Source organism: Phragmites australis, chromosome 1 (assembly GCF_958298935.1).
Source record: "Phragmites australis chromosome 1, lpPhrAust1.1, whole genome shotgun sequence".
Classification (NCBI taxonomy): domain Eukaryota; kingdom Viridiplantae; phylum Streptophyta; class Magnoliopsida; order Poales; family Poaceae; genus Phragmites; species Phragmites australis.
Window position 1 is genome coordinate 47,756,805 of NC_084921.1, and position 70,138 is coordinate 47,826,942.

At 44.7% G+C, this 70,138-nt stretch overlaps 7 protein-coding genes and 1 pseudogene across 8 annotated transcripts; 2 read left to right on the forward strand and 6 right to left on the reverse strand.

The window, feature by feature from the left end:
• Window positions 1–3,331: 3,331 nt before the first annotated feature.
• LOC133890270 (uncharacterized) lies at window positions 3,332–4,598 on the reverse strand. Its single transcript, XM_062330696.1, has one exon. It carries the CDS (start codon window positions 4,549–4,551, stop codon window positions 3,391–3,393), a length of 1,161 nt encoding a protein of 386 aa, XP_062186680.1. The 5' UTR covers window positions 4,552–4,598; the 3' UTR covers window positions 3,332–3,390.
• A 922-nt stretch (window positions 4,599–5,520) lies between these two features.
• On the forward strand, window positions 5,521–10,013 carry LOC133923734 (uncharacterized). Its single transcript, XM_062369012.1, has 4 exons — window positions 5,521–6,052; window positions 7,376–7,858; window positions 8,948–9,463; window positions 9,543–10,013. Exons 1-4 carry the CDS (start codon window positions 5,537–5,539, stop codon window positions 9,624–9,626), a joined length of 1,599 nt encoding a protein of 532 aa, XP_062224996.1. The 5' UTR covers window positions 5,521–5,536; the 3' UTR covers window positions 9,627–10,013.
• A 534-nt stretch (window positions 10,014–10,547) lies between these two features.
• On the reverse strand, window positions 10,548–18,800 carry LOC133885556 (probable metal-nicotianamine transporter YSL18; annotated as a pseudogene).
• A 721-nt stretch (window positions 18,801–19,521) lies between these two features.
• LOC133923743 (uncharacterized) lies at window positions 19,522–23,424 on the reverse strand. The gene is made up of 2 exons (XM_062369018.1): window positions 21,849–23,424; window positions 19,522–20,019 (listed from the first exon to the last, which is right to left on the reverse strand). Exons 1-2 carry the CDS (start codon window positions 23,403–23,405, stop codon window positions 19,801–19,803), a joined length of 1,776 nt encoding a protein of 591 aa, XP_062225002.1. The 5' UTR covers window positions 23,406–23,424; the 3' UTR covers window positions 19,522–19,800.
• Window positions 23,425–23,602: 178 nt separating this feature from the next.
• Window positions 23,603–30,571, forward strand: LOC133923761 (internal alternative NAD(P)H-ubiquinone oxidoreductase A1, mitochondrial-like). The gene is made up of 8 exons (XM_062369025.1): window positions 23,603–24,246; window positions 25,056–25,272; window positions 28,544–28,704; window positions 28,789–28,854; window positions 29,064–29,227; window positions 29,498–29,612; window positions 29,880–30,059; window positions 30,143–30,571. Exons 1-8 carry the CDS (start codon window positions 23,791–23,793, stop codon window positions 30,293–30,295), a joined length of 1,512 nt encoding a protein of 503 aa, XP_062225009.1. The 5' UTR covers window positions 23,603–23,790; the 3' UTR covers window positions 30,296–30,571.
• Window positions 30,572–31,129: 558 nt separating this feature from the next.
• Window positions 31,130–33,347, reverse strand: LOC133923753 (uncharacterized). Its single transcript, XM_062369021.1, has one exon. It carries the CDS (start codon window positions 33,090–33,092, stop codon window positions 31,431–31,433), a length of 1,662 nt encoding a protein of 553 aa, XP_062225005.1. The 5' UTR covers window positions 33,093–33,347; the 3' UTR covers window positions 31,130–31,430.
• A 9,301-nt stretch (window positions 33,348–42,648) lies between these two features.
• On the reverse strand, window positions 42,649–47,361 carry LOC133923771 (uncharacterized). Of its 2 annotated transcripts, none has more exons than XM_062369038.1 (8): window positions 47,133–47,361; window positions 46,033–46,064; window positions 45,271–45,336; window positions 44,656–44,700; window positions 44,240–44,350; window positions 43,629–43,717; window positions 43,213–43,263; window positions 42,649–43,091 (listed from the first exon to the last, which is right to left on the reverse strand). In XM_062369038.1, the coding sequence occupies exons 1-8, from the start codon at window positions 47,204–47,206 to the stop codon at window positions 43,062–43,064; spliced, it is 498 nt and encodes a 165-aa protein (XP_062225022.1). In that variant the 5' UTR covers window positions 47,207–47,361; the 3' UTR covers window positions 42,649–43,061. The 2 variants fall into 2 exon arrangements, with proteins under 2 accessions (XP_062225022.1, XP_062225017.1); XM_062369033.1 differs by having other exon boundaries at window positions 44,632–44,700; window positions 47,133–47,358.
• A 7,871-nt stretch (window positions 47,362–55,232) lies between these two features.
• Window positions 55,233–57,284, reverse strand: LOC133923787 (gibberellin 2-beta-dioxygenase 3-like). Its single transcript, XM_062369046.1, has 2 exons — window positions 56,225–57,284; window positions 55,233–55,717 (listed from the first exon to the last, which is right to left on the reverse strand). Exons 1-2 carry the CDS (start codon window positions 57,074–57,076, stop codon window positions 55,403–55,405), a joined length of 1,167 nt encoding a protein of 388 aa, XP_062225030.1. The 5' UTR covers window positions 57,077–57,284; the 3' UTR covers window positions 55,233–55,402.
• Window positions 57,285–70,138: the final 12,854 nt, after the last annotated feature.

A 70,138-nucleotide genomic window follows, 5' to 3' on the forward strand; every position in this document is an offset into this window, starting at 1 on the left:
ATGTTAGGAGCAGTGAGAAGACTAGTAGGTAAGTGGCAATAATTTAAGGTAGCAGTTTGTATGCCGCTAATCTTATTCGAGTTTAATAATTATTTGGATGTGAACTATTAAATATTAAGACGTGAACTAATTACTCTGATTAGTTATATAACTCTAATAACTCTGATTACATTACGTAAATACTTTAATTATACTGATTAATAATATGTATAAAATTACACTAAGGGAATAATCTAATTATATCGATTAAACTAAGTTAATAATATAATTACAGTGACTAATTAAATTCATATAATCAAACTATTCAAATAATCTAAATACTCCATTTTATCAACTTAATATAATTTAACACATTAATCAACCTACTTACTCTAATTACTATTACTAATATAAATATTAATTACATGCATAATCTAAATACTCTAATTTATCAATTTAATATAATTTATCAAATCTAATTGATCGATTTAAACCATCTACTTGCTCTAATTATTATTACTAATTTATATTGATTACCTACATAATTCAAGTACTTATTATAACTGATCTCGCGCTGCTGCTCCTCTCCGAGTTGCTCCTCGCCTCGCGCTGCACTGCTACTCCTTCTCACCTTGCGCTGCGCTGCTGCTCCTCACATCGTGCTCCACTACTCGCCTTTATTACTCCTCCCATCTGCTCCTCCTTCTCATTCCTCATTTTTGCAGCGGGTTGCAGGCGATACACCGATAGCAACAAAATAACGCTTCGACGCGCAAAAGAAATCAACATGCATGCATGCCGACCATTCGCGTCGAAAGCAAAGCACTGAAGCAATGATAACACGATAAAAGCAGGATGTGACCGCATGCACCAAAGTGACATGCCATGTTTGGCACATGAGGTGCCGAATATGGCACCTTGTGCGCCGAATATGACCGGGTCCGTATTTTTTCGACGTACGGTATACTGAAAGTCAGTTTTCGGTAAATAAGGTGTCGAATACGGATGCTAAAATTATAAATATAATATTAAGTTATCTCTTTCGGTAAATATGGTCACGTATGTTGTCTAATTTTAGATTTTTACCCTGAAAGTTAATGTGCGCATAAGAGTCTTTAGAGGAGAACGCCAGAAATCGAAAAACACAAGACATAACAGCAATCCTCCGGCTTTTGTCCTTTTCCTGAGCTCTGTCCTCCGATCCCCTAGTGCTTCCTCTCCATTCCCAGTCCCCTCTTATCCTTCCCAATCTAGCTTGTTGCTCCCCTCTATACTTCTATTCCTTTTCCAATTGTATCTCTATTACTGTGATTGATTTATGTTGGTAGTAAGCTCACCGAATTGGATGTGAATTGGTGTTCTTGTGTGGATTTAGGTGCTTGATCGACTGGGATCGTGACACAGTGGTAACTTTGGATCTTGAATAAATTCTTAATAGCAGCAATAACTGAACAAGGAAGAAGCATCCAAGGGCTATCGGAACGTACGTACGTGCCTATGCCATGCGAATTGTGATGCCCACACGTGGCATGACAGTACCGCACATGGGTACATTACATTGGAGAGTAACACAAGTGCTCGACACGTCGACGCACAGATCGATCTATCCGGTAGCTCGTCGCAGGCCGCAATCGTTTATCGGCCTACGATGCATCCGTGCATCTCCTGCTTATTAGGATTGGCAGTTCGCAAGCAGGCACTCGCAGACGGGCCAGCGTGGCAACAGGTCCCCCCAGTTGCAGCGGCCGTCCGCGTTGCCGTGATCCTGGCAGGTCCGCCGGCAGTCTTCGGTGGTGCAGAACGTGTGGTGATTGTCCTCCTTCCAGCAGCTCGCAGCTGGAGCAGACGACACCACCTCGCCTGCAAGAGAACGGAACGAGATCAGCTATGACATCTCGAGCTCACCGTCGTGGCACGGTGCACGGAGCATGGCAGCGAGGCTGTTAGGCAGGCAGGGATGCTCACTGGAGGCGACGATTAGCAGCACAAGAACGGGGCACAGGGCAATCTTCCTCCAAGCCTCCATGCCGGAAACAAGGCAGCGTGGACGGATTGAAGGGGACGGGCTCGACGAGTGCAGCGGCTACTTTTGGCCTGGTCGCGCTCTGTTCTATTTTGTTCGCGTGAACTGTAGATAAATGCAGAGGTCGTAAGGCTCGGAGAGAATATAGGGGTTCAAAGGAATCGAAGGTCAAGCGGGTAAACCGCCGTTCACAGTCTAAACTCTAAAGAACACTAGGCACAACCGCACAGTGCCTAACCTCAGAGGAAAATTCTCCTCTCTCAAAAAAAGGAGGAGAGAAATTTCGTGCGGCTAATATCTCTCTGTACTCTAGATTTCGTATTGTTGGGCTCCTTCGTGTAGAGTTCTACTTGGGAGACCAAACAGCCCCCAGGCCCAAATGCTTGCGAGCTGTTTGTTTTCTTTGCAAGCAATGGTTATCATGCGTCCATCAGAGAGATGTGAGCACAGGTGAAAAATCCTGGCCTTGTGCTGTCGTATCAGCAGCTGGAGTTTGCAACATAGCAAAAACACACAATGAATCTCGGAAATAGTAGAAGAAAACATAAAGGAGAGGTGAAGATCTTTATTCGGATTGGTGCATCTTACGCCACCTTCTTCGAGCTCACAGTTAGATGTTGTTAGATCAGCTCCGGATAGGGCTAGATGTTGCTAGATCATCTCTAAATTTGGTTAGTTCGCAAGACACTCGTAGATATCTGATTTGGTTCGTGGGTCGATTGGGAGGGGTTTTGTCAGTTTCATGATAGTAGATTCAGAATAACGCAATCTTAGTACAAGACTAGTTTGGACAGTATACAACGTCTAATTCGGTAGGGACAATCCTTACAGTTTTGCGAAAGTTAGTTGCGGGTCGTCCAAAACCATGCTTCTCAAGCGCTGGATTGGTTTCCAATCGCAAAATCCCCAAATTCATTTTTATTTGCAGAATTGCAGCTGCTCACAAGTGGGTTCTTACTTGGAGTATATAACAGGATAAGCAAGAAACTGCTGGATAAGTTCCTCATCAGTGAAGTTTGGTTTTTTACTTTCTCTCCTACCACCTTAATATTAGTATATGGCAGATCACGTATGAGAGAAGAAGAAATGAGGCACTGCACTACAAGGTTATTTTTCCAGAGGAAGTGTGGAACATTGCACTGTAAGTTTTTTTTAGGGAACACCGAACTACAAGTTACAATTACAGTTTCTGCACATGATTATAACAGCATAAATACGTACTAAATTTCACAAAATATACCACAAGACCGAATGGAGAGAATAAACAACATGGCATTAGTGATTTATTGTAGCTGCCAGGAGATGAGAGCATCGTATTCGCATACACATATGTGCAGAAAACTTCTAATCTCATGTCCACCAGCAAATCACCCCGGCCTTTTCTCACCTCAGTTTCTGTTCGCCTTCAGCTGCGTCAGCTTCGAGGCCGTCGCCGGCATTGTTGAGATACCAACCTGTTTGCTCCTCCTCCTTTCGCTGCTAACTCTAGGGCTGCCGCCGTCCGCTCCTAATCCGATGGATAACTTGCTCAGAGCCTTCCGGGCATCAGTGCAGTACTTCTTGCTCGTGTCAAGCAACGACGACACGCCCCATCGACGGCTCTGCCATTCCTCACAGTCACGGCTCCTCTTCTCTCCACGCTGCTGCGGCAAGTCGCCGCCGCCGCTGGCTTCGTTCTCCTCCTTGATGGCATCACGTAGGGTGGTGCCCCTGCGGCTGTGGGAGCAGGGCGAAGGCGCATCCGGTCCGGCGCGAGGCATCGCGTGCTGCGTCGGGCTCCCGAACCCGCAGACCGCCGGTTTTGCGCTCCAGGGGAAGAACAACATGAGCCCACAGGCTCTTGGGGACATCTGCTGCGCCCGTGAGTCCATTTTGATACGCTGCATCAGCTGCATGGGGACGTTGTTGTTGCGCTGCCTAGGCGTGCAGCGGTCCTCGTCGTGGCTGCGGCGCGCTGCATCAGCTGCATGGGGACGTTGTCGTTGTCTCGGGTGCCTGCCTGAGGACGAGTTGGTGACGGCATCCGCGGCAGCGTGCCGGTCCTTGGCGAAGCTCGTGGCGCGGCCGACGAAGATGTCCTCGAAACGCTTGGACGTGACCCGGTCGAACGAGCCGGTCCGCTCGGGCGAGGAGATCCTTTCTAGGGCGTCGGAGAACGATCTGTCGTCGTCGTCGTCGCTGCTTGCCTCGCTCGTGTTGCCGTAGTACCAGTTCCTGGCGGGGCACGGCGGCAGGCGCCCGGGAGGCGGCCTCGGCGGTGGCATCTCCTGCGGCTTCTTGTGCATGTCCCTGCACGCGCTGTTCTTGGGCACGCCCGGGGAGCTCTCCCAGGAGAACGGCACATGCGTCCGTAGCGGCGACGCGTCGCGACGGCAGCGCGGGCGTGAGGCGTCGACCGAGGCGCACGACCGGCGCGGAGTGGGGAGCGGCGAGTCGAGCAGCTGCGGTAGCTGCTCGTCGGCATTGCACTCCCTCTCATTGGTGCGCTTGATGATGAGACGATCCATCGGGTACGGACTACGAGAACAGTACTGTTTGGAACAATGCATCGCCGGCGTGCTACGTGGTGGCCGGGGACGTATAAGAGTGCACGCGAAGACTGCTGCGAAGTCGTTGGGCCGATGCTGCCAACGCATGCTTTTCTGAGAAAAAGTTGCAGTAACGGCGGTTGGGCTGTAGCTTCGTGTATGGTGGTGTGTCAGAGCGTTCTTTGCTAGTTCACGTGAGGGTGCTTGAGAGCTCCTTAATGGCGGAGGTTGCCGAAAGGAAGGAGACGATCGTGTTCAGAAGAAAAACAAGAGGATTGCAAAGGCAGGTTTTCCCGCTTGGGTGCTACTTGCGCGTACAAAAGTGTGGGTGCCATGTGCTCGATCGGTGCCAAGACATGTTCAATGGCATGTCAAGTCGCGGACGCCTGTTCAGCAACGCCCTTGTGCTGCTGTCTAGATCCCAACTAAAATTAGAACCTTCAGTTGGGCTCCTCTGTTTCCATTTCAAATTGGGTGCCGAAAACTTTTGGATGACTATCCATCACGCATGTGAAATTAATAATATTATGATAGAAAAAAATAAAAAAATAATAATTGAAAAACAAAAAACTGAAGATATGCCGCTATAGACGGAAGGAAATAATAGTGTATTAATATTTTTTTTAATGCTGATAGCGTATATTAATTCTAGGTTTTAAAATTAATTGAAAGTTTTCAAACAATTGAGAGGGGGGCAAAACGGGAACCAACTTTAATTATAGATTGTTTAATCGCATAAAATATATGGTGAAAATCGATTGAATCTATATAATTTATAGCAGTATAAATAGATAGAAGATGATTCACCCTAGATTTCGTGCTCTGACTGGGAACAGGGAGTATCACAGGGAGAGGCCTGATCGAAGCTTCGGGCCAGGCTTGGGCTGCGGGTTGTCCAAGAGCTGAGGCCCATAAACAAATGCATGTGGCCCAATAGAGCAACAAGGTCCTAAGCCCTCGTTCCAACTGGCGAGGAATGATTCGCTTCGCCCCTCAAACCCCAACCATGGCGATCGCCGCGGATTCTAGTGCCGAGCAAGTCCCAAACCCTGCACCGGACGAGCCAGCGGGCGAAGCCAGCGAGGAACCCTCGCACCCTAGCCACGGAGAGGCCAATGCGGACGCCGCTGACGAGGATTACGAGGAGGAGGAGGAGCTGGAGGGGCCGGCGGCGGAGGCGGCGGAAAGGGAGAAGATGCAGGCCGTGTTCCGGCGGCTATCCACCGCTCCGGTCGGAATCCGCGTGCACGAAGTCATCATCAAGGGCAACTCCAAGACGCGCGACGCGCTCATCGAGGCGGAGGTCATGGACCTCATCCGCTCCGCCGCCACCGTGCAGGACCTGGTGGGCGCCGCCAGCCTCGCCAGCGCGCGCCTGCGCCGCCTCGACGTGTTCGACTCCGTCTACATCACCCTGGACGCCGGCCCGCCCGAGCTGCCGGGCACCACTAACGTCGTCGTCGAAGTCGTCGAGGCAGCTAACCCCATCGATGGAAGCGTCGGCTGCATTTCCAAGCCAGAGGTGAGTAAGCTCTTGGCTGGGTTCAAATGGTTGTTTACTGGGTAGCAATTGAGAATTAAGTAAAGAGCATTGCACTGATTTCTAGAGAAACTATTGGTGTTTTGTTGTTTTACAGATGTGATTGTGGATTTTCGCAAGTATACTTGTCTTGAAATATGCAAAAGTCTGCTTAGCAAGTAATGTATTGGAGAAACAAAATTGTGGAATATATATATTTTTTAAAACCCATGTATGCAGTGATTTTGATTTGGTACCACATCTGTATGCTTCAGTTATTGCTCTGCGTACATCTTTCCATGATTCCATATGGTATTTTAGTCGACATCGGTTAGCCCACCGCTGTACTGTGCTGCTCGGCGGCTTATCTGTTGGTTAGCAGTAGGCCCATGTCCCACCACTTCACTAAGTTACTAGATCGCTTATGTACTGGTTCACGGTAGGTCCAACACTCTATTACAGTGCTCGGCCATTTATGTGATCTCTTATATTGAAGATATACGAGTTTTAATTCAGCACAAAATTGTTGTGTATACATTACAGATTACACATCTTTCCATATTATATATTTGGCAAGATGTAGAGCAGAGTTGGTAGTATGGAGCATGCCGTAGTGATTGCTTCATTGTTGAACTTTTTGGAAGGCTTTCATTGCATATTTGCATTTTATTAGAGCATCAAGGCTATCCTAGTTTATTATATTTGGAAAACATGGTGATATTGAAAAGTTGATTCTTTTTTCCTTATTCATGATGTCTACTTATTTTCCCAAAGTAGTATATGCAGCATGATGTTTGTGTTGCGCTTGATTTGTCAATTAATAACCCCAGTGTAAAGGTCAGAAAGAAAAACCATGCAAACATCTTAGTTTCTGTGGAACTCAAGTTTCCGATATATGCCCAAAGTATGGAACTTACAGAACTGACGACTCAATCATGACTCCAAAGAGGAGTCTTAAAAATTAATCTGAGTTGATGACTTGATGGAATTGAACTGCATCTTAAGGTTTTATTTGCAAAGATTTATCTGTTTTCATTTTCTGGGGATTTTATATTTATCCTTTCTATAGCAAAATAATGCTGTGGTTGTAAACTATGTTCCTCTTTGATGAGCATATTATTCCCTCCTGAACCACTTCCTTTATTGCATGTAACGTAAAAATATACTAGTAACTGGCATTTTGTTTTTTTGAAGTTAACCTCTCTTCTTTAAATTCGGCTAAGCCTTTTTTTTTGCATGTCATGCTAAAGTCTAGCATATTGGACTCTTACCATTAACAACCTAACAGCAGAAGAATTGATTGGAATACTTGATTTTTATCTCTAGGCAAGATCATGGTCACTTGAAGGATCAATCAAATTGAAGAACATATTTGGTTATGGTGACATCTGGGATGCTTCAGGAGCATATGGGTGGGACCAGTCATCCAAGATAGGCATTGGAGTGTCCCTGCCAAGATTTAAATCAATACCAACACCCTTGACGGCTCGGGCATCATTGTTGTCTCATGATTGGCTGAAATTCTCATCATACAAGGAGCGTCTGTGTGGTCTATCCTTTGGTTTCCTTTCGACCATGCACCATGACTTATCTTACAATCTGACTTGGCGTACCTTAACTGATCCCTCACAAATGGCATCAAAATCCATGAGAAGGCAGTTAGGACATAACCTTCTTTCTGCATTAAGATATACATACACAATAGATCAAAGGGACTCTCATCTTAGGCCAACCAAAGGGTATGCATTTGTCTCAACTTCACAAGTTGTTGGTCTATGGGACAGCAAGGGATTGAAATTCTTCCGTCAGGTTCTTATTCAACCAGCTTCTTCTGTTTAATTCTATTTAAAGTTTGTCTTTTTCCTTATTGCATCCTTGTTTTCTAATTTGATGAATATTTTCCACCTATCACTCAGTCCAGTTTATTTCCTAAACTGCTGTGAGTGAGCTACCTGAGAAGTATAAAGCATGGACTCAAGGCGTGGGCTTTGCAATTTCTTACTAGTATTACTGTTTTGTTAGACTGCATTCTTAGATCAAAGTATCCAAGTATTTCAGTGCATTGATGGAGACTTTTAGCACAGTGAATAAGTACTTTGTCTCTAAAAGCATACAACAACAACAACAACAACAATAAAGCCTTTGTCCCAAGCAAGTTGCGGTAGTCTAGAGATGAAACCCACAAGATCCAAATAAAAAGATGATGAGAAAATAATAATGATAATAAAGGTACTAGTAATAGTAAAAAATAAAGAAATAACTTTGCCTCTAAACCCACAAGCCTTTGTCTCTAAAAGCATATGGAAAGTAATTTGCAAAAGAGTGAGAGGTCCGGGATTTAATTAGTAATAATTTCTTTTGTAAGTTTCAGTTGGTATTGGCAATGTAGAATACTCCCATTATGCTGAAGTAAACTTTTTTTGTGTGATAGTCAGGGTCCATCACCAAACTTATGACACCACATCCCAACAGGGCCATTTCTTTATCACTTAGCCACTGCACTGAACCTAATATGTTCCTAGTTTTGGTTTCTTGATAACAGGTCCCATTTTCATTAGTGCTCATAAATTGGTTTAAATACTCTTGTAACAGGCTTGATCTTGTTTTGATTATTTATATTTAACCTAACCTATTTTTTCATTGTATTACTGAATCATGTATGTAACTATGCTGTGGTTAAAGTTTTTATATGGAAAAGGTTCATTCTCATGTCAATTAAATATATGCGATGGAATGAAGTTGAAGTTTCCCAACAGGATTTAAGAGTCTAAGACATGAATGTCTGTAACAACTGTTTGCATGTCAGATGATGTACATGCTACTTCTAATTATTGATCACATCAGGCTGTGCATTGTTAACATTGTCACCTAAAATGTTTTTTTTGGGTCTTTGCCCAGGAGTTTGATGTTTGCAGGGCTGTTCCATTTGGCTATTACAACGCTGCCCTAAATGTCGGCATATCAGCAGGGGTGATTTTACCATTGGGAAGAGAGTTTATGAAATCACCTTCACCTGTACCCGATAGATTTTTCCTCGGAGGGCATTCTTCTCCAGTGTGCAACCTTGGTGGGTTAACTTCTCTGTTGGGTTTCAAAACAAGAGGAGTTAGCCCAACAGAACTACGGAGATTTGTCCCAAGTGATTCTGTTATGGATGATTCTGCGGCCCCTCCTGGACAGGATTATTTGGGAGGTGATCTTGTTGCCTCTGCATTTGCCGATTTGTCCTTTGATTTGCCCTTAAAGTTATTCCGGGATGCTGGAATACATGCCCACGCATTTCTTACTGCTGGAAATGTTGCCAAGTTATCTGAGAGTGAGTTCAGGAATTTCTCATTTTCTGAGTTCAGAGGCACATTTAGGAGCTCTGCTGGTGTTGGCATTATCTTGCCTACTAAACTTCTCCGGTTGGAGGTATATTTTGAGATCTTATCAAATTTTCTTATAAAAATGCTCATGGACTGATCCATTCTCTTGGTCTTGCCTTTTCCAGATAAATTACTGTTATATTTTGAAGAAACTTGAGCACGATCGTGGAAAGACTGGGATTCAGTTCAGCTTCTCCTCACCAATGTAGATTTTTAGTGGAAAAAATGTGTTGCTTTCTGCAGCAGCTTCTCCCTGCCTTTGAAGAATGTCTTGCCTGGTTGCACTGAGCCATTTCCACGTTCTGTTTTTCTCGTTGAATCAGCTTTTTAACAAGGAGGAGGCCAGCAAATCCATAATCAGATCGTTTGATTTTTCATACCGTCACCATTCTTGAGCGTGAGAACTGGTACAGCTGGTGCTGTGTGTTCTGGTGGTCGACAGAATACCTATGTTGGCGGCAGGAGTTTTGCACCATGGAAACTTTGCGCTCTGCACTATGTAATATATGACTCATTTCGTGTTGTGCCCCAACCTGTGCGTGCAGTGAGAACAAAACTCCGAGAAGCTTATTCGGTGCAGGGAGCCGCACAACTCATCATGTCTTCTCAATCCTTCGTTGTCATCCTAGGTTCCCTATACCATCCTTGATCACCTGAATCAGTACCGACTAAGTTTGGACCACTAATTTAACAGGTGGCCTCATCTGCAACTCTCTGCTTTCTTTCTAGCTAATGTAGGGTACCAGATTAGCTGTTCAAAAACCACAAGAAACTCGTGTCACTCTACATAAAACGATCAGTACTTGCAATCGCTTCAACTCACAGGCAGGTTCACAAATTCGAACATATTTGCGAATATCGATTGATTCGAGCTCGGTCGCATTACAAAAACTGACGCTTATCGGTTGAATTTGAATTTAAATTAAAAAATATGAATTTTGGCCGAATTATTTTAACTTTGATTGATATTCATAATATTCGAAGACCGCGATGGGGAACGCATTTCGATGCTCAAGCACTTTGTGAACCCTGCTCACATGCCATCACTAAATCCTGACAGCATGAAAGAATCTGCAGGCCAGGCATGTTGAACATGGAGAAGAACATCTCATCGGGACGATTCGATTCAATTATGTCCTATTCGCCAGGAACTTGTCCAGCGACTCGTTCTGCTGTCGGCCCAGGAACCTGACGCAGTGGGCGGCGTCACGCCGTACCTGGCGAGCAGCGCGTAGGGTACGGAGAAGAGCCCGTCCCCGCATATGAGCCCGGACGTGAGCACCGGCGCGAACACCTGCGCGGCCTCCCTGTCCATCCGGTTCCACGCGTACAGGACCCCACGCCCATGTCGATGGACACGGCCGGCACAGGAAGGAGATTTTTTTAGATAATAGACTAAATTATCTCAGCCTTCAGCATGCAAGCATCTGGTCTCAGTACTTATTACAAAAATTTAGCACTCTGCTATATCACATATCGTGATGTAGAGAAACTTAGACTAATAAAGATTAACAAAGTTTGGATATAGAGAATTTATTAAGCACTAATTCTATTGCTAAATCTTTATCTATGGTTGGCGAAAAGCTGCCTCATGGATTCACCGTAGTATCAAGAGTACGGTATGCAAGACGTCTTCTCTCCTTGTCTTCATCACACTTTAACAATTACGTCTAGAATTGAAGTCAATATGCCCCCGTGTATAGTACCTGCATATAAATTTATAAGGTGATTTATAAAAATCATATCATTTATGATAAACCATAAAACCTAATAAGGTGATTTATAAAAATCATATCATTTCTGATAAACCATAAAACCTAACATAGAACAGATGCCCCAGTTAACAATAGTCTCTTATCCTTTATACCCCTCCCAACCAGCCAATCTCTAAATAAGTTATCCATACTTAAAGGTAAATTCAAGTTAAAAGCAATCTGAAAACCGCTCACCATAGAAACTTAGCAAAATGACATTAAAAAAGGTGTTGAGTTGTTTCATTGCTACTATAAAAGCAACATGTTTTATTCTCATTCTAACTTCGTCTAGCTAAGTTGTCTTTGATAAGAATAATACCTTTCTTTAGGTACCATAAGAAAAATCTTTATTTTTAAAGGGATATTCATTTTCCAAACCACCATATTCGCTTCTATATTACCATTGTTTACAAGGGCTCTGTACATAGAATGAACCGAAAACTATCCATTCTGATGGAAATTCCACCTTAAAAACATCCTGATTATCATTCAATTGAATGTGCATTACATGAGCTACCAACTGATGCCAATGTAGTAAATTATTACCTACCAATGATCTACGAAAAGAAATATTCAGTGGAATTCTACTGGATACCGTTGCTATAGATGCATTCTTCCTATGAACATTGTTATAAAACGAAGAGTATAGCTCTCTAAGAGTAAAGTTTCCCAGTCACTTATCTTCCCATAAACGAATTTAGTTCCCATCATTAAAATGAAATGTACCAAATTTAGGAATTTACCTTTAACATTCATCAATCCCGACCAAAATTGTGAATCTTTTGGCTTTTTCTCCACATGAGCTATTATTTGGTATTTTAAATACTTATTCATAAGAAGATCCTACCATAAATCATCCTCATTTATTAACCGAACAACCATTTGCTTAATAAACATTGATTTTATAAGTCAATATTTTGTATTTCTAGTCCTCCTTATCCTTTGGTTGACACAAAATATCTCATCTAGTTGGTCTATATTTTTTTCTTATGGTCGTCACTCTGCCAAAAAAAACCTCGATCTAAAGTACTCTAATTTTTGTAGGACACCTCTAGGGACCTCAAAAAATAGGACCACAAACATTGCTAAAGTAGTTAGCATAGAATTAATTAGGACAAGTGTACCTCCAACTGACGTATGCTTACTTTTTCAACTACTCAACTTCTTCTCAAATTTCTCTTCTATGATCCTCCAATCCTTATTACATAGCTATCTATGATGCATTGAAATACCAAAATACCTAAAAGGATAGGTACACATACGATATCCAAATAGCTGAGAGTATTGTTCTTGACAGTCCTGTGCCAAACCATAGCAGAATAGCTCGCTCTTGTGAACATTTCTCTTGAGGCCTGATAATTGTTCGAAAGCACAAAATAATAACTTCATGTTTTTGCTTGTTCTAAGTTATCGTCCATGAAGATGACCGTATCATCCGCATATCGTAAGATAGACAGACCGCCATCAACTAAATGCGGTATGACCCCATCAAATTGACCATTGCTCTCATGAGATGGCCATGCCGGTGACACTCGAGATGTATTGTTGTGCAGGCCATCTACTCTCTGTTGTGCATGATGGGATTGAATCACTCAATCTCACTTTGTTGGAACTGATTCACTCGATTCCTCTATTTGTTCTCCCTCTACCTTGAATCACACAAGCATATGAGAGAACACATGGAACTCAACACAATAATATATTGATCTCACAACATCACTTGTTATATTACAAGGAGGGATACATGTCCTTACATGGGACTTGCAAGCCGACTCTATCAAAAACAGATTTTTCTACCCATCTTCTCTACTAGACAAGAGTGTTTTAGTACTACAACTCATATTGAGCTAGCTACTAGTAGTCAATTGCCATTTCACTATGGTAGCTGATTTCACACTTCTTTTACTTCTCATGGTCAAATCCATATCGCCATGTCTAGCGCATGTAATAGCTAGTATATGTTCATGATTTTGCTAGAACTATCCAAATTACTAGCACACAAACATGCACACATGCAGCTAGCCTTACCGACTTCACTTCCACCGCCATGCAGACCATGCATGAGACATCTAGTATCTTCATGCATGCACACACTTACCTGTCTCTACTCCATACTAACCAATTTCAATTTGGCTTCAACCTTAACACAACATGCACGTATACATGCATGTTTAACACTAATATATCTCTATGACAAGATTATTTTCAACAATCACCTCCTAATCTTGTCATGTTGACTTGCCCATGTGAATCACTCACACCTTCTTGCCATCTCCTTGATCTAGCGGCTTCGCACCGCTATCACTTTGTCACAGCTTCACGCCATCATTTTCTTTTAGCAGCCTCGCACTACCATCACCTTCTAGTGGCATCGCACCACCCTCGAGGTTAGCTTCTCACCAACCCAGCAGAATCACATTGCAGTAGTTGCCGACTTCACACCAATCCATACTCATAGCGGCTTCACACCACTATTCATGGGTTCTATCCCAGGAGCTAGAGCGTTGCTGCCCCAATCATCAATAAGGCAGGCTCATCATCATCTTGTGCCTTGACAATAAGTGGTTTTCCTTTGTTTCGTTCGGGACACTTGTAAGTGAAGTGGTTGAACTCCTAAAAACTGTAGCACTTAATCTTTGACTTGTCACAGTGCTTTTTTTCACCATCTTTGCCACGGCCACGATCATCACCATGTCCACAATTCTTCTTGCCCCTACTACTGGAGTATTCACTGCTCCTCTTCTCTTGCAGCTTTGGCCTCCCGTTCAGCATGCGTGAGCAATAGGTGTTCTCCTACCTTGTCATGCATGCGACCCTTCAAGGACTCCTCATACACCCTCAAGTGTCCGACGACCTTCATTACTGACATCTTCATCACATCGCTCCATTGATGCAATGGTGCTAACGATGTGTGGGAACTTATCGAGGATAGAGTGCAAGAGCTTCTCCACCTTGGTGTCGAGAGAATGTATCTCGTTTATCGTAGTGGTAAGCTTCAAGGCGTACTCGTTGATCGTCTCTGTTTCACCCATGTACATACCCTCAAGCTCTCTGTTGAGAGTTTGTACATGCACCTTCCTAATGCGATCTTCACCGACGTGTAGCTCCTTGAGAGCGTTCCAAGCCTCCTTTTGTCATCTCCTTCTCAGAGATGGCCATCACAACGGCCTCTGGCATGGCTTGGACTATGGCAACGAGAGCCATTTTGTCGAAGGATGAACTCCACAAGCGGGGATCCGGAGGGACCCCCTTTGAGATTCGACCGGGGGGATGATTCTGAATCTACCTCGTATGTGAAATAAATGAGAGTAAATGGGATGCAGGTAGGATGGATGATCGGATGCTAGTGAAAATAAATGCTCAGGGGATTTTAGATAGGTTCGGGCCGCACGGAGCGTAATACCCTACTCCTGTGTGTATGCTATAAATGCTCTGGAAATACCTCTCTGAGGATCTCTTGTGTTACAAGGATTTTTGTTTAAGTCTAGAGCTTCGTGTGTCTTGTTCTTCGTCTGTTGGGCTTCTTGAACTTCTGCCTTCCAGAGCCTGTTCGACCTCTGTTGACCTGAAGCTCCTTCTTTTTCTTCCCCGGGGAGCCCGCCCCTTCTTATACCTCGTCGGGGCGTCCTAGCGTGCCCAAAAAGGAGGACGCGAGTTCCAAGGCGCCATAAATGGAAAGCAACCATCATGGACTGCAGTTTGATGTTACGGGGGGGGGGGGTTGAAAACGCGCATCCGTCCGGTCTTGTCATCATCATCCCGCTTTTCTGTGGGTGTGGCGGGGAGGGCCCATCGGGCAGCCACCGAGCAATCCTGCGTGCCCGCCCGGTCAGAGCGAGCCTGACACAGCAGAGCGGCAGGCGATATGCCTCAAGCCCTGCGACGATATCCCGAGGCGCGCCGGATGGCGCGCGATAGGACCTGTCGTATTAAATATCCCCACGCCTCCCTGCCAGGCTGTGGCAGGGACTGACAGTAGGCGCGGGGGGAGTGGATAGAAGTGACAGGCCACGCTCCCTCTTAAATGCAGCATCGGGCCTCTCACCAATTGACCCCTCACTGCTGAGCCCTTATGGGGTCCACCAGCAAGGGGCTTCTCAGGTACTCGGGGAACTGTGAATGCTCGGGGACTACTGTCCATAGTCCCGAGCACACTCTCCCGGATATGCCTTTTCTTGGTCCTCGGGGAACTCAGGCACTCGGGGACCAGTGTTCATGGCCCCGAGCGCCATCTTCCGGAACTGTGTCTGCTCGGGTCATCGGGGAACTCGGGTGCTCGGGGACCACTATTTATGGCCCCGACCGCCCTCTCCCGGAACTCGTACTTGCTCGAGTCATCGGGGAACTTGGGTGCTCGGGGACCACTGTTCATGACCCCGAGTACCTTCTCCCGGAACTTGATCTTCTCGGACCTCGGGGAGAAGTCCTCGAGGAAAGGCGCAACGTGGCACTTTGTTGTCCTGACCTTGGGACTCGGGGACCCTCGGTTCCCATATCACTGACACATTTGGTCTTTCTTCTCATTCACCAGTTCTTTGCCCTCTACCGCCTCTCATACTCCTTGTGCATACATGAAGATCTTCATCTTCACTTCCTACACTTCATAATTGTTTTCCATTAGCATGGGGTATTGGATGGTCATACCACCCTTCCTCGTCGATACCTTCGGTGTGGTACCACTTCCAGATGGCTTCTCCGTAACTCATCATGAGCCATGGTCTTGGACAATCGCAATCCTAACTTCTCCCGGACAAAACCTCAGGCTCCTCACTCGAATCTGAACCTAATGCTCTGATACCAATTGATGGGATTGAATCAATCAATCTCACTTTGTTGGAATCGATTCACTGGATTCCTCTCTTCGCTCTCTCTCTCTACCTTGAATCACATAAGCATATAAGAGAACACAAGGAACTCAACACAATACTATATTAATCTTACAACATCACTTGTTATATTACAAGGAAGGATACATATCCTTATATAGGACCTGTAAGCTGACTCTATTCAAAACAGATTTTTCTACCTATCGTCTCCACTAAACATATTGAGCTAGCTACTTAGTAGTCAATTACTATTTCACTATGGCAGCTGATTTCACACTTCTTTTACTGTTTATGGTCAAATCCATATCATCGTGTTCAGCTTGTGTAACAACTAGTACATGTTCATATTTGTGCTAGAAGTATCCAAATTACTAGCGCACAAGCATGCACACATGTAGCTAGCCTTGCCGACTTCGCTTCAACTAGGCGGATTGGTGCGCCTACGTCGCAACATTTTTTTTTTCACAGAGCATGGCAACAAAAGATTAAAAAATTAGATTAATCATTTTTGGACATCTCAATATTGATTTATGAATTTATCAATATTTAACACATTCATTTAATTATAGAGAAAATAATGGTACTTTCATGTATGCACATGTAGACTACAGTAATACAAATCTAATTAAATTTGTTTCATATTTTTTAGTTTTAGATATTTTTCTATGCATTTTGGATTATTTTGATCTTCTTGGGTTGGACTCGTACAAGTGGTGAACACGGTGAATACGGCCGGGTTGACTATGGAGCCCAACGCCGTGCCGATCACTGGCTCACGAACGTGGCCCGCGGCGAGGTGAGCGTGAGGTAGCCCGTCTTGAAGTCCGACATGAAGTCGGAGGCCGCGGAGACGACGGACGACACCAAACCGCAGATGACGAGGCTCCCCACGATCCCGCCGTTCCTGACGCCGATCCACGACGCGAACAGCAGGATCACTAGCCTGTTGTACTGCGTTGAGAAATTGGTCTCGGCGACGCCCGTGCCGTAGGCGTTGCAGAGGCCAGGAGCGGCGCGAACACGTACGTACGCCGCAGCGACGTGGTAGAACCGCACCTGGCCAAAGATGTGCGGGATGTTGATGGCGGAGAGGGCTGCCAGCACGACGTAGCCACCGATGGCGAAGGTGCTGGGGATGTGCTCCCTGAGGAACACCTGCGTCCTGCGGCGGTCATCGAAGCTGAGGACCTGCCGCGGCATGGCGTCCACGTCGGAGAAAGACCTCATCGCCTCCGCCGCATGGTGTCACATTACGAAAAGCTGGAAGATTCTGTGGCAAAGAATCATGGCTGTGGCGTCAAACACCTATGCGATCACAGAGTGAATCCGGTAGGTTGCTGATGTGCATATCCTTGTCATCAAGTGATGCCCCATTTTTTCTTTTGCTAATCAATCACAAAGCTGGTGCGTGGTTCTAACAGCATTCACAAATGTTACCTCTGTACCCGTTGAAGCCCTTGAGACTGGTTTCCTGGAGATCGGCGTGGTGCCAATTTCCTCTTTTGCTTAGGATGTAGGGCCACATGATCCCCCAGGATATGATGGACCCGACAAGCATCGAGATGTTTATCAGGTAAGGGCTGATCATCCCGACTCCAACGTAAGTTCCATTCAAATTGATGTAGAAACTGCAAGCATCAGAAAAAATGTCGTCGCAAGTGGCAAATTAACTTGTCTCTGATCAAACTTGGATAGTGGGTCAGATTCACGTCCACTGAAATCCTCAGTGTCCTTGTTACTGTTACAATGCCGTGCACTGATTTGAATTCAGTTTTTCACTTGGAATGCATGCAGTTTGCATCGATACAACGAGTGGATTCTTGTTCACAATATTCGGACTCTTACCCGCGATGAAAGGCGGTGAGGCCGAACGTTGGGAAGGAAGTGAAGCCGCAGTTGGGTCCTCCAGTGCAGAAACACTGGAACACAGACCAGAGCAAGCTCCCCAAGCACGTCCGGATGACGAGCGACACCTGCCTCCTTTGATCAGAAACAAAATGACATCGATCAATTCGCATTCTCAAAGCTAACAATTACTAGCTTGCTACCAAATTCATGTACTACTCACTTTGCCTGGCTTGCACCATGAGGGGTGTGGAAGCTGTTGATTAGGTGAGCCGTGGCCGAGCCGCTCGGGAACGTCAGCCGGTGGGCGGATGATCATTGTCTGTTCACCGGCGAGACGTCAGGGAGCTATACTTAGGTGGTGGTATCCGAGTATCTCGTCGTGCGATGGTTGATCGGCGCGTACGTACCTTCCTCATGGGGACAATGGCGAGGAGGCCGACGAAGCTGACAAGGAAGAAGAATGCCATCGTCCGGCCGAGCGTCGGCTCGCTGACGTTCGCGCCGGTGGCGTCCGCGGTGATGGTCTTCTCCGCCGTCCTCCGGTCCATCGCGGGCACATACGACCCGAACCCTCCTGATCACACGTAGCGCACCAACGAGATATATAATAGGTAGGGCAAATCGATGGCGGATACACACGAACACGAATGGCGTACCGCTGTATGTCATGGTGGCGCAGGCGACGACGCAGGTCTGGACGACGGCGTTCTCCTAGCGGGCGAAGGGCTGGTGCGGCACGCCGAGCTGGCAGAGCAGACGGCGTTCTCCTTCCTTGAGGAGGAAGAACCCCAGCAGGCCCGCGGAGATGTTGAGCGTCGGGATGGTCCCGGACGTGAACACCAGGTTCATCATCACGCCGCGCCCAGCGCCAGGCTCGCCGCCACGGCGGGACGGGCTTCGCCTCGAAGGCGCGCTCCGTCGACGGGCCCTCCCGAGGGTCGCCGACCGACTCCATCCCCCTCCTCCAGCGCCGACCTGCCTCGCTGCCGGATCGTCGGTGGGAGCGGATGGTGGCCAATGCATGTTAGTACGTTCGACGGCCGTGCAGCTCGCGCGGTCGATTGGTTGACGGAGGGAAAGAGGGAAGGCCACCAGAAGGGGAGGGAGGAGAGGCAGAAAGGTTGCATGCCTCTGGCTTGTGCGCTTACTATTATTTACGGAGGTAATGGTGTGTCTAAGAGGTAAATTGACATGGTAATCTCGCCGCTAAGTGCCGGGGAAGAGTTGTTTACCGAACCGAGCGCAGGGGAGCGGAATGGGGAAAATAGCTAGCCCTGGTGTCCTGCAACGTTTCACTAATCTGCTTTGTGTGCATGTATCTGGAAGATTAAATGAGATCGGAGGTGTCACGTCTGTTTTAGGGATCCAAGCTTTATTTTTTTATACTCAAAAACCACTTTTTGGAACTAAAAATGCCATTCTACCCAATTGCTAGTTCAATCATTTTCTTGACGATGATTATGTGATTTTTTTCGTTTACGAATCAAAGTGGGTCATTTGGGTACTCACTTGCATCTCTACCTATTTTATTTTCTCCCGGAGAACAAAATTCTATTGCCAAGAATCATATGGTAACTCGACAAGAAATGAAATAGGTAAACTCTGCCCATTGTTCCCCCGACATAAACGACCTCTCAAAGGCGAAAAATCCGAAATGATGCATTATGCGAGCCAGGTGCACAAACAGAAGATAATTTCTATTACGCTAACACTATAATTTCCATTTCTTGTATAGGCGAGCCAACAAGAGCTCGTTTACAGCAGTAGCAAAAATGGGCAAACAGAAGAGAAGCAACACAACTGCTATCTTCGTTGCCATGGACAAACATCAGCATTCAGTAGTACACAAGCTAGGAAATGTCCGCTTATCATGCAATTTATTCTTCTCGTACTGCTGTACACATGGACTCTCAAAGTAACTGGTTATGATGGAGTATTACAACGAGTCCAACATATTAGCCAACTGATCCCTCAAGTTTCAGGTTCATAAGTGCATCCACCTCCTGCGCAAACTCGTAGGGAAGGTGCTCAAAAACAGATCTGCAGAATCCACCGATCATGGCGGCAACAGCCTTTTCATGATCTATCCCTCTTTGCTGGAAATAAAATAGCTGGTCCTCTCCGATTTTGGAAGTGCTGGCCTCATGCTCAACACGGCCACTAGTGCAGCCCACCTGTTACCAACAAAACTCGATCAAAATGACAAGGCAGAAATGGGTGCCTTAGACAGTTGTTCAAGCGAGAGCATACAAAATATGGCAACACCAAACTATTGCAGAAGTAAAGACAAATGCTAAATGGTAGTAAAACAAACTACTTTACAAGCACATAGGGTCTGTTGTTTCCAAAACCAGACATGTCAATTTCACTGAAATATAGATATAGTAGTTGGGATACACTGATCGCCCGCATCGGAGGTACAGGCAACTTATGCAAGTGCTTGTATGCATTGGCATGTGCGTTCACATGAAAGGACATATGAGCTGGTGTGTGCCTAGAGACCCCGACAACTACACAGGATATCCATAATAGTGAAAGACACTAGAAATATGAGGTTAACTAGTTGAGCTAATTGAATAACCTAGAGGTGAAATAACATTTTGAAGGTATGATGAGTCAAGCAGATAAGCACAAAGGCCTGTAAGATGTGTAAGGAAGGAATGCATGATCTGAGAAACAAAAACGAACTCATGTCAAGCATGAAAACAAATCTATCTTAGGAAGAAATGCAAGGAGTGGAAGCGGCAAAATGTACATTAGTGTCATCTTTTAAGCATCCTGTTTATTATCTAATAAAACAATATGCTCAAGTCAATGGCCACCTTTATCAAACAAATAATCTGCTAGAGAGGAAATCGTAAACTAGCTTAGCAGATATATGAGAACTTATATTCATCATCAAATTGAATCCAATAGGTAACAGATGTACCAAAAAAAAAGGCATGTTACTATGTTGGTTAGAACAGCACAAGACTGTGCGAGGCAACGCAGACATTTGGTTTCTTTCCATGGATGTGAGATACAATTGCATTTTCAAAAGCACCAAGCCACATAAATGCTCTAGTTTATGCGACATCACAAAGACGCTTCAATTAGCATCTGACACTACAAATCAACTGAACAATGAGTTGTGCATTAATCTTACAGACATACTTTGATATATATTTATTGCTAACTCATAGATTTTACAGTACTAAATGAAAACTACGCACACCATAATTATGACTAAGTCATCAAGTGTCTAATGATTGTGAACAAGCCATACACAAACGACAAGTCATCTTTTCTTGTGATTTCCACATCGATAAACCTGAACATCCAACTGTATTATTTGCCGCAAACCATGCTACTACAGCACACAAATGTAGTCCCGGATTTTTTTCCACACATCAAAATTTGTACAGTGTATCCCTTAAAAAGAGAGTAATATCTTAAAAGCATCAAACTAAAGACACCCCGATTATGACATTATAATATCATGTCAAACTTCCGATAAAAATTGTATATCTGGCTGTTATGTCAAAATAAATTTTATCTATATCTCTCAACGAATGGAAGAATCTCTAGCTTTCCTTTATTTTCTTTACTGCAAAAATATTCGTAAGGTCAATTAATTGAGCTAGATCAACAGTTTCTTATGTCACATAAGGATCATTTCAGAAGCATGAAAGCATCTTTGCATCAACATACTCCTTGTATGTCAACAGAATTTGTATAGAAATATTGTTAGATCAAACCTAGTTAATGCTAAGGAGGTCTATATAGTACCCTCAACCTAAAAAAATTATCATATTCTCCTAAATGCCATGAAACTCAACCTTAGCATGTTTAGACTTCCGATTTTACACCAAGTCTACATGTTTCACCACTGCATGAACAATAACTGTCTAAATGGAGCATTAAAAGCTTGCCATATCAGTATATCACACTGCAATTGAACCTTACATGCCAAACCAAGAACAACAAAAATGTAACCAGGAAGCAGAATGGCAGAGTAGGTTACCTGAATGGTGGGATAGGTGTTTGCAGCAGCATTATCCCCAATTAGTAAAGAATCACACTGTGAAGAATTATAAGCATTCTCTGCACCAGAGTTCATCTGGACCAGGCCACGGTAGCAATTCCTCGACTTCCCTGCAGAGATGCCCTTAGATATAATCCGGCTGCGTGAATTCTTCCCCTTGTGGATCATCTTCGTTCCAGTGTCAGCTTGCTGGCAATCCTTTGTAAGCGCAACCGAGTAAAACTCTCCAACAGTGTCGTCCCCCACAAGCTCCACGCTTGGGTACTTCCATGTGATAGCAGACCCTGTCTCAACCTGTGTCCATGAGATCTTTGAGCCCCTCCCCTTGCACCGTCCCCTCTTCGTCACAAAATTATAGATGCCTCCCTTCCCCTCCTCATCACCAGAGTACCAATTCTGCACCGTGGAGTACTTAATCTCCGCCCCCTCCTCGCACACAAGCTCCACAACAGCAGCATGGAGCTGGTTTGAGTCATATGCCGGCGCTGTGCACCCTTCCAAATAGCTAACTGTGCTCCTCTCGTCGGACACAATTAGAGTCCTCTCAAACTGCCCGGTCTCCTTGTCGTTGATCCTGAAGTAGGTCGATATCTCCATGGGGCAAACCGTGTCCTTGGGCACATAGCAGAACGACCCATCGCTAAAGACTGCCGAATTGAGGGCAGCATAGTAGTTGTCACCGGGCGGCACTATGCTGCCGAGGTAGCGCCTGACAAGGTCCGGGTACTCGCGGATGGCCTCGGAGATGGAGCAGAAGATGACGCCCTTGGCCATGAGCGCCTCGCGGTGGGTCGTGGCGATGGAAGTGGAGTCGATGACGGCGTCGACGGCGACGTTGGACAGACGCTTCTGCTCGGAGAGCGGGATGCCGAGGCGGTCGAAGGTCTTGAGCAACTCCGGGTCGACCTCGTCGAGGCTGTTGAGCTTGGGCTTGGTCTTGGGCGCGGAGTAGTAGCATATGGACTGCAGGTCCACGGGCGCGTACTCGTTGTCGCTCCAGGTGGGCTCGACCATGGTGAGGAAGCGGCGGTAGGCGGCGAGGCGGAAGTCAAGCATCCACGCAGGCTCCGCCTTGAGCTCCGAGATGCGGCGGACGGTGGCCTCCGATAGCCCCTTGGGGATGGAGAAGGACTCGAAGTCGGAGACGAACCCGTACTTGTACTCCCGCTTCAGCAGCTTCTGCAGCGCGTCCGATTCGTCCTCCGCTGCCGCGGCCTGGGACGACGGCGATGGAGACGGCTTCTGCGGGCCCGTCTGCACGGCCACCACCGAGAGGCGGCCACGCCGGCGCGCGTGGACGCAGCGGCGGGGTCCATAGGACGCGTATCCCACCCCGAGCTTGGAGGTGAGGGCGCACGGGGGGAAGAGGGAGGCGGAGGCGGAGGCGGACATGGTGGGGCGGGGCGGGGCGGGGCGAGGCGAAGCAAATTGGGAATGGGGAAGAGAGACCGAGACCGAGACCGAGGGAATCGGGGGCTGTTGAGAGGGGAGCCGTGGAACGGGTGTGTGGTGCACGCACGCGTGGGTGGGGCGCATGGAAGGCGGGGAGTGAGCCGGCGTTCGTGGGCGGGTCCGGGACTCCGGGGAGCGTTCGCGTGGCGTTCGAAGGGCGGAGCACGGCACTGGATGGGGTTCGCGACGCGTGGCGTTTCCCAGAGAAAATCGTCGAGATTTCGGGGCGCACTCGCCCATTTTTCCCCACCGCTCGGCTCGGCTCGATCTAGAACGGTCGCCCCTGCCGCACACGGATCGGGGCCGTCGAGACGCGATACGACGGCCCGCGCCATCCACGCTCTCCCGATCTCAGGTCTGCGGATCGAACGGGACGCGCGGCCCCCGTCTCACCCGCCACGCGGCAGCGGCCCACCAAATCGCGGTCGTTAAGGTACTCGCCTCACTTTCTCGTTTCACATCTCGCGCCATGGCCGCCGCCTCTCTGCTCCGCTCGCTCTCACGCCACGCGCGCCGCGGCTGCGCGGCCCCAGGCGCGTTCAGCCACCACCACCACCCTTGGTCGCCCTTGTCCACTACCGCGGCGGCGGCGGCGGCGGCGGGCGCGCAGGATGAGGCGCGGAAGGGGTTCCCAGGGCTGGGGCCGACGGCGAAGGGGGAGAAGGCGCGGGTGGTGGTGCTGGGGACGGGGTGGGCGGGGTCGCGGCTCATGAAGGATCTTGACACGCGCGGCTACGACGTGGTCTGCGTCGCCCCGCGCAACCATATGGTGTTCACGCCGCTGCTCGCCTCCACCTGCGTCGGTACGCTCGAGTTCCGCTCCGTCGCCGAGCCGCTCGCCCGCATCCAGCCCGCCGTGTCCACGTCGCCTGGCTCCTACTTCCTCCTCGCCCGCTGCACCGGCGTTGACCCCGACGCCCACACGGTGAGATCCCCCGAGTTTGGGTAGGTGTGTGTTGAACTGTTCCCAAGATTCTTGGAGGAATGCCCAAAGTCCATTTGTGCTAGTAGTCTCAGCATAACAACTTTTCACCTTTTGAGGAGATGAGTGACTTGGACGTCTGGGGTCAGTTGGGTAGACGAAAAAGGAGGCGCATTAGCTTTACTCATCTGCATCACGATCCATCTGGCATGTGCTGCATTTTAGCAGTCTGTACCTTTCGAATGGCTGGGTTGCTGCCTTCGGCCACAACAGTAAAGTACAAAGTTCAAGACCATTTCTGAGTTCTGACCCGTTTATGATTATGATTAATGTGGATCTTTATCTGAACTGTGTGAGCCTTTGAATCGTTTCCCATAAGCCAAAAACGAATACATAAGTATTGGAAATCGGTAATGTATGTGCACATATTCATCCATCATTAGTCAGGTCCTGTATATTTACGTATGTGCTGATTCAGATTATGCACACCTGATACTTAGTGCATTATTTCACTAGTTTGTGTGGTGTCATGGATCAAAGATCGATGCCATCAAAGATTTGATGTGCAACCTACAGTTCCTGTTGCTACTGCTTTGCTATGTGTCTCGGGCTGATTAGAGACCAGTATACATGTCAACAAAAAACATGATGTTTCACGAATATTTACCATCTAATGGTTTAGTATAGATATATAGACTGTGTATTAACTTTACATGTCTAATTGAAGGGATACTACATGAACTTTTCCCACCACCATTAGTTTTTCTCTATGCAGCAGTTCTGTCTATTTATTCACCTCCTTTTGCATTTAGATTGATTGCGAGACAGTTACAGATGGTGAGAAAGATGCCTTGGAGCCGTGGAAATTCAAGGTTGCTTATGACAAGTTGGTTTTTGCATGTGGAGCTGAGGCATCAACTTTTGGGATACAGGGTGTTACTGATCATGCAATCTTTCTTCGGGAAGTTCACCATGCTCAAGAGATCCGCAGAAGGCTCCTTCTTAATCTGATGTTGTCCGACATACCTGGTATGCCTGCTTTTGGCATCTTACATGTGCTAGTCACCCGTCACTGGAACAAAATCATCTGTTATTGCTTTTACACTTCGATTATACCTGCATTATCTTTGTTATAGTTCATTAGTAAGTAGGCTCAATTTCTTATGCTTAGTGCTATTCTGGTTTACGGTTGTATGTGTCACACCCAGTTTTATAAAATAATAAAACCAGATGTAAATTATATGGATGCCAGAATCAAATTTCATACATGCAGCGACTTCATCAGTATATCACACATAGTGTCATTATTACAACGTTTAACTTAAATAAACAGAAAGAGATGAATAAATAGCAAAACACAGCGAAGCTCCCATCTACCATAGGCAATCGACCAGGGGTTCATCAGTCTAACAGTCTTTATCTTCGTCTGAGAAATAGTTTGGTTCTCCTTCATTGTCTAAGCAGCACATTGATATATATTTGTATGAAAATGGTAAATGTGAGTACATATCATACTCCGCAAGTGTAGTAATTAAATGATATAAAAGCTAATAAAGGAACATGCCATAACATGTAAAATTTGCGTATATGTCATCTATGCTAACATAAGGGTTATAAAAACATCCTATTTAACTAGGTGAATCATCATATAGCTACCAACCATTAGAAACATCTTCAAATGTTCCCCTACTACCTGAAATCCACATCAGTTTCCCAAACCAACCAACTTGATACCCATCACAGATAATCAACCATCCAATTGCTACCCATTGCTGTTGATCAACCACCAACCAAACCAAATAATCATGTGAAGGGACTACGCTGCTCTTAATCGCTAGTACGGCTGATATATCAGTTTATACTGTGCAGAGATCGTCCAACTTTACCCACGAGTCGTGATTCCTGTATGCTCGTGCTATCACATGCACACTTCTGAGGTGTGCAGCTAGGTTTCACTATAAAGCCGTTACAAAGTATTCTCCCAACGAGAATAAGCCCCCTGAGGTTTCACCGTCGTCAAAGAGGCATCGCATTACCCAGAAACCCCCTCTTGTGCCTTGTAGCTACAGAAAGAATAACTCTTTTCTTACTACACCACCATTGGCTTATACTATGTTAAGGATCTGCTAATTAATTGATCAGACCATACCCATATAAGCCTCGTAGTTGAACTGTTAATCGGGGTTACCCGTTCCACGAACCGGTCCTTAGGATATCGAACAGACACTAACACCAACCATAATGCTTCCGTGCACTTGTGCATTTCTGCACCATCATCATCTAACCTTCTGTTCGATATCCCAATGTTTCCAGTTGCTACAACAGTCACCAGAATTCCCAACTCATTGTTGCGTAGACCATTAATCATGTTTAACCAACAACTCAACCCTATCCTTGTGCAAAGCTAAGCATAAGCTACCCAATATAACCACTACTGATAACTAGAGTGACAAAGGATATATGAAACAGGGTAATATAAGTAAATGGAATTCCGAATTATCAGTATGCATATTTGAAATAAAGATTGCATTTGAAAAGCTCGGATCAAAATGTTCAAAGACTCCCTCCTCTACCTACTTCCTGCTTAGACTCTTCAAAGACTTGACCGTGGAGATTCTCAAATTGCTCCTCGTCTGCTCTCAATACACACCTGAAAAATACACAACAATGCTAACTATGAACAATACACCCAACAATAACTAATCATCTATGAAAAAGGTACTAAAAGATAGTATACATCGCTACGAACGCGTGAGCACGAAAATCGGCGCTAAAACGAAAAAGTTACGCAAAAAATTAGTTTAGGGTTAAATCTGAAAAAGAAAAGACCTATTTTGAATACAACAGAAAGGGTAGGGGCCTTTTTGTAAAAATAGAAAACTTTATGCACGAAGCTGTGAAAAGACATGGGCTTTTAGGTAGATATAGAAAAAATTAGTAGCTTAAGTGTAAAATTATCAATTTTCCTAAATTAAAATAAATAAATCTGTTTGACTGGAAAAAGGTCTTGCTGACATGGCTACTGATTAGGCATGGGCTGACATGGCCATTGACATGGCTGCCACAGGTTGCTGACGTGATCGCTTCCCGGGCTACTCCAGATCTAATCTGGACCATCAGATTTCGAATGGATAGCTGAGATTTAATGTTACAGAAGGGGTACACCGGATCTAATCTAGGTCGTCCATCTTGGATCTAACGGCTGCGGCACTTGGGAGCTGGTCGGCTGACTGCGGCGGAGGTAGTCCCGCCGGCGCACGAGCAAAGCTCGTCGTCGGGCACGACAAACGACGGCAAGCGGCGGAGGACGACGTGAGGTAACAATGAACCCGTTTGAGGGAGATATGGACGTTACAGAGGCACACCAAGGCTTGACCACAATGCGCAGCAGCGGAGAAGATCGACGAGCGGCAAAGGAGACCTTCTGGCGACCAATGGGCATCAAGATCAAGCCAACGACCTTGCTCTCATGCTTGCGAAGCTAGAGGTCCGATCGGCGAGGATGAGGCAGCTCTAGCGTGGCGGTTGGGCGAGCTCAGCAAGGGCGACAATAGCGGTGGCTGCACTAAGGCTCAGAGAGGCTAGGTCTGGGGCAAAACGGGTGAGGGTGGGGACAGACTTAAATCGGGGGAGGGGGGGGGTAATGCGTAGTGGAGGTTCGGATACGGCCGGGGTTAGTTAGGATTTGGATCGGGGGAGGACGGCGGTACCTTCTGAGTTGGGCACGGGTTGGGCACAAGGAGGGAGAAGAGGCGGGCTTGCAGAAGCGCCAAACAAGGGAGAAAGCGGCCTTCGGCCAAGGTGCCAACCGGGAGAGGAGGCGGGTGGAGTGGTTGGGAGAGAAAAAGGGAAAAGGAAGGGAGATTTGGCCCAGAGAGTAAAAATGGAATTTCCTTTTATGGAAGCATTTTCAAGCTTTTTTCAAAATTTAAACGGTGTGCCTTGGCGTTTTCAAAAAATTCATTTTTCATACAAAGAAACCCTAATGCTACTACTCAGCATGAATGCAACACATTGAAAAATTAATAACCTAAATTAGTTATTTAATTTAGAAATTTGGCTTTTCTTTTAGGGTTTTCAAACGAAGGTTAACACCCTAAATCTAAGAAAAAGAAAATTCATTACTATTCAAAAACTTGGAAATTTAGGGTGTTACAGTTTGTTCTAGTAGAATTTAGAATACAACTAGCTCAGGACTGAAATAGTTGGCTATGAAAAGCCAAAAAATGCCTTGCAACCTAATGTTATATCCACTTGATTATTGTTGAGCACTGATAGACCGATGCATGTGGCTAAACAGGAATTTCAGAGGAAGAAAAGCGCAGACTATTGCACTGTGTTGTTGTTGGAGGTGGTCCAACAGGAGTGGAATTCAGTGGTGAACTTAGTGATTTCATCATAAGAGACGTTAAGCAACGTTATTCACATGTGAAGGATTATATCCATGTGACCCTGATTGAGGTTTGAGCTGTTGTTTTTCTCTATGTGATGTGTTCTTTTTTTACTGAGCACTTTGATATCAGCTAATTCGCCTTTTCATTTCAGGCAAATGAGATATTGTCATCCTTCGATGTGCGCCTTAGGCAATATGCTACAAACCAACTAATTAAGGTTAGTAAGTTCTTTTGGCATTTAGTGTCATTTTTTCCTTCAAAACTTCAACAGATCAAGCTTTTGAGACTGCAAATTTCCAAAGATAGCATGCTGACAGTGGCATGGCATATTGGGATGTTATAAATCTGTTAATGAATTGCATGTTTTTCTTTCTCATATTATCTGGAATATGAAAAATAACCTGTCTGCGCATGTTCACCCACCAGTCAGGTGTAAGGCTTGTGCGGGGAATTGTTAAGGATGTGCAACCCAACAAATTAATTCTTGACAACGGAGAGGAAGTTCCTTATGGTTTGCTGGTATGGTCCACTGGAGTTGGTGCTTCACCATTCGTTAAGTCGTTGCCATTTCCTAAGTCACCTGGTGGAAGGTATAAAAGATTTGTATGATCATATAATTATTTTGTGTCTGTGTGCACCATATACTGAATGGGTTATGTAACCATATTTGTGTGTTTGTGTGTATGCTCATTTATTTGTGGAACTGTGTTTATGTAAATCGTATACTGAATGAGTTGCATTGTCTGCCACATACGCATCTTGTGTACTTTTGAGTGTGGGGAGCATGCATTTGTAAGTATATACTGATGCCATATGCCTGTCTTGTCCTAGTATCTTTAATAGGTTTTCAATGTTTGCAGGGTCGGTGTTGATGAGTGGTTACGTGTTCCTTCTGTTCGGGACGTGTATGCTATTGGTGACTGCAGTGGATTTCTCGAAAGCACCGGCAAGGAAGTGCTCCCGGCTCTAGCTCAGGTAGTTTCATGAACCATCTTGCTGCAACTCAAGTCCGTCACAAAGTGTCTGCAGGTTACTATGCCATCCTGCATTGTTTTCTAAAGCACTGGGAAAAACAGGGTGGAACATGGAAAGGAAATTGAACAAAAGTGATACACTCATACACATGAAAATTAAGTTGCAGATGTTTCTGTTTCACTTGCGGATTTCTAGATTCAGTTATTCTCTTTCAGAAGAAATGTTGGTAAGATAATCCTTTTCCATTCCACTTGTACTGTTGAGCAGGTTGCGGAACGACAAGGCAAGTACCTCGCCCGCCTGCTCAACCATGTCATGAAAGCAGGAGGAGGGCATGCAAACTCCGAGACCGAAGCTGATCTGGGTCCACCCTTTGTGTACAAGCATCTAGGTAGCATGGCAACTGTTGGAAGATACAAAGCTCTAGTTGATATGAGGCAAAGCAAGGTTGGTTAATGTTTCTCTATTTGCAAACTTTGACGGTTTACTAGCTGCTCACGAGTTGACTGGGACAATTTCTCCATTGTCAGGAGTCGAAAGGGATATCTCTCGCAGGATTTGTAAGCTGGTTCATCTGGCGCTCAGCATACTTGACTCGTGTTATTAGCTGGAGGAACAGGTTTTATGTGGCTATCAACTGGCTGACCACGCTGTTATTTGGCCGGGACATAAGCCGTATCTAGAGTGTCTGTCTGTATATGTCTGAACAGTATAAGTTCGATTCAGTGCTATAGGCCATGGTCACTTGCTTTTCTTTTTCTTTTCCTTTTTTTTGGGTCCGCTTCTATATTTATGTCTGTTGGCTGCCTAATTTTAAGTTTCAAATGCACAATTCGCTTGTAAATTCTGAATAAATGTGAGGATACCCCAATTACTCGCATCTGTCGTGAATGTATAACACTTGTGCAGCTGTAGGTTCTTCCTTGTGAAATAAATCAATTTCGAGCAAGATTCACTGGGACAAATAGATGTTTTTCATGGCAGGAAATAAGGTATTGAACCTAGAGAAGGAAAGAACAATATCGAAATAGTTCCGAGCACAACGTTTAACAAAAACGGTATTTGAACTCCATATCCAGTCTGCTGTTGTAGATTGGTCAAATGGGCAATGCAGTGTAAACTGTTGAAAAGATATAACAAGGTGTGCTGTCGAGCTAAGCTTACCAAAAGACTGAAGGCTACGAGGCTAACATAAGTTACCTCTTATCCTTCTGAACGAAACTATTGCATAAATCACGAGTTCACGGGAGGGCAGAGCATCTCGTTGCCCGAACCATCAATAATAACTGAAAGATACTATGGTGAAAGTAATTTCATAGACGGACAAAAGAGCATGAAAGACCAAGCCGTGGACCTTGTCAAGCAACAAAGGCAGTCCGTTTCCTGGCTGTTCATAAACTCAACTATATACAGCATGCCAATTTGTTCAATGGATCTTCGTGTTAGAATCAGCCAATAAATAAAATCTCTATTTGAATGCCTATTATTTGACAGTTGGCAGGAATGAGATTGTGAAGGATGCGCAATCGAGCATTCAATTTATTAACACGAAAATTCTATCCAACAACAACAGTTAAGATTCCTCCGTATAGATGGCACGACCAATAACTTAATCTGAAATTGAAGGTGGTGCAGTCTACACAGTACAGAGGAACTGAACAAGCAACTGTCTCACTGATACCTAGTAAACAGGTAAAAAAGAGAAGAAACAACATTATGCTACAATGCAGCAGATATCACCCAAAATTATGAAATGCAATAGCTGAAATCAACAAAGGAGATCATGTGAGTTTGGAATAACATGGATATCAAGAGGGTTCAGTTCATCCTGCGTCTCTTGTTCCGTTGGAGGCCCCCACCATCCACATCCAAAGAACCCAGGGTGTTGCTCCTCCCTCTCCTCCTCAGGGATCTCGAAGACCCTGCATTACTAGGTTCTCCTGCACTCACAGAAATCCCAGCATCCCCTTGTATCACTGTAACAGTGCTCGAATTAGATGCTTGATCTGCAGAAGGTGCTCCAGCAACATGAGGTCCATCAACTGTTGGCTCATGATTTTGAGGATTCGATGATGAAGCAGATCCTCCATATTGGCTTGGTGAAGCTATTCTTCTAAGGTCACTCATGGCAGTTGCCAATCTTTCTGTGTTTGCAATGCCAATATAGGCAAGACGCTCCAAAAGATCAAGTCCATCTGGTACACGTGGAGTTGAGCCACGTCTGGATGATTCTGATGCGTCATTTCCAGGCAATCCACTATCAGGGCCAGTGGAATCACCATCAGGGGGGTTCTCTGCTTCTCTCTGCAACCGCCTTCCTCTCATCCTTGTGGCCAATGCCAACCTACTTAGGCGACTAGCATGTTGAGCACTGTCATTTATTTCCTGCAAAGCAGATTCAGACGGCCCTTCAAACCTACTCACGCTATTCATAATCTGCTGATCAAGAAGGCGCCTCCATGATGACAATATCCCATGCGCCTCACCAAGCCTTCTTGAGATTGGTCGCATATGGTGGAACTGCTGCCTAAAGCTTTCAAGGCGATTTCCATGTGGTCTTGGCGGAATTGTAGGACCTGGTGGCTTCACATCTTCCACAGCCTTTTCTCCGTCCGAATTTCCTCTACCATATATGGGAGTAATATTTGCATCTGTGACCTCGCCTTTGCAGACCGGGCATTCCTTGTGGTTGGAGTAAACATTCAACCACTGATACAAACACGGCCAGCAGAAGAGATGGCCACAGGAAGTGACTACCGGCTCACTAGCCATCTCAAAGCATATGTTACACTCAAATGTGGCGGCAGTCTTGCCCCGCTCCTCAGCGGACTCCAACGCACCTAATTCTGCGCCGTCGGCAGTCACTTTATTTACTTCAGCAGTATCATCCGCAGGGTCATGCTGGGGCACCAGCACCGCGGCGTCCTGCCCAGTGGGGCGAGCCTCGGAGCTGAGGGGCGGAAGGTCAGACCTAAACCTTCTCGTGCGGAGCCACCGGCTTCCAGTCTGCTCGAGCAGCCGCCGGTACCGAGCGGCAGTGTCTGGGAGAAAAGATGAGGAGGCCGTCGACGACGAAGGCCGGTCCTCCCAACCCAGAAGTTCGCTGGCTCGCACCAGCGGAGGCGGGGGCTGGAAGGCGAACCCAAGGCCGCCTTGGAGCTCAGGGATGAGCGGCTCCGGAGGTGACACGTACGGCAGATGCGCGTCCGGAGCAGGCGGGTCCTCTGGGTTGTACGGGGAGTACACCTCCGGCGGCGGAGGGGAAAGGTCGGCGCGGGAGGGGGAGTACGGGGGGTGCAGGGGCTCCGGCGGTGGCGCGTCGACGGACGCGGCGGAGGACGACGGGGAGGAGGGCATCGGGGTGCTGAGGGCAAGGTCGGACCCGAGGTCGGAGCGGCGCGGGCGCGGGGCGCGGGGGAGGCCGAGGTAGAGGTTCAGATCCATCCTCCTGCTGCTTCCCGCCGCCTCATCGGCGTCCATCCGATGGAGAGGCGCCCCACAGCCGTAACCTCCGCTTCCCTACCGAGCCGCCGACTTCCCACCTCACCGAGGCCGGGGGCCGCAGGAAGCAAACCCTATCTTGGCGCGCGGACGCGGCGCCGGGGACTGGGTCATGAGCGCAGGAGCCGTGGAACGCCCTCGCTGCCGCTGTTGAGGAGGATTAGCAGGCGACGGCGGAGAGGCGAGGCGCGGCCGCCGCCGGCGAAGGGAGCAGTGGCGGTGATGGGGAGGGGGGGGGGGGGAGGGGTGGGTGCGCGACCAAGATGGGCAAGCGTTGCGAATGAGGGCTTGATATATACCGGCTGTCGCGGAAGGAGCGGATACCATTTCCACGTCAGTTAAACCGTTTAACCGCTGGACTTTTCACCGGCTGTTTTACCCTTTTTAAAACAAGCTACTTATTATATTAAAAAAAGATAAACATACAATATAAAAAAAAGTTTGCTCATTTCTATCAAAAGTTACTGCATTTGTCACCCTCTAGGTTACCTATCCGGTCAAAATGATAAGTAGCTTCAGTCCCTTTTAAGGTAATAGGGTTGTTAAGCATGGTTGTTCATTATTGGTGAATTGAATGGATATGTGACTAAGAATTTGGTTGAAATGCTGGCTGTGACACCCATTGCGCTAGGTACGATTAGAAGCGTTTGTTGAATCTGTATTCGGTGAACATATGGTGTCTAGTCTTAGGTTCACATATGTATAATACGCAATGTGGATTGCGAGGCCATCCTCTGGCAACCAACCTCTATGAGGTCCAAAGCTTGTTCTTGTTTGTGACTCAGACAAAGAATTTGCATTTTGGTAGAGCTGATGCTTTTCAAATTAGCGATTGGAAGTTCATATCCATTGAACCCAGAAATTGCATTTTGTAGTTAGATGCTGTTGTGTACTCATGCATGCTCAGCGAATTTCTAGTGATGACGTCTTGGATGTTAGGTCATAATTACACCTGTTGGACAGCAATCCATAGCTACACAAATTCAGTAATGTGTTGGCCTGTGATACCTGGAAGAATCGCGATGTAATGCATCTAGGACTTGTTTGTGATGGTTTTGTGTAGGGTTCGTCGTTTCACTCTAGATGTTAAGAACATGTGTGGAGCAATGTCTTTTGATCATTGTCCTTGAGGCCAAGCATAGTGCTAGAATTATGTCATGTCATCATTGCCTATGATGATGTTAGTGGAAGCAGGGAATAGGAGCTTGTTTATGTTATTACACGGAATTTTTTATCTGAACCAAGGCTTGTGTTGAACCTTCCATTCTTGCCACAGCCAGCACAATTAGAGAGCTCTAGCAAAGTTAGCGAGATGGAGAATACCTAATTGCCTTTTTTTGTTGGCATGCATACCTTCTTCTAGTTGACCTTACATTTACCTCATGTTAAGGCCTTGATTCTAGACCAAAGGAATTGCATTCACTGCTGACAATCACTTTGAAGACCTGTTTTGGAGCTTTGAGGGGTGTGAGGAAGTAGATTAGCTGGGAGGTAAGCACTAATTTGACGAGGGTCAGGCGTCTGCTAGGAGCAATATTTTTCCCTTTCCAGCATGCAAAGCTGTCATTTGATTTGTCTACTACGGGTTGGAAATCCACTTGCTTCAGCCATCAGATGGTGAGAGGTAATCCCAGGTATTTGATGGGGAAGCGTGTGCGCATGGCTGGTAGCTTTGTGAGCATATCATCTAAATTTAGGCATGCACATCTGATAGGCGCCAATGATAATTTGTTGAAATTCATCATTAGTCTAGTTGCCGTACCAAAGAGGTTTAAGATTTCTATGAGAGGCGATGCCTCATCTCTTTTCGGAGTGGTAAAAACAACTGCATCATCATACATTGAGATGCGCATATCTGTGGTGCACCCTATGAGACAATTGAGCAAGCCACCCTCAACTGCAAGGTTAAGGAGGCATTGTAGAGGGTCGATGGCCAGGATGGAGAGCGGCGATGAAAGAGGGTCCCTTACGTCCACAACCATAACTAATTGGTGCATTAGGTACGACACTTAAGAAAATCATGGAGGAGGTGATGAGGAGCATTGTGATCCTATCTTGCCAACATGTCGAGAAGCCCAGGTGCTACAACAGAGTAAGGAGGTACTCCAATTTATTTGAGTCAAGAGCCTTGGCGACGTCGAGCTTGAAAAGCAAGGTGGGTGTCTTGTTTTGGTGAAAGCATCTTGCCATATTTCTCACGGTCATGCAGTTGTCATGAATGTTTTGTTGCTTGATGAAGGCACTTTGACACCACGATACTATAGAATTCATGTGCGAGGCAACGCATAGAGTGAGTGTTTTGGAGATGATCTTCGCTAGTGAGTGGATTAGACTAATTGGTCTAAAGTTCAAGATTTTATATGCCCCCTCTTTCTTTGGCAGAAGAACAATGTTGATTGTGTTAAATAGTTGGATGACACAACCACGTAAATCATAAAAATCTTTGACAGACGCTTGTAACGAAAATAGCCCCATTAGGCCATGATTATGATTTTAGTGATTAATGACAACATAGTCAATGGGACTAACATGTTTATCAAGAATATATATTAGTAGGTCACATGGATGCAATATATGAAGAAGCCACCACAGCCGAGACAAATTCGGACTGAATTGAAAAAATTCCAGGAAGATTTGCCTCACCAGATGGTCTGGTGCTCTGGGTGTTAAACTCACCGGAGCATATTTGGCAAAGGGGAGAGAGGCCTAAATACCTCACCGGAAGGTTCGAAGATCAGAGAAGATAAACACCGAAGCATTTTGTCCAGAGAAGGTTGCGACCATTGAAGTCGAAGTGCAATGTGTCAGATGGTCCGATGATGAAGGTTGTGCACACCAGAGCATTGTTTTCAGAGAGGGTTGCATTGGCTCGGTTGGCTGAAGCCAACCCACCAGATTGTTAGGTGATGAAGTGATGTGCACCGTATGCTTACATCGAAGAAATTTACACCGAGAAGAAGGAAATGCTCGGATGGCTCAGAATAACTCATCAGATAGTCCAGTGATGAAGATGAAATATACACCGGTGATCTGGTGTTCACAGGGGCTTGAGTGGGGTTCCAACGCCTAGTTTGTGAGAGTGTACTCACCGGATGATCTAGTGTTAGTACTATTGTTCTCACTAGATCATCCGGTGTTAACAACTTTTCTGATCCATTGGGTTAACGACTAGTGCGTGAGTTTGAGGCTATAAACACCCACTCACTCGGCCATTTGAAGGTGCTGGAGTCTAGAGAAGTTCATGTACACCTAAGAAGATATCTAAGCCATCAAAGTACTTAATGTGATTATCCAATGTGATTAATCACAAGTAGTAAGTGATTAGTGCTTATAGGCCTAGAGAGAGTGTTGCTAGGTGATTGCTGCCTAGAGAGTGTTGCTAGGTAATTGCTGCCTAGAGAATGTTGCTAGGTGATTGCTGCATAGAGAGTGGATCAATGAGTGATCCAATCTTGTACCAAGTGGTACGTCAGCACCTTGGAGTCTTAGTGACTAGCCGGCAAGCTTGTTGACCATCCGATTTGGTGTGGAGCGATGGTAAGGTGATTGTGCAGGGACGCGGAGATCTTTACCTTGGTGGCTCAAGCTTAGAAGTGATCACGGCAGTAAGGAACTGGAAGAGAAGCTAGTGGTGAGACCTTGCCTTGGTGGCTTGGTGGCTCATCTGAGTGGAGGCCTTGTCTTTGTGACTTGGTGGCTCAAGAGCTGTGACCGGGTGCCGACCGAGAGCATATCCTTAGTAGAGCTTCAACATGGACTAGGGGTGGTATTCATATCATCAATACTACGGGAAAAATCCTTATGCCGAGTTTTCTCTATCTACCTTATTTATGTTTTCGCATTTACATTCTTGTAATTTACCTTCTTAGATAGGTTGCAAGTGTTTTGATCGGTAGAATAGACACACTAAATAAATCTAGAGCACATTTAGATAAAAATTGATATAGGTTTATCTTGTGTTGTTTTTTAGAGCCAAAATAGTTATAAGTGTCCTAATTCACCCCCTCTTAGAACGTCACCGATCCCTTCATTGCCACAATATCCACTTGAATAATGTTCCAACAAGTTTTGAAAAAGATCCCAATGAAGCAGTCTAGTCATGGAGCCTTATCTAAAGGCGTCTAGTTCCTCTTCGGTGAAGGGATTGTCCAGTGTTTGTAGCTCATTGTTTGGTAAGTTAATGAGTTCCTAATTTAGATCGGTTTCACATGGATTAGAGGATGGGACATGATCCCAGTGAAGTGTTCTTGTTCTATCGCAAATTTCTCTTCATGTGTAATGACCCATCCCTTGTTCTTTTGGAACATTTATATTTGGTTCTTCCTTCTTCTTGTATTGACCTTTAAGTGAAATAATTTGGTATTGATGTCCCCCTTCTTAAGGTAAGTTATCTGTGAGGCATACTTTTTTTTGGCTCTCTCAATGGCACAAGGCCCATCACCTGCTTCTTGAGTTGAACTCAAAGGCACCGCTCCCTGGCTGACAGTGCTCTATTTTCTTGGGCGCTATATAGACATAATATAACATCAAGGGCCATGACTAGCTGTAGCTTAGTGTCCAAGATTAGTGTCTTTCTTCATGCTTTGATCTCCTTTGTCGTGTTACAAAGCTTTTGCTCGAGGATGTGGAAAGGATCAGTATAATTTGTATGTATATTCCATGCAAAGGTGACAACTTCCATGACATGGGATCCGCGCCCGGAAATTTTCAAACTTGAAGGATTTAGGACGCCTATGGCTGCTTTGGTTTGATAGAAGCAATGGACAGTGATCTGAATGGGAGCTGGAGAGTGCATGTAGGACATGGTTGTCGAATGCCAAGTCCCATTCGGTGTTGCAGAAAACTATATTAAACCTTACTAGAGTTGGATCTTATCTCTCATTGTTCCAGGTGAACTTTCGGTTTTAGGGGTGAATCTCCTGAAGCTCACACTCATTTAGTACCTCACAGAAAGACGCTGCAATGTTCAGTGGTCTGCTTTCAGAGCATGCAATCGTGACTCTCACAGCCCTATTCAACATCAACGATGAAGTGGTGGCGGGCATGGATGAAGTACTCGTGGAGCTGGCTAAAGAGGGAGCACCGGACCTATCGGAGGAGATGGCCAAACCAACACTAGCTGAAATCAACACAAGCTACAACCATGCATCTTTTTTTCCATCATATTACGCTACAACAACTTCAAGCCATCAGAGTGTAACCAAGGTCAGAAATTTCAGTTGCCATCATGCACACAACCCCATGTACTCCTTAATCGTGGCCAGCAATTTTGGCCTTTACCGAACCTCATGACTATCTTGGTGTCTCCTGCATACTACATGAACAATGTCCTTTTACTGTTAACTACAATCATAATCCCGGTTGCCCAAGTTGTGACTGCAAGACCTAATACTTTTTTATGATAGGCCCTTATATGGATTTACTCTACTGGAATGTTTGTGGATTAAACTCGGCTCCACGACGTAATACGGTCTATGAGACCATTGCCACAACTACTTTGCCATATAGCATGCCTCCAAGAAATGAAGTTATGCAATATACAGCCGGCCACTGCCTTTTACCTTGAGGGAAATATGCTCTCTGAATTCACATATTCAATTTTCAGTAAGAAAAGCCAAAGGAGGAATTTTGTTACTCTGGAATGAAAACATGGTTGATACTGAAAACATCTCAACAGGTGACTACAACATCTCTGCAAATGTGACTATTAAGGAGTGTTCAACCTCCTTCTGCCACGCTTCAGTATATAGGTGGACACGCGATGCCAGGAAACCAGGCTTCCTTCAGGAGATCAAGAGTATCAAACAATCTGCTGGACAAAATGGCTTATACTCAGGGATTTAACCTTATCTAGAAAGCTAGTGACCGCAAAGGTTTATGTGCGCCTGTTGCATGGAGGTCATCAGATGTGCGTTAGATAGTCGAGCATTATGTCACACCTTCATCATGTAGTAGATTTGTCGTGTCCTCTTGTGCCGCACTAGCGAAGGGGAAAGTAGTGGTGGAGGCATGTTGTCAAGGATAGGGCAGAGCGAGACGCTGAAGAGCTGAGCCATTACATTGTCGGTGCATGCTTGGGTGACACAAGATGGTTGATGGCCACAAGTGTAGAAGTTGGTAGGGTGCTCCCATCTTCAATCAAACCAGGCTAGAGTGTGGTCACATCCATAGTGCTTGCCAACGCTCTAGTGGCCACCATACATGACATGTTTCCATAGCCCACTGTGTTTGTGGTCCTGCTAGTGATAGGAGCTAGCTACAAATGCTAGAGCTACATCGCAGTTGGCTCCAGGGCACCCTGTAGGCGCATGAAGGCCAGTGTCGCCAGGACCAGTAGTATGGAGGGGATGCCCCCGACCGTCTCTAGGGAAGGGGTCATGGATGTCGAGGTAACCGCAGTTGTCACCATGTCTCTTGGGTCCTCCATTCCATAGAGACCATTATGAAACCACCGCTAGGGGTCAAGCCCACAGTGATCACCACACCACCATCCGACGAGGCCCCACATAAAACAGACAAGGCTTCACTAGGTTAGCCGAGAGATGTGGGACATCGGTGATGCACAATTTGTCAACAAGCCAATATGCCTTTACGACATAGTCATCGACGTTCTTCATCCATCGTAGTTGGGCATCCTGCATGTCCTTCATCCATTAGTGTACAGTGTCTAAGGACGCATGAATAGAGACTTGTACCTTGTCGCTGATGATGTTCTTGAGGTCGGATCATAGAATCATCGCTAGGTAGGAGAAAAGTTGTTAAAGTTCAATCACCTTCTTAACCCTAAGTTGCGCCAGGGATGGTAGAAGTGAGACGAACGCGGATATGAGCTTCAACGCTTCAGTACCCCTCTCGTTGGCAAGCATATCCACATGATGTTGCCTCACCATAATGGTCACTGTCGCCACTGCGCCGACGAGGGGAGCGATTAGCTCTCCCGATGTGGTACTCCACATCCTTTCAGGATCCTGTCATGCCTACCATGGCAACGAGGGCCACGTGTGTCACTGTCATCATCATCTAAGTTGCCACGACACTGGTGTAGGTGTTCACTACTCGGATGGTCGTCATGCAGGTTGTGGCATGCTCTATCATCCCGATCATCGCAATGTCCATCTCGTTGAGCATCCTCCGCTGCTTTGATCGTGGTGCTATAGTCGTCGTGTGGTGGAGTAGTAAGATGGGGAGCCCTGATAAGGCTTTGCTCACCATCCACCTTTCCCTTAGACCACATGAAGGGTGTAATGTTGGGGCAAAAGGTGTAGCACTAGAGGTGATGACGTGTAAGAAAATGGAGTTCACCATGTAGTCTTCAAGCAGATCCAGATAAATGATCACCCAGTACATGGCGCCTAGATTTGGACCAAAGAAGATGAGCTATCAAGTGCACGGTTGGTGTAGGTCAACCACATCACCTTATAGATCATGCTCGGATTGGGCGTTCATGCCCAAAGGTTGATGATGCTCTTGTCAGTTAGATGCAGCGTTCCACAATGTTCGGGGACCACACATGGATCAGAATGCCCCTAAGGCAAAGACGGACCTTAAAGAAAAGGGTTGCACTGAGAGCTTTACTAAGGCTACGCCAAGGCCTCATCCAAAGTTCGACAACATTGCTCTTGATGCGGCATTTCTTGTAGGTCACTTCAAAGTGCCTCTTGTTTTGATGAGGTACGCCTCCGGGGTGTGCTTAGAGACAATGTCTTCCTCCCGATGGAGCTAGAACTCATCGAGGATGTCATCCTTGATCTTCCTTGCTCCATCTCCTGGAGGAAAGCTCAGGGCCCATGGTACCTCCCACTTGAAGTCGAAGGAGGTGGGGATAAGGCAGGAGTCCATGTCTAGCCTGGTGCTTAGGGCATCATCCCTGAGGTGGAGAGATGATACAAGTTCGATTGAGGTGGCGTTGTAGGGCGGAGCAGGGTAGTGTCGAGGAGTTGTTGTAGGTTCATGTTGCGGGCGGGTATTTGGTCATGTGCGATGAGTTATGAACTCCCATTCTCGGTGGCCAGAGCGGTGTCATCGAAAACACCGCAACGGGTCACGGCACACCGCGGCACAGTGGTCCATGGCTAAGCAGGTGGAGCAGTGGCCCCTAGTGTATGCTCTCAAGCGAGTGAGAGCTAGAGATACTGAGTGGAGGGGCGCCTTGTTCGCACGTCATGTCGATTTGAAGAGAGCAGAGCATCCCCGGTTGAATGCCTATCAGATTTGCGCCACTTCATTGGTCTAGGCATGCAACAGCGGTCGGCCCATTGCAGTAGAGGAGCGCTCATGGCAACGTGACCGGCGACCGAAGCCTAGGCGCATTAGGCTAGGGCGAAGTGAATGTCCCTTCTTTACAAACTGTAGTAGGTACAGTAATGACAGAGCGAAGCCGTTGCTTGAGAGGTTGTTGGCTAGGATTGAAGATGGGTGTTGGTCGCTTGATGACATCGACGTAGGAGGGAGGTGGACTAGGGGTCACCTATGAAGTCACATAGACCACAAGGTCGTCAACTAGCTCCATTGATCGGGACCGTGTTGACAAAAAATCCCCCTAGATCTAGAGGGATGACCAAGGCCTGGTGCTCGGGAGGCTATTGATGTAGGAGGAGTTTAGGTGGGGAGCGCTGAGGGGGGGGGGGGGTAGTGGGGATGTTGGCGGTGGCAGCGGAGGAGCTAGGGGCGAAGGTGGTGGGGGTCCTATCTTCTACCCTTAATTCCTGGTCCAAATGGAACAAGAAACAGCCCTTCACGCGGACAATTTTACAGGACGAGAAGTGAGGGCTACAGTATAGTGTACATTATACACAACAATGAAGTCTATGCTTGTACACAATAAATGCACTTTAACTTTTAGTACAATTCTTTTTTTCCTGAAGGGGCATAATAGTCCATGGGGGTTATTTGGTTTACAACCCGACTGTACCAAACCAAATTTTGTCCATACCAAAACCAGGGCGGTGCTGGTGTTTGGATTGTGGTCAAACCAATTTACAGGCTTGGCCAAAACAATGCAAAGAATAGTGTTTGGATTGTAGACATATCAAAGTTTGTCAATGTTGTCGGTATGACATGTGAGACCAATATGATATCTAAAATTTTTTAGCATTGAAACATAGTCAATATGAATATTATTTTGTAGAATAAATTGTAAGTAATTCAATGTTCAAACATATCTTTAAAAGGATAATTGGTTTAGAAAATATGATGATTTGAAACTTGTTAACTCAAAAAACAAAACATTTATAGCAACCAATGAGAGAGTGACACATCAGCAAAGGAGGGATGGTTGCCAAACCAAAATTCAAGCCACCATTTTGTGTGCCCGCATGTTGCCCAAGAGCCTATGTTACTGCCAAATTTGATTAGATCAGGCCAAAATTTGGCTTCCAACTAATTTTTTTGGCATGACCAAAAATTGGTTTGGTCACCTAACGGCGCCAACCAAACAGCACCTATATCCAAATGACTGTTTGAGTACGAAGGATTGAGATTCAAATGCAAAATTCGTAGAGCATCCTCAAAATAGACCACTAGATCGAGACATCGATTCAACAAGCACCGGTTATCCAGAATGAATTTCCACAGAACTGTGAATACAATTTTATATAATATCTAAGCTTTTTGAAATGGATGTTCGCATACCATTTCACCCATCTTTTCAGCATTCTTCTCGTTAACATAGTGACGCTGTCTATGCTACACCTTTTTTTGGGTCATACAGACATATGTATGACTTACTGAAATGAAATGTAGGATGCTACCACCGAAGAAACATCTTCGCTAACGAGATGTTTTCAGAGTAAAAACGGATTCCTTTCACTCGGTGACTGGAGATGCGTTCTAACTTAAAGTCTACCCCATCTTGGAAAAGAAAGACCGACGAGTTGCTCCACTTGCCCTTGTTTGCCTGGATGCCTCTATTTGGTCCAGCATCAGAGTTCCACCAACCAGGAGAGGCCATCATTCTCGTGGACTAACAATGTCAAGAATCTGCAAGGCACGAGTAACATGATGTATAAAGTTGATTGTCTGACTTACAATGTGTAGATTAACTAAGGGAGACAACAAAATCACAATTCCAAGCCAAGTGAGATGGGTCAAAACCTTATACCTTATCAGTGAATTGGTGAAAAGCTTGATCTTCCATCACTTTCTCCAATTCCTACAGACAAATTAATGAGGTGGGTAGGCATAGTGAAACAATGAAAACTGAAAAAGAAAGAAAGAAATATATGCGAGCTGCCTGGATTGATATCTGCTGTTGACAATTCAAGTGGCATGGACCCATTTGGAGCTTGAAAATCATTCAAATAGATATCAAGGTTATGAAGGATGAGAATACAGGTGTTGTATACAATTCCCATGAGGAAAAAAGAACAAATTTTCCTCCCACAATCATCCTGAGCGTTTGTTTTGGATCAGATGCACTAAGCTAGGTACATCATGTGCTATTTAAGCAGCACAACAGAAGATGTGAATCTGAACACATTTCATACTTAGCGGTTATAACAAGGGAATAGTAATTACTTTTTCTGATTCTGAAGAGCCGTCGATCTTAAGTATCATTTTCTGCAGTTCAGGATCCCTCAAAGCATCTCGAATCTCGTTTAGTTCCGCTGTGAAGAATACCAAGTTCATGTAAAAATCGACATAAACAGAGTTTGTAGTAGTAGTAGTAGTAGTAGTAGCATTCATGAATTCAGCACTAACATATTTCAGTGGTCCAAATGAGGTCTATAATTACTTAAAACATCTTAAAGGGTGAATAAATTACTTCTTGTAAAAGACAACAAATAAATTACCTTACAGGTGATACATGAAGGACCAGAAACTATTTAATCATGAAAGGTCTAAGATACTCTCGATATGCATTTTCCTAGATTAGCTGCATTAAGTCAAATTCATGGACAGGTTTCCCTGTGTGTTAATAAATGGCAAATTGCGGATTATGTAAATTATAGTTTGAAAATGGACGTCTATTAAGAAAGTTAAAGCATATGTAAGAGAATTAGAAAGGTAGAGTAATATGATTATAATATCCCTTTTTCTGTAACTAATCTACATGATCTTGCAAGTACAACATGCAGCACCTAACAATGGAAATGCAAAGTCAAACTTGATTGTACAGTAGGCCACACCTAAAGACCTTAATCTATTGTTGTCAACAAGCCAGCTTGGATCCTCAACTTCATGAGCTTTTGCAGGACACAGTGTATCTGAAGATTTTGCAGGGCATGTGGTGTCCGGTGCTGCAGAACAACAGGGAAGCTTACAATTAAACAATTTATAGGCATTCAAAAATACATGAAGCAATAATAGAATTCCGTGTCATACTTTAGATAACTACTATAAACTATGATAAAATAAGAATATAGATCCATTGTCTACAGTTGAGGTAGTTGTGAGTGGTAGCTTCAACAAATGTTCATAGATGCCTGATATGAACCAACTTTTAATAAAAACATCAAATGGAGTTATGGAAGAAAGAGAAAAATTACAACAGAGTTCAGTATGTGGTATAAGTATTTACAAAAAGAGGGAGGTTGATCCTTGCCATTAAGACAACTTGTTCCATCTTCCAGCAAACCAGAGCTCCGTGCTGCAAACAATAGAAGGCGTTACTAAAATTGTTTTATAGATCATTCTACCTAACACAAAACAAACTTCAAGCCAATGCATGGACTGATGTACAGAACAGTATTGGCTAAGCCCTTTTATTGAGGTAAACAAATGCTGCAAAACATTTTTTGACACAAATAGCAAGCAAATTTTCTTCCTCTAACAAAACAAACAGCCTTCAAAGGGAGACATTAACACAGTGCTTATCAAGAATAAAAGTAAAGTCCCTAATAACAAGATTTGATCCTTGTTCTTTTATGAACTAACAAAAGTCGATCTTCACATTCAAGGCAATTATCAAATTGAGTAACAAATATGGACAAGCACGTGCAATGAAATAAATACTCATCCTCCTTTGTTGCATGGTTATGTAACTCTATAATGGGAATATGTAACTATATATGAGAACCTCAATCGTAACAGTCAGGATTTTCACCTCTGATCCCTTATACCACAAGAATTTATAGCTGCTGTAACTATAGTGAATCCACACTATGTTAATAAAAGCAACCACGTCTTAATAATTGTCTGCAAAATCTAGAGCACTTACTAACTTCCTCCTCTAGTGATGATTTGCTAATTTCTTCCTGAGGCAATGTCTTTTGGCAAGATTCCTCTGCAAATAAAGCGATATTTAGCACCAAATACAAGCTATTAAGACATGAAACTTTGGAGGTCCAACCAATATTCATATGTAGTGCTCCCAGACAATGAAAGCAATCTAAGTTGAAGGCTAAAGGGCTACCACAGCATAAAAGCACTCCATACTACTCTTTAGTCTGCAAGAATAGGCTGAAGAAATTCAATGCTGACAATTCTATATATTGCAAGTTCCAATGATCTCCCAGTTTACATTACTATCTTACCGGATTTGATTGCAATGCTCTGACAATTCTCACAATTTGCATTACTGTTCTAACGGAGAACAAATTGTTCGTCGGAGGCATAAATATTTTCATTGAAAAGCTGTGCATCCAAAATGTCCAATACAACATTGGATTATGTGCGAACTGAGCAGTAGCTCAGTTGTTTAGTGCCTCCAGTAGTGGGGACGGCCACCCAGGTTCGAACCCGGGGCACACCAATTGTGGGTACCTCCCTGAGAAAACTGGTTTCAGCAAGTTTCCTATAGAGCTAGGGCTCGGTACTCCCCTACTTTCAAATTAAAAATGCCTGGGGAGAATCTCTCCTCATGGTCGAGAAAAAAAAGATTGGATTATGCCTATCTTATAAATAAGTTACACAAATTTGACTAACAAAGTAAATGTGTATGCCAGCATAATGAACAAGAGAAGGGATAGCACTGAAGTACCTTTGTGATTTTTGAAGCATGTGACAGAGCAACTGCAAGGGATAATGAAACAATATATTAGGTCCAACGAGCCAAAAAAGAAAAAGGCTGACAGTTAATGCTATTTGTTATTCTGCAGTATATATCCAGTAACTTCAACCATGATGTGCTGGTACCAAACTACCAAATAAGAACATTCATGTAGATTTCTGGCGTAGTTTTGGATGATCCCAAAATGATGGCAAGCAAATGAGTGTGTAACTTGAATTAATTATAGAACATAATATCAGACAAGAAATGAAGAAAACATGATAAAGCAGCATGGGTTAAGGAAGACCGATTACATTACCTGAAATGTTCATTTACATCCTTAAGTAATGAGCTCAAGCGTTCTCAAGAAATTCTACGCTCAGTAAAAGCCAATTACTACGGTGGAAACACTAGCAAAAGCCAAACTGTAGTATCAGGCTCAGAATTCAACTTTATCTCTCTTGTAGGTAATATCCACATCCTCATGTATACAGTTTTTTTTTAAATAATGAATAATGAATACAATATTTTCATCTCAAAAAAGTTGCAGGCACTTGCTTGTTGGATTAACGCAGCATTTCTCAGTTCGTATGCCCCCATAAATATGCTCCAAATTTCCATTTTACAGCAGCCTATAATCATCAAGCATGAAGCATCTACAGATCAAAACCCCATCAGTCCCATACCAAGTTCTCTTTATGCTAATATTACGGGGATATTAGTTTTTTGAACTGATTAAATGTATCCACTGCCATGCTCAGTGGAACTGTTTATGAATCTTCGCTTCCCCACAGATACTAAGCTGTAAATTCGAAGCCAGATGCTGCAATTTTCAGCACTATACTTTCCAAACAACCTCATCGAGTTGTTCCACGAACCCTAGCCAACCCGTATTCCCTTGTTTTTCGCCCAAACCAAAGGGATACTCCATGATCCGCAATAAAGAGATCGCACCAACACCGTAACCTGGGTATGAACCAACATCGGGACATCCAATCCAGATTGCAGACAGAGCCACTCGTCTATTGACACGCCACGCCTCAACGCCAAGCTCGGCACAACGGTACAAAAAGGCCTGCGATTCCACTTACTAGGGCGTGCGGCAGGAGGGGCACTTGTACTTGGACGCCGCCTCCTTGCACACGCCGCAGTTCCCGCCGCCCATCTCACGACCAAACTCCGCAGGAGCGCCTCCAGGGACAGCCGCGACCAACACTGCCGTGCCGTTTCACACGGGTCTGGTGGCTGCCACGAACACTGGTAGCCGCAGTGGAGGAGGGAGGGAGGATTCCGACGGGCGATGGGCAGGGCAGCCGAGGTCTGGCGAAATGCGAGTATGCGACTCGGCGTGGGCAGGCCGCGCGCTTGCTTTTTGCCTGGGCCAGTTGGTGGTAAGCCCGTCACGGATCTGGGCCGCGTGGGAGCGAGGCGTGGGCTGCATCGCGTGGGCGGGCCGCACGCTTGCTTTTTGCGTGGGCCAGTTGGTGGTAAGCCCGTAAGTTTTTTATTTTTATATTTTCTAACATTAATATTTAAATAAATAGACTCTGGATTGCCATATTTGCATAAATATACGTCTACCACCCTTTGAAACATCCACAATATATTTAAAGGATGGTAAGGATGACAACATGATAGTGGAGACCCTTACCGCTATCTCAGAAGATGGTTAGTCATTACCGTTCTCTAAGAGGGTGAATAGACCTCACCCCCAAACTCGTCGGTCGTACCATCCACTGAGAGACCCGGTAGCCGCCCTTGCCGCCCTATTAGGGGGCAATTAGCCCCTCGCACTTGTGCCATCCCCCACTACCAACACACTATAAAATAGCTGAAAATAAGTCAAAATGGCAATTTAAATCTAGAAGAAAAAAGGGGGGAGGAGAGGAGGGAGAGAAGAGGGAGGTAGCACACTGAAGCTATACTGTTTTTAATCTACAGACTTTGAATCTCGGTTTCTAGTAATTTTTTTGACTTATATTTTTATTAGTAATTAAAATACCACTAGATCTAAGATTTAGAGACATAACAGTAGTTACATTATCTGAGATATAGGGTTTAGCAAGGTAATCAGAAAATGATGTTTTTATGTCTTTTGCAGTATATTGTAAAGATCTATTTTAACATGATAGGATAGCTATCATATGTATATTGATATTTAGAGTACGATAGTATCGATTATCTAGATTTTATAGAATAATAATGTATGTTATAATTATAAAATAATTAGAAACTTTATTAAGTAGACGGATGGTAAATTAGTGGGTTTGGTTAGTTTGCTTAGGAACAATATTGATTGTAGTGAACTAAATGTATTGTTAGGTGATCATCGGTTCCGGTAATTTTATCAGAGTTTCGATAATCAGAAGTATAGTTTTTAAGTATTAACATTGGACCTATTTTAAGATATTTTCAAGGATGTCCGATAAGCTATATTATCAGATATATTATGGTGAAAATCAGATTGGTTATGATCCTGGTAGTGTAGGTCTCTCTAAATTTCAGTATATCATCAAGGGACTTAGTAGAGTCAACGAGAGGATCACAGTGGGCGTGTGCAAGTTGCTAATGTGCCATTTTCAACTAGATCCCTAGCAACATGAACTTAAGCCGATGAGGGGGAGCAAATCCCTAGCATAATTGAAGGGATGGAGAGGGAGGATCAGGATCTGGAGGAAGTCATTGCTGATGAGGATTTATCCGACGAGGAGGGGAATGCTCCTGTTCCTGCAGAGTGGAGGAATCAGGAATTTTCAAAGCTGGTGGTCAGTGAGGGTCATCAGACATATTGGAAATATCATAAGAACAAGGTGTCCTAAGGTGCTATGTACTATAGTAAGGAGGTTGTTATTAATACAGTGAAATTCTGGTCGTTGTCTCTTCGAATGCAGTTCAAGGTTGTGAAGTCGAGCAAAAGGGAGTACGACATCAAGTATTTTGTTCCTGATTGTCTGTGGTGGGTGCACGCATCCAGGGGAAGTGGGTTGACCACTGAGAGTGCTCAATAGTTAGGGAGCATAACTGTTACATTGAGGAAATAGAGTTCTCCTATCGGAATTTGTCATCTGCTTTTATTACTAATGTTATGTATAGAGAGATTGTAGACAACCTAAAGTATGAGCCACGATTAATAATCTGTGTTATTGAGGAAAGGTTCCAATACACAATAAACTATACCAAGGTATGGAGGGCAAAACAGAATGCTATTAAGATGAGGTTTAGGACATACGAAAATTCATATGACAACTTACCACGTTAACTAGCCACAATATGTGTGAGAAATCCTAGAAGTTATTTTGACATCAAGCATTACCCCTCTAGTGACAAGCCTGGAAAGCGAGTATTGCAATATATTTTCTTTGCATTTGGGCAACTATCAAGGTATTTAGGCACTGTCATCCCATCATTTGCTTAGACGGGACATTCCTCATTGGAAATTATAAAGGACAGATATTGTCTACAATTGGGGTAGATGGGAACAACTAAGTCATGCCACTAGGGTTTGCCTTCGTGGAGATTGAGAACAGAGAAAGCTGGTATTGGTTCCTTGAGCGGGTCAAGCATGCTATTATTCTGGACCGGCCTGATGTATGTTTAATTCATGATAAATATGCAGGGTTGTTGCAGGCTTTGTTGAATATACAATATGATAGTGTTCGACGGTGTATAAGAGCAAAATAACCTGACTTGAAGAGCGGGTGGTGCATGAGGCATATGGGTGCAAACTTTTACAGATAATTCAAAAAATGACTTGATGAGTCTTTTCAAGAAATTGTGCAGGCCAAAACCAGCAGAGAAAGTTCAACGCACTATGGGTAGGACTAGACGAACTAACCACGAAGCAGATAGCTGAGGTAGCAGACACGGGAGATGAGCCAGTTGCTAGATACTTCTGAGATAGTAAGAAGGTTATGGTCAACTGTTATGAACTTTTCGCAGTGGATATAGAATGAGCCAAGAGAGCAACGAGCATTGATGTACGACACTGGAGGGGCAAGGTATGCGATAATGACTACTAATCTTGCTGAGATCTACAACTAGGTTATGCGGGGTATGAGGTCCCTCCCACTTGTTGGAATTGTTGAAGGTATTCTGCATGGAACTTGCAGATATTTCATTGATAACTACGCAGCTGCTTCAAAAGAAATGGTAGATAACCGTATATTGTATAGATTAATTCTATGTGAGTGCATGGAGAAGTCTACAAAGAAGGCACATATGCACCGCATAAAATAGGAGGGAACTGTGTTGCACAGGTTTACTGTCTTGTGCCAAAATAAGGGTCGTAGGGGTGGCAGACGTGAGCGTCATATGCAAGGGTGCGTGCTTAGGATTGGAACATATATCTGTACGTGCTAGAAGCCACAATTGCTACACAAGCCATGTACACACGTCATAGTTGCATGTGGGGAGCACAATATGCTACCCCGATAATATGTTCCCCTACTTTATGAAGGATCATATACTGAATACATGGAAACATGAGCTTTATGGCTATGATATTGTTGATACGTTTACAAGTGAACAAGGTCCCTCGCGAATCTACGTTGTAGATAAAGAGAAGATGAAGTACACATCGGGACGTCGACAAACTTGGTGGATTCAAAACGATATGGATGAATCCGAAAGTGTGATGAAACAGGTCACATATACAAGTACTGTCCAAAAAATACACCTGGTGTGTACATGGGGTCATGACGGCGGTCAAGTGTGAATATGTTTAGCGTATCTCGATGTTATATTTGTAAGGTTTTCATCTTACATATGTTCGTTGTAGTTGGATATTACATTTGTATTTGATTATGTACCTATATGTTGTAATATGTTCACATAAATTTGTGGACTTGTATGTTATATGTAATATGTTCATGTAACTTTGTATACCTATATGTTATATGATGTTAATATAACTGTGTGTATATGTAATATGTTCATGTAACATAATGTTTATATTTGGTTTTAATATAGATATGGCGCACCCACTGACCCCCGAGCTTCTTGACCCTGTAGTGGACAAGAAGCACCATAACTTCTTGTCCGCTGTTCAACAGATAGAGTTAGGAGTTTTCTGACATGTGGCACTGGGGAGCTACTTACGATCGACGATCATTGGAAGCATCGGTATGTCGCGAGTTAGCTGTGTATGTGCTTGGTCGTTTATTTATTGCATGATCTACTTTCACTTAATATTCCAAATAGTATAGGTTGGCAACATCTGGACTCCTACCGCTGTATCGTTTGGTGGAGGGCCGAGCGACCGAGAACCCTGAGGTAGTCGCAAGATGATTCTATTTTGGCCACTCGTTGATCACTGCACTGGTCAACCAGTGGAGGCATGAGACCCACACTTTCCACCTCCCCAGCAGTGAGATGGCTTCGACGTTGCATAGCGTAGCTTACCTGTTAGGCTTACCTTGCACCGGAGCCGCGTGTTGGAGTCATCGATGTGGATGCAAACTGGATGAATGTCATGCTCGCGTGGCTCACCCCTGTTCAGTGGACAGACGATGCACCCGCCTACGTGCCTGAGTTCCTGTTAGATTCATGAGGGCCCACAAAGAAGTGGATCCTCTAGTTCTATGTACCTTGCCATTTACTTTACAATTTGTAAGATATTTTACTCATCATCATTTGTATTACTTCAAGCCTGTATACATGCACCCGGACGTCGGTGTGTACTCAGTCTCGAGGCACTTTGAGGCCTACCTGTTTTGGTTGTTTGGCTAGGTTATGTTCACCAGCGGCCAAGGCCACCTGGTGTCGAGGACCCTTGTTCCGTACGCGAGGGGGATCGCAGATGTGAAGCCCGATGATGTCCCCTAGTTGAGCTGGGCCTCCATAGTCTTAGCATTGACGTATCAAGCCTTGTGCAACGCGTGCACGAAGAAAGAGCCACATACCACATTTGATGGGTGCCCACTGCTGCTGCAGTTGTGGTCATACGAGTGGTTCGCGATCAGCCAATTCGTTGTGGACCAGTCCCCGTACCCTAAGGAATGGTACGGGGAACCCGAGGAGGATGGGCCCACCATAGGCTCGTTGTGGTGTCGTCGGGTACGTAAGAAACATAGTTTTGCTTACTTGCCACATGTTTTAAGTTCGATTTCTTACTATTTTCTCCACAGTCAAATTGGACTCACGAGCATGCCCACAACATGTACGAGCATTTTAGGTCGCAGTTCGACCGCCTGCGTCCAGAGGATGTCGTCTGGACCCCCTACAGGCACTTGATGATACAAGCATGTGCGCCTTTCGGTCTATCTCCGTTGTGCGGCCGTGACAAGGACTACTGGCTTATGAAGAATCCGCTTGTCTTTGACATCTACATCGAGGAGTACTCACCTCACCACGTGATAAGGCAGTTCGGACGCTTCCAGGCATTCTCCCTCATCAATGTTTTCACGGTTCTAGGCCACATTCATAGATAACTAAAATCAAATATATAATCCATAACATTCATCTCATTTATAGTCTATCTAACGTGGTTGACCTGCAGGTATACACGTAAGGACCAATCGGGTGACAACTTCTGGGCAGATCGCTTTGCGCCATACATCCCGACATGGGTCCATGCCCTTGAGGATGTCATTGAGGAGCCTTGTCCTTTCACCGACCTAAGCTTCGAGGAGTACCTGCGGTTGTACATCCCGTGTACACGTATATGGTACCCATCCTTACAATTTCCCATCACCACCTCGAAGATGACAAACATCTTACCCTAATAGCATTGACTGACACAACTTGCATTCTTTCACTAATTTGCGTCAGTACTTTCTTCTATCATCTTGAGATGATCTAGGTATTTAACATCTATGCACTAAGAACTATGCAAATACCAGCCACGACAATTTATTTTATTTACATTTCCATTTTATCAGTTCAGTTCGATGGGTATATGGCTAGTATCTTATATTAACATATTATGTTATGAACTATTTGTAAACTTTATGTCTAATCAATGTTATGATAAATTTATTGTTTTAACGTACTATCCCAGCACAATTCTTTTCAATATATAAAAAGGATTACTTAAAGACCAGGCTGTAGACATAAAGTGACCACATGGCAGAGCTTTAATCATAAATTAAATGACAACATCTCTATCTGACATAGTAAATCTCGGTCTAGCATCAATGTCACAACTTTTCCAGCTTTCACAGGGAATCCTATGCTTTAGCCCCCCAGCCAAATCCATGCACTCAGTCCATGCATTAGCCACTAACCACCATAAATAATCCCACCATCTTCAATGGATAGACTACTCCTTCATCAGCTCTCTCAATTGCAATGTCTTTGTCAGCTCCATTAAACCCACCTAATAAATATTGGAGGATTTTAGGGGTCGAACCGTCGATGTGCTTCTATAACGATCCTTGTATGCTTTGTGAGTCTTAGGACATCTCCTACACATATGGTCTACACTTTTTTATGTGTGCCAACTACCAATACGATAAGCCTCAACATAGATTATATGAGTACCTATCGGTATAGCAACATAGATCACTCATGTGACACTTTCTATATGATTTCATGCACTGTCTTACTAATCGCCCATCTTATTTCGTTTGTCAAGTCTCCTCCACCTATCTATTACTTCATGGAATGGCTCGATATGAAGCAAAATAAGGACCAGAAGTGGTGGATCGACATGAGCATACGGTGGAGGAGAAAAGTGTACGAACACTAAAAGTACAAGCAACAACAGGAGGAACTATAGCTGAAGCGGTAAGAGGAGGAGCGCATGAGTAAGACAATAGAGGAGCTCGTCGTGACTCAAGCACGAGGAATAGAGAGAGAGAGAAAGGAAGCGGGAGATAGCCTGTCGCACTAAGGAGGAGGGTGATGTCCTGATAAACGACAAATATCCTAAGTGCACTCAGTAGAGAGCATATACTATAATACTATAACTCGATATATTTTCATTCCCTAAGAAACGTTAGGATTAGCAATGATACACTATTAGATTAGTTTTTAGGTGTACCATACATACCAACATTTGTTGTCATCATATCTTTATGTTTAGGGTCCATTCGCGAACCAATGATAAACCCCATGCCCTAGGACATGTTTGTCACCATATCTAACCTTCGTGCCGAGTTTTATCCTAATAGGTTTCACACTACAGTTGTTCAAAAAATTAGATTTTGTATCCTTTCAATATTACTTCACTAAAAATTTACTCATATAATTTTATATCAAATAAATAAATAAATATCGGTAAATTTACATCGAACCAAATGTTTTGAAAAATAATCACTTTATGATGCCGTTTTGATAACTATTTGTATAACTAACATTTTTTACTGAATGAATGAGCACTATTTTTGAAATTAACATATACAAAAGTTTAATTATAAAAATAAAATTCCAAGTGCGGGGGAGGGTTAACCGCTCCTGAGAGCGGCTATCCATCATCTCAGTGGACGGTAAGGGGCGGTACGACCGGCGGGCTCGAGGGTGCGGCCTAGCCGCCTTCTAAGAGGGTGATAAGGAGCTCTGCTGCATGTTGCTATTCTTACCGTCCAGCACTTGAGTACGATAGATATCTATTTATACAAATATTATCACAATAAATCTATTTATTTAAATATTAATGTTAGAAAATATAAAAATAAAAAAACGAAAGCCCGTCACGGATCTGGGCCGCCTGGGAGCGAAACGTGCGCCATATCGCGTGGATCGGGTCGTCCGAGGCGGATTGCTTTCTGCACGACCGGCGCGGCGCGTCAAAAATGGCCGGAAGTTGCGAGATATTGCGAGCTTCGTAAGAATCAGAGGCATGGAAATTTTCAAAAACACTCTCGTAAAAGCTACTACTGAATGTACGATTAGTTTCTGAATCGAACTCACGGGATCTTCAAACTTTGGGAGATTTTCACTACATGTTTTTTTTTTCGAATACGATTTTCACGAAATTTGTATCTTACATTATACATGATCATCTCATTGGGACTAGTTTCTTGTATTCGTTGTATCTTCTCTGGCTACACGCAACATTAAGCTCCGCGTGCCTTGATCAATACATCCAAAACATCATTTCCGCTCCTGTACGATGTCTGAAAATTTGTGAAGTCTGCACCTAAATGTTCTATTGCAGTTGAACTCAGCACCGGATCACTTATATGTATCAATGGTTTCTACAGGAATAGTTGGAAATAAATAAGATATGACTAACGAGATAAGTGAAAACAGATGAAAACGCTTCCATGTTTGGTGCTTTCGATAAAGCAGAGCCAAAAGGCCACTGCTCTAAAATGATTCACTCATGATCAAACCAGTAAACCACCCCAGAAGTCATAGAGATCACAACGCAAGCCACACACCAACAAATATAACAAAGCTACAGATCATCGTGGAAATTTCATATCCGGTACCGGACCAGCGGATCCTTGAATTGAAGCCGCTGGTGATAAACCCTCCACGCGTAGTCCTCCAGTAAGAACGAGTGGAACGTCCACCCATCCTCATCCCCGCCGGCACCATCCACTTCGTCGTCGCGGCTGTCTTCGCCGACGGCATCTGAGAACGGGACCAACGGCGAGACGACATTGTCTAGAGACAGAGTGATGAGGACGGTCACCGACAAGCGGTCAGGCTCGCCGTGCTCCGCGTCCTTGGGTGCGGAAGTGGGGCGAGCAATCCCTCTCACCTTCTTGAACTTGCCATTGCTCCACACCTAGCAGGCGAGCCAAAAAGAATCATGACACATAAAAGATGAGTGCTACTGCTGCCTCAGGAGTAAAGAGCAGCTCATATGATATGATGGCCGCTTTTGCGTTGGAAAAGCCGAGATGTTTGACAAATTCTGTGTCTTTCCGTGTTCCAAACAGGTCCTTGATCAGTGAGTGATACACCAGCTGATGCGGACATCAGACATGGGGTCTGATTGCCTAACTGGGTCAAAATTGAGTGCTGACCTACTTTAGAATTTGATGCCGTTGCATAAACAAAATGGATGCTCAATCTCTGCCCCTGGTTCTTGTACTGTGGCACTAAAATACATCTATCGTGTACTAGAGCACTAAACTAGCATCTACTATATTTTGAGCAACTCAAAACTACACAAAAGAAAGTAAAGATTGTGCTTATGTAATTTGCACTGCTGCAAATTCCAGTTGGAATGTTCATTGGATATCCTATGATTTTTCACGTAGGTCAAACTGAAAGATTTGCACGCAATTACCTGGGCAATGTCGCCGATGGTGACCAGGAGCGCGCCGTCACGCGCGCCCACGGCTGTCCACGCGCCGCCGTCGTCCATCACCCAGCTCGACGGCGCCGGTTCCTGGCCGGACGCCTCCCACTGGCAGTGAAGGCCCACGACGTACGGGTACGCCTTCGCCTTCTCGGAGGCCGGAGGCGCCGTCTCGCCAGCGGAGACTCTAGAGGCCCACACCAGGCACCTCGCCTTCCTCCTGCCCTCCGCGAACGGCTCGTCTCGGAAACCCCCGTCGGGGCACCCGGACAGCAGCGCCACCACCCGCATGCCCACGTCCCTCATCCGCCGCGCGTACTCTGCCGCCGCCGGGAGCGTGTCCATCTCCCCCTCGCAGGCGTCGAACACCACGGCGGGGTCTTCGGCGCCGCCGTCCGCATCCTCCTCCTCCTCCTCCTCCGTGAAGCCGAGCGTGCGAAGATTCGACTCGCGGCACGCGGACGCGTCGATTTGAGAGAGCTCGGCGAGCGCGGAGGACGGTAGTTCGGATGGGACGCCGTGGCCGGCGAGGTGGAAGTAGCCCACGTCGGCGGCGTCGCGGAGGGCGCGCGGTTCAGGATCGTCGAGCGAGACGACAGGAGGCAGTGAGGGCGGCGCCTGCGACCGAGCGGCGGTCGGCGAGCGGAGCTGCGGGACCGGGGAGGAGAGGAGCATGCGGTGCAGGAAAGCGGAGAGCGCGGCGTCTGTGCCCCCAGCGGCTGCGGACGAGGGGAGCGGGTGGTGGTTCGACGGCGTTGGCGGAGGAGGGCCTGGGAGTGCTCTCCCTCCAACGGTGGGTTCAGACATGGCGGTGGCGGCGGCGGAGGTGGATGCGGCCATGTGGAGACGGCGACGGCGGGATCGCAGGCAGTCCTAGCGAAACAGAGACGAGTTTTTTTTCTGGTGGGAAACGTGTTCTTGCTGAGCGTCGTTTGCTGCGTGGGGAGAAAGAGGCGTTTCTCATTCAGTTATATGGATCGTGCTGGTCTGGTTTTTTTAAGGATCGAACCTAAACTACCCACATACTGCATTTACACCATACCCACACCACACGCACACGTCCAGGGCCCTTCTAATGACTGAGCGGTAGGCCAGTTCAGGCCTCAAGGGATTGGGCCGACTTGACCGCTGAAGCTGACTAGTGGGCCAGAACACAGCATACATGCTTCAACAACTCATCTCGACTTATTGAATTCTACTTGTTTGCTGTTATTAGAGGTTTTCTTTTTGATCTAGGTACAACTGAGGATGCACATGACTCACATACACAATACTTATGCTCCCATCTATGTACATGCGTGCACATCCTAATCACACGTTAAAGACATATTCGAAAGCCCTAGATCCTCGGTGTGCGAGCACATACATCTTACTTAACACGCACACGTGTGCGTACCCTATGTTGCGTCCGGGATCCATCCTGGAAGCACTGGTGATAAACCTCTGATGATACCCTGAGTTTGATCCAAGGGATTGAACCCAGGTGGTAGCGCTCACGCCCGAGCGGCTAACCAACTGAGCTACGACTCGTATTAGTCAACTCCAATAGAGTCGCATCCGTCGGTCGCATTCTTGTGCCGGTCGGATTTGAGGATTAGTAGCTGCTACTACAGTGATGCAGCTACTCCAAATTTGCTGATTCTCTATCTTGTCTGTATCACTGTTTACAGAGAATGACTGTAGGCCTGAAGGGAGGGGTAGAGTAATAGAAATGTACAAAATATGATATCTGCTGGAAATGGAAAAATATGGCATGCTAAAATAGTGTTAGGGCATGTTTGTTTTTTATTATGATTCCAGGATTCTGATTTTAAAATAAGAATCGAAAACAAACAGGCCGATTCTACAATCCATATTCAACAATCTAGAGATAGATTATGCCATAATCTATAATCCAGGTAAATGCTGCTTCTGGATTGTGGATTGTGGATTATAACATATATTTACCCATAATTGTAATTACAAACATAACGTTTTGCTTTTTTCTCTCGACGATCTTTCTCCCTCTCTCTGCTCTCTCCTGCCGGCCCTTGCTCGCACGGCACGGGCTCCACGCCGACCTGAGCTCCCAGCGTCGAGCCTGAGCAAGAACCGAGCGCTGAGAGGAGACCAGTGGCCGTCTTGAGAGGAGACCACCGATGCCACCCTCGCCAGCGATTCTGACCAGATCCGGCTGGGTTCCGGTGGAAGGAAGCAGTGACTGCAAAGGGGATCTCGTTTGAGTGCTCCCCAGTTAGCAACAAGGACCGGAAGGTGGGCACCGATAGTATCCACGGTGCGACGATGTTCGATGCTTCACGTTCGATCGTGCCGATGTCCAACCGAGGGGGAACCCGCATGTGCAAAGGATGACGGAGGGTCTTGCGGTGCTCGCTGTGTACTCAGCTCATTAAGGAAAGCAGGATATCGGTAGCTCGATGGTGAGACGGTGATATACTTGCTGGAGTTGGGGAGAACAATGTCATGTGGCTCGATTCGGTGGTGGAAGACAGTGAAATCTGTGTAGAGAAGCTCCTGAGCGCTCGGCCTCGGTGTAGCTTGGTTCCATGTTCTGTGGGGAGAGAGGGACAGGAAAGGGAGATTATATTAATCTGATAATGTTTGTTTCGGATTGTACAATCTAGATTATAATTGAAAGTTCATTTAGCATTTAAGTGTGATTTTGGTAATTAATGATAATACATATGAGCTAACAATGATGTTGAGAATTGTTAGTAGGTTATTTCATAGGAGATGCATAACAAATGAAGCATGGATTCGTTGAAGAATGCCGTGAGATCAAAAGAAATACATCATTGTTATTTAGCTCTTAGTGATGCTCATGATATGAATGAGAAGCTCAAGAAGATTACAAATAAGCATGATGGCTAAGTTACTTGTGGAAATCAAGTAACTAAAGGTATGCGATTGTCAATTATATTTTATGGACTAACCTATGTGCTATGTACTTGAGAGTAAGTAGGGTTAGATTTCATTTGAAGATTGATAATAAAGAGTGAAGGCCAAGTTACTTATGAAGATCAAGTGACTTAAGATATAAAGTTGTCAATTAGGTGTTATGAACTAACTCATGTGCTTTGTCCTTGAGGGTGAGTTGGGGTTAGGTTCTATAAGAAGGCATGAGTGGAATTGAGATATTAAATATATCAAGTTGGAAGAAACAAGATCAAGAAATGCTTAGTGGACAACATGTGTGCTTGATGCATGCTGTTCATGCCTAAGTGATGATCCGAATGAAGATTATGTGAAAAGAAAAGTTTTCCATACTTGGTGTATGGGAAGCAATAAAGTGAACTTCATCAAACTTTCGGAAGATCAAGTAAAGATCAAACTAGAAGTGAGGATGATCATCATCATCAAAAGAAGAGGAGTTGATGACGAGCCTTGAAGAGCTATGAGAAGCATCACAGCTTGTATAATGTGTTCGTCAAGTCCGACGGGATTGCTCAAGGCAAAGGTATAACTAGAATATGTCTTTCTAGTTTTGCCGATCTCAAGGAAGTTTGGTGGGAGACCGGGTTATACGATTGATAGTCGTACTATCAAGAGGGGCTACCGAAAGCGTTGCTCGATTGTTGTGTTGAGTGCTTAAATCATGTACTTAGTGCGGGATGAGTTTGTGTTATGAGTTCGCTTTAGGAGTCCAGGGTATCTAAACTGTGTTTTAGATCTAACTCTTTGTGTTGTTGGCTTTAGTTGCAAAAGGTGGTTGTAGCCGAGACTTAGTGGTGTTTGGCATGTTTCATATGGTTCCTAGTTTATTCTTGGGGGATTAAACTTTGAAAAATAGGCGAAAGTGTCCAAATCTTCTTCAGAGTGCTCCTAGCTTTGATCTAATGTGTTTGAGATCATGAATTTAGTAGGGATATGTAGCCCTTTAAATAAGCTTTCTGTATATTCCAAAATAGCTGAAATCGGACTTTGCGATCCAAAATTATCATCGTTTTTAGAGGGTCAGTTGTGCTGATATTAGAAGTTACGATTCCCAAAACCGGAAGTTCTGATGTCAGTCGAAAATTCCGATGTTTTAGAAATCTGGTGCTCTCGGATTTGGAGTTAGCTTTTAATCAGAATTTCCAATCTGGGGATCAAAAGTTTCGATGTGTGCTGGAAATAGGCTGTAATGGCTAGTTTTTTACTATTAGGATTCATGAGATCGGAAGTTCCGATCTGGGGGATCGGAAGTTCCGATATGTGCAGTCTGAGTCTAATAGCTAGTTTTTCATAGTAGGGTATTTATACCCATTGGCCTCCTTGAGTGGGACTGGTTGCTTTGTTGCCTTTTGTGGTGCTTGTGAGAGGTGTTAAAACTTGATGTTTCACGTTTGAGTGCTCCCCACCACTCTCTATCAAAATTTTGTGTTATTCAAGTCTTTTGTGGCTTAGTGAGAATAGAGTGAGATGTGTAGATCTTAGGTTGCTTGCACGTGTCGTATTAGTTGCACGTGTTTGAGCATTTGGTGTTGATCGTGCGCGAGTTCGAGAGTTTGTTATTCTTGGAGACCATCGTCTCCTAGACGGCTCGGTGGTAGATTGTTGGCGATCTACTCAAGTGAAGATTGTGAGGAGGCTCAGAAGTAATTATAGAACTCACTATTTTTGGAGTGGAGAAAGAATTGACCATAGTGGAGGCGAGAAGTGTATATATGCAACCTCGTGAGAAAAATGGTTGAAAAAGATCCGGCTCAAGTGTGACCGAGCTTACTCAATAGAGACGTAGGATATTGGTAGATTCTAAACTTTAGTAACAAATCATTTGTCTCTGTATTTTCTTACTCTTATGCATTATTTTGATATCCATGCTTGTATGTTTATTTGTATGTGCATTGAGTTAAATTCGTGATTATGAAATCTGTTGTTTTAAACTGATCGAAACTTCCAATTTGGAAAATCGGAACATCCAATGAACAGTAAAATCAAGCTTCCGATGAACAGTACCAGAACTTTTGATAAATAGTATTTTCAGAACCTCTTATTAGAGTTTTGTTGTATATCTTACTAGATATCTTTGTCACTTAGGATTATAACATTCACACTTATTTAGGGTGATTGTACACTAGTTGAGTCCAGTATATTTAGTCTTTTTAATTGTGAAAAATCTATTAGTTTTATTTCTGCTGTAAGTTTATGCAAATAGTAAAAGGGGTTGAAGTTTTATAAAAACGTCTATTTATCTATTTTATGTGACATCATTGTTCTTTTAATAATAATTCAGATTCTAGATTGTAAGAATTATAATCTAGATTGTTAGTCATAATAAAAAACAAATATATTCTTCGATAATTCTATAATAATATTATAAGAGATAAATTTTCAGGTTATTTGATGAAGATGGTCTTATAAGTTATTAGAGGTTGTCAACTTGAGATTATGGGAAGAGAAATCTGATCCTCTCGTTATGTAGAGGTATAAACAAATGAAATAGTTTACATTTTTTTTGGTTGGACACCTCTACATTTAGCCAGATCATCGAAGTACCACACGTAATCCATGTTAGAGCACAGGGGTGTGTTTAGTCACTCAGATTTCCTCTATTCTGGCCTACTGGATATATAGAATCCGAAAAGAAATCAATTTAATTGTTTGTATTTACTGTTGTAGTTTGGTATAATGGATGCAAATATACGATCTTATATCGTCTACGGAGTGAAACTCGATTCGAACTTCACTCTCTAGCTTTGACCCGACAGATGCATGCTCTGCGTACACTCATGCAGCCAGATCCACTTGCCAGTATCACAAAATCATCTACAAATAACTAATTATAATTTCAACTCTTATATCCGTTTATACGGTATCAAATTTAGTTAAACAAACAGAAACTCGACTTTACCCAAACAAATAAACATCTATTTTAAACAGATATGATTATACAATATAACTCTGTAAAACTTTGTACGAGAAACCAGACGCACCCTAGAGGAATGAAACTACAGAGTCGGCACATCTCAAATCTCAATGAGATCTCTAGCTCGGTGGTTCGACTTTTGAGTTGTGGCTGCATTTTTCTGGCAATCTTTATCTTATTTTTTTTGCGGGGACTGGTAATCTTTATCTTTGGCACTGCTTAAGGATCTGAATACATGCGCAATGACACCTGAGAAGTGAGAACTGCAGAAAGCAACCGTTGGCGTCAGCCGCGAAGACCTGACCTCTTCGATTAGCCAGCGTGCAACGCCGGGAACAATCTAGCTACAGTTACCTTAGTACTTTTATAGGGAAAAATTAGACGAGTAGCTTTCTTACGCTAAACCACATAATTAAGTTTTGCGCAAAACCATTATTGATCCATCCAAATCAACCAGCTAGCTGGATCGCAACGCTTGGTGCTTCCGTTGAACGGAGAGAGCACGAGACATGGAAATTGCGGTCCTCCTCAGTTGAATCTTGGCACGTTCCGGAACTTGTACGCTTTTCTGCAGAAGGCGAAGATGCACAGATGCAGAGAAAGCAGATCGAGCATCTGAACATGCAACCCTATAGGGCCGGGTCTCCTTTCTCTCTTTTTTTAGAGAAGTATTTTTGTGGACGTGCAGGATGCTTAAAATATGGAAACGAGTGCATCGCCATGTCAACTGCCATATCAGAATCTTAGTCAGTGATGTCGACTACTTTATTACTGGACAATCGTTATGTGCGTATCGTCTCGACGCCTAAAGAAAACGAAAAAGGTGTGGGAGTGTCCTCCTTTGCGTGATTAGATGAGCGATGTTTCAGAATCGCGTACGTCGCCGGTTGCGATCGTGAGGTATTTGGCAGCTTCTGCTCGAAAGGATGGCAAAAGAAGGAATAAAAATGGGTTCCAGCACATCTGAAACATCCTCCAGGAAACAAGCTTGTCTGAAGCGATGTCGGAACTCCAGTTTGTCATTGCTTGGTGTTAGGTCGGAGTAGACGGCCGCATGCATGGTCTCACTCTGTACATTCACCGTGTCTTGTCATGCATCGTCAGTAAAAACCAGTCAGTGAGCTACGCTTGAGCTGTGCCTCTGCATCCATCATGGCATGCCAACCGCATTTGCCGCCGGTTGATCCTCCGGCATCGTAATTCCATTGTAAGTTTTTTTTTTTCGACTTGGGAGGTGCTGAAATTTCATTGTCCGGGAGGCCCAGAAAGCTTTCTTTTATTTTGAGAGGCCCAGAAAATTATTCATTTGGTGTGTGAGGCGACCAGGTGGCAACAGGGCCCAAACAACGTACTGGGGTTGAAATGTACTCGAGTACCGACCTTCGGTTGGGCCAGATAGCCCAACTCGTTTGCTATCAGACTGGTAGATGAATTCCAACTTACGCTAGGTTTTGGACCAAGGCCATCCGGCCCAAGCTCTGATTCAAGGTCAAGTTTCCCTAAAAAAATTAAGGTCAAGTTCTTTCCTCTGAAAAGTGAAAACAAAAAGGCAAGGTCAAGTTCCTCTCTCTCTCTCAAAAATAGTACAAGTCAAGTGTTATGGTGTTACCAAGCAACAGTGACTGAATTCTAATTTTTTATACCAATTTTGAAGTTGTTTTACTCGTTCGATCACGCGTAAAGCCCCCTCGTTGGCCATTTGAGCTGGAAGGAAGGAGCAAGAAAATAAGGAAAATTGTACATGAGCACACAGGATCCACGGCCAATTCCCGTTGGCTATGCAAAAAATGTGAAAGAAATCTCAGGCAAGGGCAAGCACGGTTGTTGCTTGAGCTTTGCACGGGGGAAAGTAAGGATAGGCGTGGGCCGGTTCGGCCCATTGGATCATTGATCCGCTCCATAGAATTTTGCCTAACGGGTCTGTGGTTCAACCAAAAAAATAGTAAGGGGTCCTTGTTCGACACAGGGAGAACCGTAGGGCTAAACGTATCGACTTGCCTCTCCCAGATAGACCTTTTGATACCCAGCTATGGCTTTGCCACTCCTAGGAAGAACCTGAATACTAAGGTGAAATGTGTATTAATTTAAGTATGATAACGTTATATTTGAGATAATTTTAATTGGTATGAATTTGTTGATGTGTGATTCTGTTTATAGCTAATCAAAGTTTAAATTAGAGCATATTGTTTCAGACTCAAAAAATATCTCACCGAAACATTCGGTGTGTGGGTTCTTGACCATACCGAATAGTCCGGTAGTACGGTGAAGTGAGCACCAGAATATTTTCAGTGCCGAAATAGAAATGGAAATAAACACCGGATAGTTCGGCGTTTTAGTGTGAGCACCGGAGGATATCGCCAGACCTTTTGATGCAGAGAGGTTGCAGAAGGATGGTTCGATGGATTTGCATACGCCGAATTATCCGGTGATGGGCATGAGATCACCGGAAATTTTTATTGGATCTTTTCTTGCAATGAGCAAAATTTTCCTAGAACAGATAGTGCTACACTCACAGGATGGTCCAGTGTTCATAGGCAAAACACGCAAGATTATCCGGTGTTCACGTTTTTGGTATAATGTATTTTGAACTGAGGATTTGTGATTTTAGTTTTGAACTAATTTGGTTTGTAGTTGGAGAAACATGTTTACTTGTCTCATGGTATGTAGGTAATGGATGCAACTTAGCGGTCGATGGCGGGATGATCAGAGCCAAGCGGGAGGCTGTGCCGGACAATCAAGAAAGCCGAGCAGAGTAAAGGATGATCCTAACTGTATATATGGAGGTCAAGCAAAGTATGAAACAGATGATAAAGACGGTGTGATGATAAAGTTAAGCGAAGGGGATACCGGTGTAAGTGACATAGTGGCCCAAGGGATTAGGAGCAGGAGAGACTTGCTGGCGGTTAAGATCGTAAGACAGAGGACAAACGTCATTATCAGATCATTCGCTTCAGATGGAAGCAAGTGGCGACTAGTCACGCTTTGAGAAGCGTGCTAGGGTTTCACTGTTTTGCCTTAAAACCGCGGGAGGACTGGAGGAGTACGTGGCACCATCGCGAAGCTTGCGTCGAGGCGAAGCTAAGTCGTGGAGGCGCCGCTGCCGTCCGATGAATGGAGAAGAAAATGAACCAAAATACCCTCGATAGTAGGTAAAAGTGTACTCAAGAAAGAGATATTTTGAAGAAAAAAAAACTAGGAAACTTAGAGATCAAGTTTTCGAGACCTATAAATAGAGGGGTAAGACTATGAAAGAACTTGAATCAGTCACTTGAGCCCCTTGTGTCACCCATTTGAGACCCTAGTGCTAGGGTTTTTAGAGGAGATGCAGATGAGTGCTGAGCCTATGCAATATATGAGAGTTTTTGAGAAAAAGTTTTTGTAATCCACTAAAATAGGGCTAGTTTCTTTGAGTAATGAAGTTTATATTTTTGCATATGCTTGAATTCCCCTTCTTTTGGTATTTCTCTATTGGTTCTCTTGCAAGTTTTCCTTTTTGTTATGATTTTCTTATTGATTTTCATTTTTGCCTTTGAGCTATGATTTTTCAACCTTAGAACGTTGTTCTTCTTATTGCTAGAGTCATAAACATTCATATACTCATGTATTTGAGAGGGTTTTGAATCCTCTTGCCTCTAGACTATTAACTTCGAGAGTTACTTCTTTCGGTGACTATCTTTTTGCTTTGTTATTCATTCAAGTTTTAAGCTTTTATGCACAAAGACATATGAAATGGTCTTAAATAAAATATATGATTTATATTTTATCACTAGAGTCATGTTGCTTTGGAACTTTCTTTCTTTCTTTGTCTATCTAAAATTTATGCTTCTGTTTGTGCGTTTTTTATGAGCGTTAGGTGAATAATAAATAGACTATCTATTTCGCAAAAAAATTTATAAGACACCTATTAACCTCCTTAGTCTCCGTTCTCGGTTCTACACAACCATAGTGTATTTCTTAGTTTCAGGAAATGAATTACTAATTGGGCAAATGAATGGTCCACAAGGTTGCGGTCTTTTGTCTATCAGGGTCCTCCATTGGTCCTAAATTCATGATTCATCACAGGGGTCTTCTTTCCACCAGAATCATCCATTGAGCTAATTCTGTACTTTATTATTGTATATGCTTTATGTCATGATACAATGTTAGTCCTTCCAGCATGTTTTTAGCATGACATAGTGCTTTGATGTATTTGCAAGAAGACTGTAATCTAGTTACTGCCTCTCTGCTGAAGACTACGAGTTACATGGTTTTGGTTTGATTATTAGTCCAGTTATGGACCATATGATTTTTGAAAATTGAAAATTTCTACATGCTGTTTCATGTTTGTCATCAAACGTATGGAAAATTTCTGCTGCTTCTAATGGCCTGACGCTACCAATTTTATTTACAGAGACATGATGCCTTTTTGTACAAATTGTGTACACATGATTGTGAGAGACAAAGTCGTTATACATCAGTACATGTATTGGCCCAATTGCACATCAATACTCAAATTATTGTACACTACAACAGCTAGTCTACTGTCTAGCAGCAAGCAAGTCCACACGACCACTAGAAATAAATGGATCGATCAACGGCAACCTTTGGAGCCTAAGGGCCTAGCAGCTATAAATAAAATGGGTTAGCCCTCAACCCATTTGTAGCGTACATGGACCAGTCTGGTCGCTCCAGGGTTGAACCACGCTTCCGGAAAACCGGCGAGGATTTTTACCTCCGGCGCTTTCCTTTCCTTCCTGCCTAGATTGCGAAACGTTTGATGACTTCGATCCTGGCACGCATGGGCAGCATGACCGCGACCACGAACCAGATCTTCACGTGCAAACCAAACCGCGCATCATGCATGCTAGCACCACCAAGTACCAGCAAAACCGCGAGAGAATTGCAGAAATAGAATCAAGTTGATTACGCTTCGATAAAATACGATCCTACCTTACATGTTAGTGACACAAGTTGATTCCATATGTCAGTGAAAGAGATGCCGTTTCATCAGAGTACCAATCAACTAGATTGCATTTAGTCAATTTTCCCGCAAAACCGTAAGTCCGCAACCTGTGAGCGTATGCAAACGCAGTGTCTACCTAAAGCTGTGAAAGGGATAGGGAATTGAGCATCCTCGTGCTGAAACTAAGATGTCTCGTCTATTCTTGTAGGGTCGCATCATGCATCCAGCCCCGTGGTCCTGGGCTGCTTTCCACAGCTCCACCCGCAAGGCGACGGAGGCCGCGTCGTCTGCCGGATCATGGCATGTTCTTAAAGCCAAAAGAAGATTGGAATTCCTCCTGCTGTGCAGAATCTTGATTGAAAATTTTGTATTGACGCTCGCTTGCCTTTGATCAAAGACAAGTCTGCACGTACATATGCATCATCCCTAATGGTAGTCCACTACTACTCGTTGGTCCTTACACAATCGCAAATTGCTCTCAAAACTTTCAGGTTAAAACCCCGCCAGATAAAAAGAATTCATGACCCAGAAAAAAACAAGGCAAAAGAGACGCAATTCAGATTCCTCACGATTCCACTTGGAGTAGCTAGCTCGGAGAGCAGTGGCGTTCGCTGCAGTAGTCGCTCTATGATTTGAACTGAATGAATCAACCAGCTTTGGTTGCGTCCACGGGCAGAACCAAATCAACAACTAAAAACCAAACCATCTATAAACCGGGCTTCCAAGCCAAGGAAAATTTGATGTACCGATAAAATAGTACTACCGTTGCAGGAGCATCGCTGTTATAGCACATAGCAGGGAAGATTTTGGACGATGCAAATGATTTTCCGGTTGGTTGCCAAACAGCTTGCACAAACCGCCAAAAATAATACTTATGGAGGAGGCCAGTAGGTCACAGACTCACAGGAGACGAACAAAATCTGATGTAGGAGTATTGCAGAATGGCAAAGGTGAGAGTGGCGACTTAGTGGCCTGCAACGCAATAGGTTTGTCATTGGCCCTGTACCGTGAGGGTAACAAGAACAAGAAAATTTCATTAGGGCATACAAACATATGACTTATCATATTCATTTGTGTTAAGATTTATATTGGATGGATGAAAAAAATCATAAGATAAGTGAGAGAATTAATAGATGGATGAGTATTAGGTGAGAGAAATAGATGACCAAAATAGTTCGAAGGTACGCGAAGGGCATGTGAAGTTGTATTCACTAAGCAACCAATAAGATTTGACAAGAGTTTAACTACCGATCATGGCGTTAGATACTCGAAGGCTTGCGGTCCAAGGAAACCTTTGCGTGGGACTCGAACACCGTGTTCTGTCGGTTCAGAGTGCTCGATCAGCTAGCTGCTAGCCTGCTAGTTCAGTCTCTCGAACAGAAACGGCAAAAAAATTATACGCAGCACGAATGGTCCTCTTTTGTTTGTCTGCCGCTTCAGTTGATTTCCAGTGTTAATTCTGTTATATTTTTATTAGAAATTTCACTGTTGGGCTGTGTATTTGAGAGCTGATTGGGCCGGCCTGTTTCTCGTCGGGTGTTTTGGCCCGAGCCCTGTCGTCGGTGTGAAAAGGAGCCGCTCAGCTCTAGGGTATTCAGCTGGGGGTTCTCCGGTGGATAAGGATGAGGCTGGCTGGGGATTGCGGCGGCGGCGGAACTACCCTGCCCGGTTCCCTTGGGTATGCGGTTTTGGGGCGGATTCGTCGGCCAGGTGACGCGGCGTGAGCCTCCCCTTCTTATGTGCCTCCTCCTTCCCTCTGGAACTTGGTTTTTTTCAGTGTGTGATTTCCTCACTCCTCACTGATTCTTTTCCGGTCTGCTCTGAGCTGATTGAACCCTAATCTGTCGGGTGCCCGATCTGATTTTGTGGGGTCCGGGAAGAGAAATCTGTTGGTGGCCGGAGCTGCACGGCTGCAGTTCATCCGCGCGTGCAGTGGCAGCGTGGAGAGGTTTTGTATCTCCGATCTCCTTCTCTCCGTCGGCAACGGCGGGTGCTAGGTTTTCTGGGACAGCGGCTATTGAGTCATGCCTAACCTCACTTCCTTTCGACTTTGATCGAAATTTTGCTGTGAGTAATCTTTCTCCTATCCCTCTTTCTATTCTTGCTCTGTGATGATTGTGGTTATCTGAGATTGGGCTATTTGTCAAGAATAATAGCAATAGAATTGTGGTTATATGGATGAATGAGCTGCTGTAACGCAATCGAATAATGGGCTGGTGATGGTTCTCTGAGGTCTGTTATTGTCCATCCTAGAGATGGCAATGATCTTGCAGGCTGCTGAGGGTAGTCTGAATTTTGTTATTCTCTGTTCAGAGATGGCATGTCATAGTCTTTACTGGGTAAATGTAATGATTGCAATCTTTGGTAGATTTCTCTACCTGTACACCTGTGCTAAGTCTGATACTGCACATTTCAATCTTTGTGAGGCCTTCTGTACTGTTGCAGCTCATTGTCCAGTGATTTACTTTGATACAGTGTCCAAATTCTTTCTGTTAGTTGAGGTCTTAACAATAGCCCAATCAATGATGAACTTTGTAGAATAATTTGGGAGCAAGACTCTTGAGTCTTGGAGCCAATTGTCACGTAATAATCTGAGAGCAAAATTTTATCATCCTTTATTCTGCTGTCAGTCTATTAGGATAGTTGCTCAATTGCTCTGCTCTGCAAATCAGCTAATTAAGGTACACATGTTGAGCATTGTAGTTGCTGTCTTTTTCCAATTATGCAATTACTTTACTCTGTGTACAGATAGCTCAGGTCATTGCTATTATAATTGTCTCTATGGAATAATTTTCATGCTCTATTTACCGCATATATTTCAACAAATTCTTCTAGATCCTTGAGCTTACAGATGGCACAAGCGGTTGAGTCCTTTACTGAAGTCTGAAAGAAAAAACTGAAGTTCTGAACCAAACAACGAGAGAATGGTGCACACCGATCCGTCGTCAGAAACTACGGAAGACGACGAGGCAGCAGACAAGTAGCGGAGAACGGCGCGTTGGGAGGCTGCCGGCAATGCACACATCCTTTTTCCTGTAGCCTAGTACCAGAGCCAAAGCGACGCCCCACGGGCCACGGCTGTCGAAAAGGATTCCGCAACTGTTCAGTTCGA

Excerpts from the sequence above, each read along its gene's own strand:
- LOC133923743 (XM_062369018.1), bottom strand. The coding sequence starts at position 23,405 with ATGCGCCCCACCCACGCGTGCGTGCACCACACACCCGTTCCACGGCTC. Across the intron at positions 20,020-21,848 it reads ACACCTATCCCACCATTCAG|GTGGGCTGCACTAGTGGCCG; the intron begins GTAACCTACTCT and ends TGTTGGTAACAG.
- LOC133923753 (XM_062369021.1), bottom strand. The coding sequence starts at position 33,092 with ATGGACGCCGATGAGGCGGCGGGAAGCAGCAGGAGGATGGATCTGAAC.
- LOC133923761 (XM_062369025.1), top strand. The coding sequence starts at position 23,791 with ATGGCCGCCGCCTCTCTGCTCCGCTCGCTCTCACGCCACGCGCGCCGC. Across the intron at positions 28,705-28,788 it reads TCCATGTGACCCTGATTGAG|GCAAATGAGATATTGTCATC; the intron begins GTTTGAGCTGTT and ends TTTTCATTTCAG. Across the intron at positions 28,855-29,063 it reads CTACAAACCAACTAATTAAG|TCAGGTGTAAGGCTTGTGCG; the intron begins GTTAGTAAGTTC and ends TTCACCCACCAG.
- LOC133890270 (XM_062330696.1), bottom strand. The coding sequence starts at position 4,551 with ATGCATTGTTCCAAACAGTACTGTTCTCGTAGTCCGTACCCGATGGAT.
- LOC133923771 (XM_062369033.1), bottom strand. The coding sequence starts at position 47,206 with ATGGGCGGCGGGAACTGCGGCGTGTGCAAGGAGGCGGCGTCCAAGTAC. Across the intron at positions 44,351-44,631 it reads GGATCAACCTCCCTCTTTTT|CACCGGACACCACATGCCCT; the intron begins GTAAATACTTAT and ends GTTGTTCTGCAG. Across the intron at positions 43,718-44,239 it reads CAATAGATTAAGGTCTTTAG|CGGAACTAAACGAGATTCGA; the intron begins GTGTGGCCTACT and ends TATTCTTCACAG.
- LOC133923787 (XM_062369046.1), bottom strand. The coding sequence starts at position 57,076 with ATGGCCGCATCCACCTCCGCCGCCGCCACCGCCATGTCTGAACCCACC. Across the intron at positions 55,718-56,224 it reads CCATCGGCGACATTGCCCAG|GTGTGGAGCAATGGCAAGTT; the intron begins GTAATTGCGTGC and ends CTCGCCTGCTAG.
- LOC133923734 (XM_062369012.1), top strand. The coding sequence starts at position 5,537 with ATGGCGATCGCCGCGGATTCTAGTGCCGAGCAAGTCCCAAACCCTGCA. Across the intron at positions 7,859-8,947 it reads GATTGAAATTCTTCCGTCAG|GAGTTTGATGTTTGCAGGGC; the intron begins GTTCTTATTCAA and ends GTCTTTGCCCAG. Across the intron at positions 9,464-9,542 it reads CTAAACTTCTCCGGTTGGAG|ATAAATTACTGTTATATTTT; the intron begins GTATATTTTGAG and ends TGCCTTTTCCAG.